The sequence below is a fragment of the Oncorhynchus mykiss genome, chromosome 15, assembly GCF_013265735.2.
Source record: "Oncorhynchus mykiss isolate Arlee chromosome 15, USDA_OmykA_1.1, whole genome shotgun sequence".
Lineage (NCBI taxonomy): Eukaryota > Metazoa > Chordata > Actinopteri > Salmoniformes > Salmonidae > Oncorhynchus > Oncorhynchus mykiss.
In genome coordinates, this window is record NC_048579.1 from 78777216 (window position 1) to 78849304 (window position 72089).

The 72089-nt window shown below is 47.2% G+C and overlaps 1 protein-coding gene across 4 annotated transcripts; it reads left to right on the plus strand.

Annotated features, from left to right (window-relative positions):
• The first annotated feature begins 2985 nt into the window (after window positions 1-2985).
• LOC118938871 (serine/threonine-protein kinase B-raf-like) lies at window positions 2986-49520 on the plus strand. Of its 4 annotated transcripts, XM_036945466.1 has the most exons (19): window positions 3003-3268; window positions 11241-11342; window positions 13606-13893; window positions 26195-26298; window positions 27080-27182; window positions 27642-27790; window positions 30153-30272; window positions 30635-30794; window positions 33196-33235; window positions 33843-33971; window positions 37553-37689; window positions 38549-38751; window positions 39087-39263; window positions 41049-41095; window positions 42553-42671; window positions 44888-45019; window positions 46216-46350; window positions 47395-47545; window positions 48209-49520. In XM_036945466.1, exons 1-19 carry the CDS (start codon window positions 3113-3115, stop codon window positions 48229-48231), a joined length of 2475 nt encoding a protein of 824 aa, XP_036801361.1. In that variant the 5' UTR covers window positions 3003-3112; the 3' UTR covers window positions 48232-49520. The 4 variants fall into 4 exon arrangements, with proteins under 4 accessions (XP_036801363.1, XP_036801361.1, XP_036801362.1 ...); XM_036945467.1 differs by lacking the exon at window positions 33843-33971 and having other exon boundaries at window positions 3113-3268; XM_036945469.1 differs by lacking the exons at window positions 3003-3268; window positions 11241-11342 and adding an exon at window positions 11500-11550.
• The last annotated feature ends 22569 nt before the right edge of the window (window positions 49521-72089 follow it).

Sequence of the window (72089 nt, forward strand, 5' to 3'; positions counted from 1 at the left end):
TATACCACCACCACCACAACTATCATTAATTATCAACAATACTATACCACCACTACCACAACCATCATTAATTATCAACAATACTATACCACCACTACCACAACCATCATTAATTATCAACAATACTATACCACCACTACCACAACCATCATTAATTATCAACAATACTATACCACCACTACCACAACCATCATTAATGATCAACAATACTATACCACCACTACCACAACTATCATTAATTATCAACAATACTATACCACCACTACCACAACTATCATTAATTATCAACAATACTATACCACCACCACCACCACCACAACCATCATTAATTATCAACAATACTATACCACCACTACCACAACCATCATTAATTATCAACAATACTATACCACCACTACCACAACCATCATTAATTATCAACAATACTATACCACCACCACCACCACAACCATCATTAATTATCAACAATACTATACCACCACCACCACCACCACAACCATCATTAATTATCAACAATACTATACCACCACTACCACAACCATCATTAATTATCAACAATACTATACCACCACCACCACAACCATCATTAATTATCAACAATACTATACCACAACTGCCACAACCATCATTAATTATCAACAATACTATACCACCACCACCACAACCATCATTAATTATCAACAATACTATACCACCACTACCACAACCATCATTAATTATCAACAATACTATACCACCACCACCACCACCACAACCATAATTAATTATCAACAATACTATACCACCACTACCACAACCATCATTAATTATCAACAATACTATACCACCACCACTACCACAACCATCATTAATTATCAACAATACTATACCACCACCACCACCACAACCATCATTAATTATCAACAATACTATACCACCACTACCACAACCATCATTCATTATCAACAATACTATACCACCACTACCACAACCATCATTAATTATCAACAATACTATACCACCACCACTACCACAACCATCATTAATTATCAACAATACTATACCACCACCACTACCACAACCATCATTAATTATCAACAATACTATACCACCACTACCACCACAACCATCATTAATTATCAACAATACTATACCACCACTACCACAACCATCATTAATTATCATTAATTATCATTAATTAATTATCATTAATTATCAACAATACTATACCACCACCACCACAACCATCATTAATTATCAACAATACTATACCACCACTACCACCACAACCATCATTAATTATCAACAATACTATACCACTACCACCACAACCATCATTAATTATCAACAATACTATACCACCACTACCACCACAACCATCATTAATTATCAACAATACTATACCACCACCACCACCACAACCATCATTAATTATCAACAATACTATACCACCACTACCACAACCATCATTAATTATCAACAATACTATACCACCACCACCACCACTACCACAACCATCATTAATTATCAACAATACTATACCACCACCACCACCACTACCACAACCATCATTAATTATCAACAATACTATACCACCACTACCACAACCATCATTAATTATCAACAATACTATACCACCACTACCACAACCATCATTAATTATCAACAATACTATACCACCACCACCACCACCATCATTAATTAAACGGATATCATTACCATCACCCCAACTACTCGTACCACTATTAGGCATAATAATCACAACCCTAATAATAATTAAGTTAATTATTCAACGTCTCCCAGGCTTTGGGAGGCAAATACAGTGCCTTGCGAAAGTATTCGGTCCCCTTGAACTTTGCGACCTTTTGCCACATTTCAGGCTTCAAACATAAAGATATAAAACTGTATTTTTTTTTGTGAAGAATCAACAACAAGTGGGACACAATCATGAAGTGGAACGACATTTATTGGATATTTCAAACTTTTTTAACAAATCAAAAACTGAAAAATTGGGCGTGCAAAATTATTATGCAAGAGGAGTCGTTGCTCCTTCATTCACCTATGAGTATTTGTTGTTTTTCCTTTTAATAAGATCAAATGTGGAATAAAGGTAGTAATTTCTACGAATAATGAATCTCTTGGCGAGGATTATATTTCTCACAGTAAAGGAGAAAGTGCATCTCTGTCTCTACCTCCCCTGTCGTGCAGTGACCACATACACGCTCCTCTTTGGGTCGCCATGTCTTTTAATGTCTGCCCAGATTCTATGTCAATCGGAGGTCACTCAGCCTGTACTTGTTAAGGATCTGTCTCTGCTTCGTATCTCTGACAGAGTAGAGAAAATCAATTTCAATTTCAATTTAAGGAGCTTTATTGGCATGGGAAACGTGTGTTTACATTGCCAAAGCAAGTGAAGTAGATAATAAACAAAAGTGAAATAAACAATACAAATGAACAGTAAACATTACAGTCACAGAAGTTCCAAAATAATAAATACATTTCAGATGTCATATTATGTATATATACGGTGTTGTAACGATGTATAAATAGTTAAAGGGACAATAAATATACATAAATATGGGTTGTATTTACAATGGTGTTTGTTCTTCACTGGTTTCCCCTTTTCCTGTGGCTACGTTGGTCTCCATTATAAATACTCGTCGCCTAGCGGACGAAACAATTTTAGCCCTCTCTGTTCGCCTTTTTACCTCTCTGGTCTAGCTGAGATTTTAACTACTGGAGTTAAAATCTCAGCTCGGGTTTGGTTAGCCTGTCTGTGTATGATGGTAGACCTACAAAGGTTGGTGCTATACATTTGTTTTGTGGTTAATGTGTTTTGTATTTGGTTGCGTTTCATTTTGCAGGTGCACTTGATGCAGTTGTAAGCTACTAATCAGTAAACAAAATCAAATGCGGTCACTGAAACAAATTAAATACTCGTTATTGACATGATAAAACAATAGAAATAGTCACTGACACAGAACGGAGGAAAGTGGTACCCTGATTTCCTCGTGTACCCCAAAACCATCACATCCCGGTGCTTTACTAGCCAGCTAGCTACATTTCTTGAATCTGTCTCCCCCTCCTGTCTCCTCTCCTCGATTATTTTCCACTCAGCTGATCGCAGTTTAAAATGGCGGCGTTGAGTAACGCCGAGTCCCCACCGCCCGTCTTCAACGGTGACACGATGGACCGAGACCCGGAGCGGGAGCGGGGACTGGAGGAGCTGGGAGCCTGCCTGGACCCCGCCTGTTCGGTGGGGATCCCGGAATGTCCGCAGGACGAGGAGGTATGGACCGGGGAGACGGGGGTGAAGCTGGGCATGGCGAGACGGGGGTACCGAGTGGAGGTTGCTGGATGGGGATCTTTAGGAAACACCGGCTGTAATATGGATCGTGGGGATGCATTGCAGGGGGCGAGATGATGCACTAAAATGAAAATGATTTCCATCACTAACGTGTCCTTCGTCCTCTTTGTATTTGCCGTTATTCCTTAAGGTACATTTTGCGTTAGACTACATCGATCACGTTAGATTTGTGTAATAGTACGCTGACGGCAGTGTTTATTTCAGGCCTGCCTATATTTCATTTGGTTTTCGAGTTTTTTTTCTCTCTCCAGCAGGTCTCTCTCTCTCTCTCTCTCTCTCTCTCTCTGCGGCGGCTGCATCCCAGCTCTCTGTTCGCTACCTGGCACCGTTTGACTTCAACGATCTACCGCGTACGGCTTGATAATACATCGTTTTATATCGATATAGCTAACGGACAAACTTGTATTGATATTTATGAACAATTCATCAGGGATTTTCGTCAATTCGATGCAGAGAACCCCATCGTGGGCTGTCGACGGGAGCTGATATGTCTGTGCAAAGATCGGCTTTGTTTTGGTTGATAAAATGTACATTATTTTACATTATAGATCCAATGTTATGGAGGTTCATGCAGAATTATTAGCGCACGAATATTAATAGCTATACACTAAGCTAGGCCTCTTCCATCATCATGGCTCAAATGATATGCTCCTAGCTAACGTTACATTTATGTAAAGTTAAAACATTTTTCAACAGCTATTTAAAAACATATTTTTGCTTTCAATGCAAGAAGGCCTGTATCGAAGACGTGCAATTCAAATAAAGAACATGATGCAACAGTCAAAAGGTATTTTGTGAGTGACATATCAAACGTATCCAATTGACCATAATATAAATTAATGCCAAAATCACAATTGCATCATTAGTCAAATAGAAAAAGTTGTAAATTGTGCAACTAGCCAAACCAAAATCCTCAATCAATTCCCTGTCAGCTTAACTTTGGGACCTTGAGTAACCTGCTGTTGATACTAGTGGTTTCTCTGGTTACAGTAGAACTCATAAACCAATTCACCTGGGATCCAGGTAATTACATCAATAAGTAGGCCAAATTAGTCAGATTTTTTTTAAAGGTATACTCAGGTAGCTAAACTTTCTCCTTCCCAAAAGTGCTTGACTGTTATTGTATGCCTTCTCAATAAATACAATATCTTTATTGTCTGTTGAAATTTTGTCCACGCGGGATATCTGCAAATCTTCAGGATATCTTCCAAGCTTAGTGAATAATATTGGCCCCCATTCAGCAGTCAACAGAATCCAAATAGAATCAAACAGAATTCAAATAGAATGCAAATAGAATCAAACAGAATTCAAATAGAATCCAAATAGAATCAAACAGAATTCAAATAGAATGCACATAGAATCAAACAGAATTCAAATAGAACAGTTAGACAGGCTCCAGAACTTTGGCTACTAGTAAGTATTTTTGAAACCTCCAGCTTTGGGCAGGATGTGTCAATGTGTAGATCATACAAGCATAATCTATGCGCAAGAATTAGTCTTACCTCAATTAGCCACGGAATCCCGAGTTTGAAAGCAACAGTATTTCTGGAAGCTGTGCTGCTCCACCCCTCCTCCCACATGGGCTAGCCCCCTAGCAATTTGATTTCTAGCCAATGAGCTTCAGCCCCTCGCCCTTTTGAGTGACAACGAATCAAGATGCAGAGTGGAGAGAGTAATGACATATATCTGTTCCGATGTGACGTAGTCCGCCATTTTATCGAGAACCACTATTGGCTAGTGAGCGTTTACCTTCAGAACTACTGGCTAAAAAGTACAGGAGAATCTCTTTTAATGGTCAGAGAATCAGAGAATGTCATTGAATTTGAATTCTATAATTTTTGATCACAAGTCATATTGCCCCAAAACAGTAAAACATGGTCCAGACTGAGGCCAATTAGAGTCTAGAGGTGTCACAGCCACCTGCCCCAGATATACACATGATGTGCGCATTTGGAGTTATTTTCATGGAACAGTTCTCGCCGGCCTCACGTTTCTATCCACAGTTTTTATGCAAGTAGTCATACCGTATTAAAAGTGGGACTTTCTCCCATTCCTCTCTGCAGATCCTCTCTGTCAGGTTGGATGGGGAGCGTCGCTGCACAGCTGTTTTCAGGTCTCTCCAGAGATGTTTGATCGGGTTCAAGTCTGGGCTCCGGCTGGGCCACTCAAGGACATTCAGAGACTTGTCCCGAAGCCACTCCTGCGTTGTCTTATCTGTGTGCTTAGGGTCGTTGTCCTTTTGGAAGGTGAACCTTCGCCCTAGTCTGAGCGTCCTGAGCACTCTGGAGCAGGTTTTCATCAAGGATCTCTCTGTACTTTGCTCCGTTCATCTTTCCCTCAATCTTGACTAGTCTCCCAGTCCCTGCTGCTGAAAAACATCCCCACAGCATGATGCTGCCACCACCATGCTTCACCGTAGGGATGGTGCCAGGTTTCCTCCAGATGTTACGCTTGGCCTTCAGACCAAACAGTTCAATCTTGCTTTCATCAGACCAGAGAATCTTGTTTCTCATGGTCTGAGAATCTTTAGGTGCCTTTTGGCAAACTCCAAACGGGCTGTCATGTGCCTTTTACTGAGGAGTGGCTTCCGTCTGGCCACTCTACCATAAAGGCCTGATTGGTGGAGTGCGGCAGAGATAGTTGTCCTTCTGAAAGTTTCTCCTATCTCCACAGAGGAACTCTGGAGCGCTGTCAGAGTGACCATCGGGTTCTTGGTCACCTCCCAGACCAAGGCCCTTCTACCCTGATTGCTCAGTTTGGCGGGGTTGCCAGCTCTATGAAGAGTCTTGGTGGTTCCAAACTTCTTCCATTTTAAGAATGATGGGAGGGCACTTGGGGACCTTCTGTGCTGCTGACATTTTTTGCTACCCTTCCCCAGACCTGTGCCTCAACACAATCCTGTCTCGGAGGTTTACGGACAATTCCATCGACCTCATGGCTTGGTTTTTGCTCTGACATGCCCTGGCAACTGTGGGTCCTTTTTTTATAGACAGTTATGTGCCTTTCCACATCATGTCCAATCAATTGAATTTACCACAGCTGGACTCCAAGTTGTAGAAACATCTCAATGATGATCAATGGAAACAGGATGCACCTGAGCTCATTTTCGAGCCTCATAGCAAAATCCCTGAATACTTAAGTTAATAAGCTATTTCTGTTTTTTGTTTTTAATACATTTCTAAAAACTTGTTTTGCCTTTGTCATTATGGGGTATTGTGATGTCATTATGGGGTATTGTGATGTCATTATGGGGTGTTGTGATGTCATTATGGGGCATTGTGATGTCATTATGGGGTATTGTGATGTCATTATGGGGTGTTGTGACGTCATTATGGGGTGTTGTGACGTCATTATGGGGTATTGTGATGTAATTATGGGGTATTGTGATGTCATTATGGGGTATTGTGATGTCATTATGGGGTGTTGTGTGTCGATTGCGGAGTATTTAAAAAAAAAAATTAAATCCATTTTAGAATAAGGCTGTAACGTAACAAAATGTAGAGAAAGTCAAGGGGTCTGAATACTTTCCGAAGTCACTTTACATATATATTTATAAATTAATTTTTGACCATAAAGAATGTGTACGGTACTCAAACCACTCAAGATTGATCAGAGTATCAAACTCTTACGATCATTTCAATGAGACCATTTCAATGAGACCCCTAAAATGCTAGAAACGATTTGGTTGGGCTTTTCAAGACAGCCCTAAGGTTTGTGTGACTGGTTATTTTAGGATCCATGGCCCACGGTAGAGACACTGGTTTATCAAGCATTTTCTCACATAGAACATGTTCTTTCTAACTGAAGCCCCTGAAGAGGAATTGGTTTGTTATGGTGGGATACTGTCTATACATAGACGAGTGATGCATGGTTATGGTGGGATACTGTCTATACATAGACGAGTGATGCAGGGTTATGGTGGGATACTGTCTATACATAGACGAGTGATGCATGGTTATGGTGGGATACTGTCTATACATAGACGAGTGATGCAGGGTTATGGTGGGATACTGTCTATACATAGACGAGTGATGCAGGGTTATGGTGGGATACTGTCTATACATAGACGAGTGATGGTGGTTATGGTGGGATACTGTCTATACATAGACGAGTGATGCAGGGTTATGGTAGGATACTGTCTATACATAGACGAGTGTTGCATGGTTATGGTGGGATACTGTCTATACATAGACGAGTGATGCAGGGTTATGGTGGTATACTGTCTATACATAGACGAGTGATGCAGGGTTATGGTGGGATACTGTCTATACATAGACGAGTGATGCAGGGTTATGGTGGGATACTGTCTATACATAGACGAGTGATGCAGGGTTATGGTGGGATACTGTCTATACATAGACGAGTGATGCGTGGTTATGGTGGGATACTGTCTATACATAGACGAGTGATGCATGGTTATGGTGGGATACTGTCTATACATAGACGAGTGATGCGTGGTTATGGTGGGATACTGTCTATACATAGACGAGTGATGCATGGTTATGGTGGGATACTGTCTATACATAGACGAGTGATGCATGGTTATGGTGGGATACTGTCTATACATAGACGAGTGATGCAGGGTTATGGTGGGATACTGTCTATACATAGACGAGTGTTGCAGGGTTATGGTGGGATACTGTCTATACATAGACGAGTGCATGGTTATGGTGGGATACTGTCTATACATAGACGAGTGATGCATGGTTATGGTGGGATACTGTCTATACATAGACGAGTGATGCAGGGTTATGGTGGGATACTGTCTATACATAGACGAGTGATGCAGGGTTATGGTGGGATACTGTCTATACATAGACGAGTGATGCAGGGTTATGGTGGGATACTGTCTATACATAGACGAGTGATGCAGGGTTATGGTGGGATACTGTCTATACATAGACGAGTGATGCAGGGTTATGGTGGGATACTGTCTTTACATAGACGAGTGATGCAGGGTTATGGTGGGATACTGTCTATACATAGACGAGTGATGCAGGGTTATGGTGGGATACTGTCTATACATAGACGAGTGATGCAGGGTTATGGTGGGATACTGTCTATACATAGACGAGTGATGCAGGGTTATGGTGGGATACTGTCTATACATAGACGAGTGATGCAGGGTTATGGTGGGATACTGTCTATACATAGACGAGTGATGCAGGGTTATGGTGGGATACTGTCTATACATAGACGAGTGATGCAGGGTTATGGTGGGATACTGTCTATACATAGACGAGTGATGCAGGGTTATGGTGGGATACTGTCTATACATAGACGAGCGATGCAGGGTTATGGTGGGATACTGTCTATACATAGACGAGTGATGCAGGGTTATGGTGGGATACTGTCTATACATAGACGAGTGTTGCGTGGTTATGGTGGGATACTGTCTATACATAGACGAGTGATGCATGGTTATGGTGGGATACTGTCTATACATAGACGAGTGATGCATGGTTATGGTGGGATACTGTCTATACATAGACGAGTGATGCAGGGTTATGGTGGGATACTGTCTATACATAGACGAGTGATGCAGGGTTATGGTGGGATACTGTCTATACATAGACGAGTGATGCAGGGTTATGGTGGGATACTGTCTATACATAGACGAGTGATGCATGGTTATGGTGGGATACTGTCTATACATAGACGAGTGTTGCAGGGTTATGGTGGGATACTGTCTATACATAGACGAGCGATGCATGTATATGCATTTTGTCTGGTTGTTGTGTGGAAGACATGGCTCCCAGGGTGGAGAGGAGACTGACCCCCCGCTCTCCCAGGGTGGAGAGGAGACTGACCCACCCCCGCTCTCCCAGGGTGGAGAGGAGACTGACCCCCCCCCCCCGCTCTCCCAGGGTGGAGAGGAGACTGACCCCCCCGCTCTCCCAGGGGAGAGGAGACTGACCCACCCCCGCTCTCCCAGGGTGGAGAGGAGACTGTAGTGGGAACTGACCCCCCCTCTCCCAGGGTGGAGAGGAGACTGACCCCCCCCCCCCCCCCCGCTCTCCCAGGGTGGAGAGGAGACTGACCCACCCCCTCTCCCAGGGTGGAGAGGAGACTGACCCCCTGCTCTCCCAGGGCGGAGAGGAGACTGACCCCCCCCCCCCCCCTCTCCCAGGGTGGAGAGGAGACTGACCCCCCCCCCCCCCCCCTCTCCCAGGGTGGAGGAGGAGACTGACCCCCTGCTCTCCCAGGGTGGAGAGGAGACTGACCCCCCCCCTCTCCCAGGGTGGAGAGGAGACTGACCCCCTGCTCTCCCAGGGTGGAGAGGAGACTGACCCCCCCCTCTCCCAGGGTGGAGAGGAGACTGACCCCCCCCCCCCGCACTCCAGGGTGGAGAGTAGACTGTGCTCTGGTCTATAGTAGTGGACTATATAGGGAATAGGGTTCTGGTCTATTGTAATGCACTATGTAGGGAATAGGGCTCTGGTCTATAGTAGTGTACTATATAGGGAATAGGACTCTGGTCTAAAGTAGTGCACTATATAGGGAATAGGGCTCTGGTCTAAAGTAGTGCACTATATAGGCAATAGGGCTCTGGTCTAAAGTAGTGTACTATATAGGGAATAGGGCTCTGGTTTAAAGTAGTGCACTATATAGAGAATAGGGCTCTGGTCTATAGTAGTGTACTATATAGGGAATAGGGCTCTGGTCTATAGTAGTGTACTATATAGGGAATAGGGCTCTGGTCTAAAGTAGTGCACTATATAGGGAATAGGGCTCTGGTCTATAGTAGTGGACTATATAGGAAATAGGGCTCTGGTCTAAAGTAGTGCACTATATAGGGAATAGGGCTCTGGTCTAAAGTAGTGCACTATATAGGAAATAGGGCTCTGGTCTAAAGTAGTGCACTATATAGGAAATAGGGCTCTGGTCTATAGTAGTGTACTATATAGGGAATAGGGCTCTGGTCTAAAGTAGTGCACTATATAGGGAATAGGGCTCTGGTCTAAAGTAGTGCACTATATAGGAAATAGGGCTCTGGTCTAAAGTAGTGCACTATATAGGAAATAGGGCTCTGGTCTAAAGTAGTGCACTATATAGGGAATAGGGCCCTGGTCTAAAGTAGTGCACTATATAGGGAATAGGGCTCTGGTTTAAAGTAGTGTACTATATAGGGAATAGGGCTCTGGTCTAAAGTAGTGCACTATATAGGGAATAGGGCCCTGGTCTAAAGTAGTGCACTATATAGGGAATAGGGTTCTGGTCTAAAGTAGTGCACTATATAGGGATCTGGTCTAAAGTAGTGCACTATATAGGGTTCTGGTCTAAAGTAGTGCACTATATAGGGTTCTGGTCTAAAGTAGTGCACTATATAGGGTTCTGGTCTAAAGTAGTGCACTATATAGGAAATAGGGCTCTGGTCTATAGTAGTGCACTATATAGCGAATAGGGCCCTGGTCTAAAGTAGTGCACTATATAGGGAATAGGGCTCTGGTCTAAAGTAGTGCACTATATAGGGAATAGGGCTCTGGTCTATAGTAGTGCACTATATAGGGAATAGGGCTCTGGTCTATAGTAGTGCACTATATAGGGAATAGGGCTCTGGTCTATAGTAGTGCACTATATAGGGAATAGGGCTCTGGTCTATAGTAGTGCACTATATAGGGAATAGGGTTCTGGTCTAAAGTAGTGTACTATATAGGGAATAGGGCTCTGGTCTAAAGTAGTGTACTATATAGGGAATAGGGCTCTGGTCTAAAGTAGTGTACTATATAGGGAATAGGGCTCTGATCTAAAGTAGTGCACTATATAGGGAATAGGGAACACTTCGAGGACCAATGTCTATAGTCACCATCTCTGTCAATGTAATTAGGCTATATAACGGTATGATGTGACGTTCATAATTAAAGTGTGTGTGTGTGTGTGTGTGTCCTCTTAGATCTGGAATATCAAACAGATGATCAAGCTGACCCAAGAGCACTTAGAGGCACTACTGGACAAGTTTGGAGGAGAATGTAACCCCCCGTCCATATACCTTGAGGTGAGTTACCCTGTGAGGAGGAGGATGTACCCCTCTGTCCATATACCTGGAGGTGAGTTACCCTGTGAGGAGGAGGATGTACCCCTCTGTCCATATACCTGAAGGTGAGTTACCCTGTGAGGAGGAGGATGTACCCCTCCGTCCATATACCTGGAGGTGAGTTACCCTGTGAGGAGGAGGATGTAACCCCCCGTCCATATACCTGGAGGTGAGTTACCCTGTGAGGAGGAGGGTAACTCCTTTTATGTTTGAGGTTCTTGAAAGTAGCCACCCTGTGCCTTGAAGACAGCCTTGCACACTCTTGGCATTCTCTCAACCAGCTTCATGAGGTAGTCACTTGGAATGAATTTCAATTATCTTGTGTGCCTTGTTAAGTTAGTTTGTGGAATTTTTTCCCTTAATGCGTTTGAGCCAATCAGTTGTGTTGTGACAAGTTAGGGGTGGTATACAAAAGATAGCCCTATTTGGTAAAACACCAAGTCCATATTATGGCAAGGACAGCTGAAATAAGCAAAGAGAAACGACAGTCCATCATTACTGTAAGACATGAAGGTCAGTCAATACGGAACATTTCAAGAACTTTGAAAGTTTCTTCAAGTGCAGTCTCAAAAACCATCAAGCGCTATGATGAAACTGGCTCTCATGAGGACCGCCACAGGAATGGAAGACCCAGAGTTACCTCTGCTGCAGAGGATATGTTCATTGGAGTTAACTGGCTCTCATGAGGACCGCCACAGGAATGGAAGACCCAGAGTTACCTCTGCTGCAGAGGATACGTTCATTAGAGTTAACTGGCTCTCATGAGGACCGCCACAGGAAAGGAAGACCCCGAGTTACCTCTGCTGCAGAGGATATGTTCATTAGAGTTAACTGGCTCTCATGAGGACCGCCACAGGAAAGGAAGTCCCAGAGTTACCTCTGCTGCAGAGGATACGTTTATTAGAGTTAACTGGCTCTCATGAGGACCGCCACAGGAAAGGAAGACCCCGAGTTACCTCTGCTGCAGAGGATACGTTCATTAGAGTTAACTGGCTCTCATGAGGACCACCACAGGAAAGGAAGACCCAGAGTTACCTCTGCTGCAGAGGATACGTTCATTAGAGTGAACTGCATCTCAAATTGCAGCCCAAATAAATGCTTCACAGAGTTCAAGTAACAGACGCATCTCAACATCAACTGTTCAGAGGAGACTGTGTGAATCAGGACTTCATGGTTGAATTGCTACAAAGAAACCACTACTAAAGGACACCAATAAGAAGAGACAGTATTGTTGGGCCAGAAACCACTACTAAAGGACACCAATAAGAAGAAGAGACTTGCTTGGGCCAAGAAACACAATGGACATTAGATTGGTGGAAATCTGTCCTTTGGTCTGATGAGTCCAAATTTGAGATTTTTGGTTCCAACCGCCGGGTCTTTATGAGACCAGAGTAGGTGAACGGATGATCTCTGCATGTGTGGTTCCCACCGTGAAGCATGGAAGAGGAGGTGTGATTGTGTGGGGGTGCTTTGCTGGCGCCACTGTCTGATTTATTTCGATTTCAAGGTGTCTTAACTAGCATGGCTACCACAGCATTCTGCAGCGATATACCATCCCATCTGGTTTGGGCTTAGTCCCACTATCATTTGTTTTTCAACAGGACAATGACCCAACAGACCTCCAGGCTGTTGTAAGGGCTATTTGACCAAGAAGGAGAGTGATAGAGTGCCGCATCAGATGACCTGGCCTCCACAATCACCTGACCTCAACCCAATTGAGATAGTTTGGGATGAGTTGGACCGCAGAGTGAAGGAATACAAGTGCTCAGCATATGTGGGAACTCCTTCAAGACTGTTGGAAAAGCATTCCAGGTGAAGCTGAGAGAATGCCAAGAGTGTGCAAAGCTGTCATCATGGCAAAAGGTGGCTACTTTGAAGAATCTAAAATATATTTTGATTTTGTTTAACACTTTTTGGGTTACTACATGATTCCATATGTGTTATTTCATAGTTTTGATGTCTTCACTATTATTCTACCATCTAGAAAATAGTAAAACGTGGAATGAGTAGGTGGTGTCCAAACCTTTGACTGGTTATGGATGGATGGATGTTTAAAAAATGTGTGTATTGTCTCTGTAGGCCTATGAGGAGTACACCAGTAAGCTGTGTGTGTGTTGTCTCTGTAGGCCTATGAGGAGTACACCAGTAAGCTGTGTGTGTGTGTTGTCGCTGTAGGCCTATGAGGAGTACCCCAGTAAGCTGTGTGTGTGTGTTGTCTCTGTAGGCCTATGAGGAGTACACCAGTAAGCTGGACGCTCTGCAGCAGAGGGAGCAGCAGCTCCTGGAGGCCATGGGGAACGGGACTGACTTCTACTCCTCCTCCCCTACGCCTCCTTCCCTCCTGGATGGGGGTTTGAGCTGTTCTGGGGGATCCGGGGGCACCCAGTTCCTTCTCCCCTCCGCCCCCAACACCCTGGCTGTCCTCCAGACCCCTACAGACGGACGGGCCAATCCCCGCTCCCCTCAGAAACCCATCGTCAGGGTGTTCCTGCCCAATAAACAGCGGACCGTGGTGAGTAAGGGGTGGTTATAATACATATACCTCCTGGTGTAGAAGGTGGGAGGGGTTAGGGTGGCTGTGGGCGGGGTTAGGGTGGGAGGGGTTAGGGTGGCTGTGGGAGGGGTTGGTGTAGGCTGTGGGAGGGGTTAGGGTGTGAGGGGTTGGTGTAGGCTATGGGAGGGGTTAGGGTGGCTGTGGGAGGGGAGAGTTAGGGAGAGATATTAGACAATAGTTGGGGAGAGATGGCCTGTTTTAATTATATTAGACAGTAGTTAGGGAGAGATGGCCTGTATTGATGACACTAGACGGTAGTTAGGGAGAGATGGCCTGTATTGATGACACTAGACGGTAGTTAGGGAGAGATGGCCTGTATTGATGATATTAGACAGTAGTTAGGGAGAGATGGCCTGTATTGATGACACTAGACGGTAGTTAGGGAGAGATGGCCTGTATTGGTGATATTAGACAGTAGTTGGGGAGAGATGGCCTGTATTGATGATATTAGACAGTAGTTGGGGAGAGATGGCCTGTATTGATGATATTAGACAGTAGTTAGGGAGATGGCCTGTATTGATGACACTAGACAGTAGTTGGGGAGAGATGGCCTGTATTGATGATATTAGACAGTAGTTAGGGAGATGGCCTGTATTGATGACACTAGACAGTAGTTAGGGAGAGATGGCCTGTATTGATGACACTAGACAGTAGTTAGGGAGAGATGTCCTGTATTGATGACACTAGACAGTAGTTGGGGAGAGATGGCCTGTATTGATGACACTAGACAGTAGTTAGGGAGAGATGTCCTGTATTGATGACACTAGACAGTAGTTAGGGAGAGATGTCCTGTATTGATGACAGTAGTTAGGGGGAGATGGCCTGTATTGATGACATTGGACAGTAGTTAGGGAGAGATGGCCTGTATTGATGACAGTAATTAGGGAGAGATGGCCTGTATTGATGACAGTAATTAGGGAGAGATGGCCTGTATTGGTGATATTAGACAGTAATTAGGGAGAGATGGCCTGTATTGGTGATATTAGACAGTAGTTAGGGAGAGATGGCCTGTATTGGTGATATTAGACTGTAATTAGGGAGAGATGTCCTGTATTGATGATATTAGACAGTAGTTGGGGAGAGATGGCCTGTATTGATGACATTGGACAGTAGTTAGGGAGAGATGGCCTGGGCCTCTGCCTTGCAGGTGGCAGCGTACTCTCATTAGACAGTAGTTGGGGAGAGATGTCCTGGGCCTCTGCTGTGCAGGTGGCAGCGTACTCTCATTAGACAGTAGTTAGGGAGAGATGTCCTGGGCCTCTGCTGTGCAGGTGGCAGCGTACTCTCATTAGACAGTAGTTAGGGAGAGATGTCCTGGGCCTCTGCTGTGCAGGTGGCAGCGTACTCTCATTAGACAGTAGTTAGGGAGAGATGTCCTGGGCCTCTGCTGTGCAGGTGGCAGCGTACTCTCATTAGACAGTAGTTAGGGAGAGATGTCCTGGGCCTCTGCTGTGCAGGTGGCAGCGTACTCTCATTAGACAGTAGTTAGGGAGAGATGTCCTGGGCCTCTGCTGTGCAGGTGGCAGCATACTCTCATTAGACAGTAGTTAGGGAGAGATGTCCTGGGCCTCTGCTGTGCAGGTGGCAGCGTACTCTCATTAGACAGTAGTTGGGGAGAGATGTCCTGGGCCTCTGCTGTGCAGGTGGCAGCGTACTCTCATTAGACAGTAGTTAGGGAGAGATGTCCTGGGCCTCTGCTGTGCAGGTGGCAGCGTACTCTCATTAGACAGTAGTTAGGGAGAGATGTCCTGGGCCTCTGCTGTGCAGGTGGCAGCGTACTCTCATTAGACAGTAGTTAGGGAGAGATGGCCTGTATTGATGACAGTAGTTAGGGAGAGATGTCCTGGGCCTCTGCTGTGCAGGTGGCAGCGTACTCTCATTAGACAGTAGTTGGGGAGAGATGTCCTGGGCCTCTGCTGTGCAGGTGGCAGCGTACTGTCATTAGACAGTAATTAGGGAGAGATGGCCTGGGCCTCTGCCTTGCAGTTGGCAGCGTACTCTCATTAGACAGTAGTTAGGGAGAGATGTCCTGGGCCTCTGCTGTGCAGGTGGCAGCGTACTCTCATTAGACAGTAGTTAGGGAGAGATGTCCTGTATTGATGACAGTAGTTGGGGAGAGATGTCCTGGGCCTCTGCTGTGCAGGTGGCAGCGTACTCTCATTAGACAGTAGTTGGGGAGAGATGTCCTGGGCCTCTGCTGTGCAGGTGGCAGCATACTCTCATTAGACAGTAGTTAGGGAGAGATGTCCTGGGCCTCTGCTGTGCAGGTGGCAGCGTACTCTCATTAGACAGTAGTTAGGGAGAGATGTCCTGGGCCTCTGCTGTGCAGGTGGCAGCGTACTCTCATTAGACAGTAGTTGGGGAGAGATGTCCTGGGCCTCTGCTGTGCAGGTGGCAGCGTACTCTCATTAGACAGTAGTTGGGGAGAGATGTCCTGGGCCTCTGCTGTGCAGGTGGCAGCGTACTCTCATTAGACAGTAGTTAGGGAGAGATGTCCTGGGCCTCTGCTGTGCAGGTGGCAGCGTACTCTCATTAGACAGTAGTTAGGGAGAGATGTCCTGGGCCTCTGCTGTGCAGGTGGCAGCGTACTCTCATTAGACAGTAGTTAGGGAGAGATGGCCTGGGCCTCTGCTGTGCAGGTGGCAGCGTACTCTCATTAGACAGTAGTTAGGGAGAGATGTCCTGTATTGATGACAGTAGTTGGGGAGAGATGTCCTGGGCCTCTGCTGTGCAGGTGGCAGCGTACTCTCATTAGACAGTAGTTGGGGAGAGATGTCCTGGGCCTCTGCTGTGCAGGTGGCAGCGTACTCTCATTAGACAGTAGTTAGGGAGAGATGTCCTGGGCCTCTGCTGTGCAGGTGGCAGCGTACTCTCATTAGACAGTAGTTAGGGAGAGATGTTCTGGGCCTCTGCTGTGCAGGTGGCAGCGTACTCTCATTAGACAGTAGTTAGGGAGAGATGGCCTGTATTGGTGAAATTAGACAGTAGTTAGGGAGAGATGGCCTGTATTGATGACATTAGACAGTAGTTAGGGAGAGATGGCCTGTATTGATGACATTAGACAGTAGTTAGGGAGAGATGTCCTGGGCCTCTGCTGTGCAGGTGGCAGCGTACTCTCATTAGACAGTAGTTAGGGAGAGATGGCCTGTATTGATGACATTGGACAGTAGTTAGGGAGAGATGTCCTGGGCCTCTGCTGTGCAGGTGGCAGCGTACTCTCATTAGACAGTAGTTAGGGAGAGATGTCCTGGGCCTCTGCTGTGCAGGTGGCAGCATACTCTCATTAGACAGTAGTTAGGGAGAGATGTCCTGGGCCTCTGCTGTGCAGGTGGCAGCGTACTCTCATTAGACAGTAGTTGGGGAGAGATGTCCTGGGCCTCTGCTGTGCAGGTGGCAGCGTACTCTCATTAGACAGTAGTTAGGGAGAGATGTCCTGGGCCTCTGCTGTGCAGGTGGCAGCGTACTCTCATTAGACAGTAGTTAGGGAGAGATGTCCTGGGCCTCTGCTGTGCAGGTGGCAGCGTACTCTCATTAGACAGTAGTTAGGGAGAGATGGCCTGTATTGATGACAGTAGTTAGGGAGAGATGTCCTGGGCCTCTGCTGTGCAGGTGGCAGCGTACTCTCATTAGACAGTAGTTGGGGAGAGATGTCCTGGGCCTCTGCTGTGCAGGTGGCAGCGTACTGTCATTAGACAGTAATTAGGGAGAGATGGCCTGGGCCTCTGCCTTGCAGTTGGCAGCGCACTCTCATTAGACAGTAGTTAGGGAGAGATGTCCTGGGCCTCTGCTGTGCAGGTGGCAGCGTACTCTCATTAGACAGTAGTTAGGGAGAGATGTCCTGTATTGATGACAGTAGTTGGGGAGAGATGTCCTGGGCCTCTGCTGTGCAGGTGGCAGCGTACTCTCATTAGACAGTAGTTGGGGAGAGATGTCCTGGGCCTCTGCTGTGCAGGTGGCAGCATACTCTCATTAGACAGTAGTTAGGGAGAGATGTCCTGGGCCTCTGCTGTGCAGGTGGCAGCGTACTCTCATTAGACAGTAGTTAGGGAGAGATGTCCTGGGCCTCTGCTGTGCAGGTGGCAGCGTACTCTCATTAGACAGTAGTTGGGGAGAGATGTCCTGGGCCTCTGCTGTGCAGGTGGCAGCGTACTCTCATTAGACAGTAGTTGGGGAGAGATGTCCTGGGCCTCTGCTGTGCAGGTGGCAGCGTACTCTCATTAGACAGTAGTTAGGGAGAGATGTCCTGGGCCTCTGCTGTGCAGGTGGCAGCGTACTCTCATTAGACAGTAGTTAGGGAGAGATGTCCTGGGCCTCTGCTGTGCAGGTGGCAGCGTACTCTCATTAGACAGTAGTTAGGGAGAGATGGCCTGGGCCTCTGCTGTGCAGGTGGCAGCGTACTCTCATTAGACAGTAGTTAGGGAGAGATGTCCTGTATTGATGACAGTAGTTGGGGAGAGATGTCCTGGGCCTCTGCTGTGCAGGTGGCAGCGTACTCTCATTAGACAGTAGTTGGGGAGAGATGTCCTGGGCCTCTGCTGTGCAGGTGGCAGCGTACTCTCATTAGACAGTAGTTAGGGAGAGATGTCCTGGGCCTCTGCTGTGCAGGTGGCAGCGTACTCTCATTAGACAGTAGTTAGGGAGAGATGTTCTGGGCCTCTGCTGTGCAGGTGGCAGCGTACTCTCATTAGACAGTAGTTAGGGAGAGATGGCCTGTATTGGTGAAATTAGACAGTAGTTAGGGAGAGATGGCCTGTATTGATGACATTAGACAGTAGTTAGGGAGAGATGGCCTGTATTGATGACATTAGACAGTAGTTAGGGAGAGATGTCCTGGGCCTCTGCTGTGCAGGTGGCAGCGTACTCTCATTAGACAGTAGTTAGGGAGAGATGGCCTGTATTGATGACATTGGACAGTAGTTAGGGAGAGATGTCCTGGGCCTCTGCTGTGCAGGTGGCAGCGTACTCTCATTAGACAGTAGTTAGGGAGAGATGTCCTGTATTGATGACAGTAGTTGGGGAGAGATGTCCTGGGCCTCTGCTGTGCAGGTGGCAGCGTACTCTCATTAGACAGTAGTTGGGGAGAGATGTCCTGGGCCTCTGCTGTGCAGGTGGCAGCGTACTCTCATTAGACAGTAGTTGGGGAGAGATGTCCTGGGCCTCTGCTGTGCAGGTGGCAGCGTACTCTCATTAGACAGTAGTTAGGGAGAGATGTCCTGGGCCTCTGCTGTGCAGGTGGCAGCGTACTCTCATTAGACAGTAGTTGGGGAGAGATGTCCTGGGCCTCTGCTGTGCAGGTGGCAGCGTACTCTCATTAGACAGTAGTTGGGGAGAGATGTCCTGGGCCTCTGCTGTGCAGGTGGCAGCGTACTCTCATTAGACAGTAATTAGGGAGAGATGTCCTGGGCCTCTGCTGTGCAGGTGGCAGCGTACTCTCATTAGACAGTAGTTAGGGAGAGATGTTCTGGGCCTCTGCTGTGCAGGTGGCAGCGTACTCTCATTAGACAGTAGTTAGGGAGAGATGGCCTGTATTGGTGAAATTAGACAGTAGTTAGGGAGAGATGGCCTGTCTTGATGACATTAGACAGTAGTTAGGGAGAGATGGCCTGTATTGATGACATTAGACAGTAGTTAGGGAGAGATGTCCTGGGCCTCTGCTGTGCAGGTGGCAGCGTACTCTCATTAGACAGTAGTTAGGGAGAGATGTCCTGGGCCTCTGCTGTGCAGGTGGCAGCGTACTCTCATTAGACAGTAGTTAGGGAGAGATGGCCTGTATTGATGACATTGGACAGTAGTTAGGGAGAGATGTCCTGGGCCTCTGCTGTGCAGGTGGCAGCGTACTCTCATTAGACAGTAGTTAGGGAGAGATGTCCTGGGCCTCTGCTGTGCAGGTGGCAGCGTACTCTCATTAGACAGTAGTTAGGGAGAGATGTCCTGGGCCTCTGCTGTGCAGGTGGCAGCGTACTCTCATTAGACAGTAGTTAGGGAGAGATGTCCTGGGCCTCTGCTGTGCAGGTGGCAACGTACTCTCATTAGACAGTAGTTAGGGAGAGATGTCCTGTATTGATGACATTAGACAGTAGTTAGGGAGAGATGTCCTGGGCCTCTGCTGTGCAGGTGGCAGCGTACTCTCATTAGACAGTAGTTAGGGAGAGATGTCCTGGGCCTCTGCTGTGCAGGTGGCAGCGTACTCTCATTAGACAGTAGTTGGGGAGAGATGTCCTGGGCCTCTGCTGTGCAGGTGGCAGCGTACTCTCATTAGACAGTAGTTAGGGAGAGATGTCCTGGGCCTCTGCTGTGCAGGTGGCAGCGTACTCTCATTAGACAGTAGTTGGGGAGAGATGTCCTGGGCCTCTGCTGTGCAGGTGGCAGCGTACTCTCATTAGACAGTAGTTAGGGAGAGATGTCCTGGGCCTCTGCTGTGCAGGTGGCAGCGTACTCTCATTAGACAGTAGTTAGGGAGAGATGTCCTGGGCCTCTGCTGTGCAGGTGGCAGCGTACTCTCATTAGACAGTAGTTGGGGAGAGATGTCCTGGGCCTCTGCTGTGCAGGTGGCAGCGTACTCTCATTAGACAGTAGTTGGGGAGAGATGTCCTGGGCCTCTGCTGTGCAGGTGGCAGCGTACTCTCATTAGACAGTAGTTAGGGAGAGATGTCCTGGGCCTCTGCTGTGCAGGTGGCAGCGTACTCTCATTAGACAGTAGTTGGGGAGAGATGTCCTGGGCCTCTGCTGTGCAGGTGGCAGCGTACTCTCATTAGACAGTAGTTAGGGAGAGATGTCCTGGGCCTCTGCTGTGCAGGTGGCAGCGTACTCTCATTAGACAGTAGTTAGGGAGAGATGTCCTGGGCCTCTGCTGTGCAGGTGGCAGCGTACTCTCATTAGACAGTAGTTAGGGAGAGATGTCCTGGGCCTCTGCTGTGCAGGTGGCAGCGTACTCTCATTAGACAGTAGTTAGGGAGAGATGTCCTGGGCCTCTGCTGTGCAGGTGGCAGCGTACTCTCATTAGACAGTAGTTAGGGAGAGATGTCCTGGGCCTCTGCTGTGCAGGTGGCAGCGTACTCTCATTAGACAGTAGTTAGGGAGAGATGTCCTGGGCCTCTGCTGTGCAGGTGGCAGCGTACTCTCATTAGACAGTAGTTAGGGAGAGATGTCCTGGGCCTCTGCTGTGCAGGTGGCAGCGTACTCTCATTAGACAGTAGTTAGGGAGAGATGTCCTGGGCCTCTGCTGTGCAGGTGGCAGCGTACTCTCATTAGACAGTAGTTAGGGAGAGATGTCCTGGGCCTCTGCTGTGCAGGTGGCAGCGTACTCTCATTAGACAGTAGTTAGGGAGAGATGTCCTGGGCCTCTGCTGTGCAGGTGGCAGCGTACTCTCATTAGACAGTAGTTAGGGAGAGATGTCCTGGGCCTCTGCTGTGCAGGTGGCAGCGTACTCTCATTAGACAGTAGTTGGGGAGAGATGTCCTGGGCCTCTGCTGTGCAGGTGGCAGCATACTCTCATTAGACAGTAGTTAGGGAGAGATGTCCTGGGCCTCTGCTGTGCAGGTGGCAGCGTACTCTCATTAGACAGTAGTTGGGGAGAGATGTCCTGGGCCTCTGCTGTGCAGGTGGCAGCGTACTCTCATTAGACAGTAGTTAGGGAGAGATGTCCTGGGCCTCTGCTGTGCAGGTGGCAGCGTACTCTCATTAGACAGTAGTTAGGGAGAGATGTCCTGGGCCTCTGCTGTGCAGGTGGCAGCGTACTCTCATTAGACAGTAGTTGGGGAGAGATGTCCTGGGCCTCTGCTGTGCAGGTGGCAGCGTACTCTCATTAGACAGTAGTTAGGGAGAGATGTCCTGGGCCTCTGCTGTGCAGGTGGCAGCGTACTCTCATTAGACAGTAGTTGGGGAGAGATGTCCTGGGCCTCTGCTGTGCAGGTGGCAGCGTACTCTCATTAGACAGTAGTTGGGGAGAGATGTCCTGGGCCTCTGCTGTGCAGGTGGCAGCATACTCTCATTAGACAGTAGTTGGGGAGAGATGTCCTGGGCCTCTGCTGTGCAGGTGGCAGCGTACTCTCATTAGACAGTAGTTAGGGAGAGATGTCCTGGGCCTCTGCTGTGCAGGTGGCAGCGTACTCTCATTAGACAGTAGTTGGGGAGAGATGTCCTGGGCCTCTGCTGTGCAGGTGGCAGCGTACTCTCATTAGACAGTAGTTAGGGAGAGATGTCCTGGGCCTCTGCTGTGCAGGTGGCAGCGTACTCTCATTAGACAGTAGTTAGGGAGAGATGTCCTGGGCCTCTGCTGTGCAGGTGGCAGCGTACTCTCATTAGACAGTAGTTAGGGAGAGATGTCCTGGGCCTCTGCTGTGCAGGTGGCAGCGTACTCTCATTAGACAGTAGTTAGGGAGAGATGTCCTGGGCCTCTGCTGTGCAGGTGGCAGCGTACTCTCATTAGACAGTAGTTAGGGAGAGATGTCCTGGGCCTCTGCTGTGCAGGTGGCAGCGTACTCTCATTAGACAGTAGTTAGGGAGAGATGTCCTGGGCCTCTGCTGTGCAGGTGGCAGCGTACTCTCATTAGACAGTAGTTAGGGAGAGATGTCCTGGGCCTCTGCTGTGCAGGTGGCAGCGTACTCTCATTAGACAGTAGTTAGGGAGAGATGTCCTGGGCCTCTGCTGTGCAGGTGGCAGCGTACTCTCATTAGACAGTAGTTAGGGAGAGATGTCCTGGGCCTCTGCTGTGCAGGTGGCAGCGTACTCTCATTAGACAGTAGTTAGGGAGAGATGTCCTGGGCCTCTGCTGTGCAGGTGGCAGCGTACTCTCATTAGACAGTAGTTAGGGAGAGATGTCCTGGGCCTCTGCTGTGCAGGTGGCAGCGTACTCTCATTAGACAGTAGTTGGGGAGAGATGTCCTGGGCCTCTGCTGTGCAGGTGGCAGCATACTCTCATTAGACAGTAGTTAGGGAGAGATGTCCTGGGCCTCTGCTGTGCAGGTGGCAGCGTACTCTCATTAGACAGTAGTTGGGGAGAGATGTCCTGGGCCTCTGCTGTGCAGGTGGCAGCGTACTCTCATTAGACAGTAGTTAGGGAGAGATGTCCTGGGCCTCTGCTGTGCAGGTGGCAGCGTACTCTCATTAGACAGTAGTTAGGGAGAGATGTCCTGGGCCTCTGCTGTGCAGGTGGCAGCGTACTCTCATTAGACAGTAGTTGGGGAGAGATGTCCTGGGCCTCTGCTGTGCAGGTGGCAGCGTACTCTCATTAGACAGTAGTTAGGGAGAGATGTCCTGGGCCTCTGCTGTGCAGGTGGCAGCGTACTCTCATTAGACAGTAGTTAGGGAGAGATGTCCTGGGCCTCTGCTGTGCAGGTGGCAGCGTACTCTCATTAGACAGTAGTTGGGGAGAGATGTCCTGGGCCTCTGCTGTGCAGGTGGCAGCGTACTCTCATTAGACAGTAGTTGGGGAGAGATGTCCTGGGCCTCTGCTGTGCAGGTGGCAGCGTACTCTCATTAGACAGTAGTTAGGGAGAGATGTCCTGGGCCTCTGCTGTGCAGGTGGCAGCGTACTCTCATTAGACAGTAGTTGGGGAGAGATGTCCTGGGCCTCTGCTGTGCAGGTGGCAGCGTACTCTCATTAGACAGTAGTTAGGGAGAGATGTCCTGGGCCTCTGCTGTGCAGGTGGCAGCGTACTCTCATTAGACAGTAGTTAGGGAGAGATGTCCTGGGCCTCTGCTGTGCAGGTGGCAGCGTACTCTCATTAGACAGTAGTTAGGGAGAGATGTCCTGGGCCTCTGCTGTGCAGGTGGCAGCGTACTCTCATTAGACAGTAGTTAGGGAGAGATGTCCTGGGCCTCTGCTGTGCAGGTGGCAGCGTACTCTCATTAGACAGTAGTTAGGGAGAGATGTCCTGGGCCTCTGCTGTGCAGGTGGCAGCGTACTCTCATTAGACAGTAGTTAGGGAGAGATGTCCTGGGCCTCTGCTGTGCAGGTGGCAGCGTACTCTCATTAGACAGTAGTTAGGGAGAGATGTCCTGGGCCTCTGCTGTGCAGGTGGCAGCGTACTCTCATTAGACAGTAGTTAGGGAGAGATGTCCTGGGCCTCTGCTGTGCAGGTGGCAGCGTACTCTCATTAGACAGTAGTTAGGGAGAGATGTCCTGGGCCTCTGCTGTGCAGGTGGCAGCGTACTCTCATTAGACAGTAGTTAGGGAGAGATGTCCTGGGCCTCTGCTGTGCAGGTGGCAGCGTACTCTCATTAGACAGTAGTTAGGGAGAGATGTCCTGGGCCTCTGCTGTGCAGGTGGCAGCGTACTCTCGATCTCTGTAATTGTTTCGCTCTTTATTGCGTTGATGCATTTCTTCATCGTATGTTACGTCAGTTTTAAAAACCACAGCCTTTTGCCATAATTACAACACCAACCTCCTCGGCGTTGTTTTCTACATGTAGTTTCCTGTTTTCTTTACTGGAAGGTCAAGTCTTCATTAGAAGTGTCATGCTACATAAAGGGGAGGATGTGGCCTAAAGTACAGATGACTTAAGCTACAGGATTTAGGGTTGTGATGCTAGGCTATTAGCTCGTTGACGATAATAAGCGCACAGTTCTGTTGACGTCCGTGTGATTGGAGCCCAGTCTGTGTCTTGGTAGATGTACTCTTGGTTCTCTACTGTAATGCTGTGACCTACTCCTCCCATTCTATCCTTCAACATGACATTGAACCAATGAGGAGGAGTGTTGTCACCGGATCAGAATGCTGTTTTTGAACAGTAAATCTTTATTGATATTTTTTTTTAAAATGTTTTATTAAAAACTGGGTAAATCAAGATGTATACTAGGTCTTTATTCTCAGTACAGGTGAATGCATATTATTCAATAGGAGTGTGACATGCATTGAGTTATTCAGCTTGTTTTTAGCTGATTTCATACACAGATAACCAACAAACCCTTCCCGTTTAGGACTAAGTGGTATCTTCTTGCATTGTAAAGTGTCCGAGCCTGTCGGGACGGTTTCAACATCTCTACACCGTTTTAAAAATATACTTTCCAACTTCAGAAATGAGCCGGATCACATCGCACGGAGCGAAGACGTCAGTTCAACGTCTAGTTTTCATTTACTTTTGGTTGAGTTGTCAACTGATGTGAATTCAATGTGACATTTTAAAAATTACAAAAAATGTATGTTATTTTAATTTAAAAGTTAGGTGGTCCACAGTAAAAACGAGTCCTATATCGACATTACCTGAAAGGCCACTCAGCAAGGAAGTAGCCACTGCTCCAAAACCGCCATAAAAAAGCCAGACTGCACATGGGGACAATGATTGTACTTTTTGGAGAAATGTCCTCTGGTCTGATGAAACAAAAATAGAACTGTTTGGCCATAATGACCATTGTTATGTTTGGAGGAAAAAGGGGGAGGATTGCAAGCCGAAGAACACCATCCCAACCGTGATGCACGGGGGTGGCAGCATCATATTGTGGGGGTGCTTTGCTGCAGTAGGGACTGGTGCACTTCACAAAATAGATGGCATCATGAGGAAAGAAAATTATGTGGATATATTGAAGCAACATCTCAAGACATCAGTCAGGAAGTTAAAGCTTCGTCACAAATGGGTCTTCCAAATGGACAATGACCCCAAGCATACTTCCAAAGTTGTGGTAAAATGGCTTAAGGACAACAAAGTCAAGGTATTGGAGTGGCCATCACAAAGCCCTGACCTCAATCCTATAGAACATTTGTGGGCAGAACTGAAAAAGCGTGTGTGAGCAAGAAGGCCAACAATCCTGACTCAGTTACACCAGCTCTGTCAGGAGGAATGGGCCAAAATTCACCCAACTTATTGTGGGAAGCTTGTGGAAGGCTGCCTGAAACGTTTGACCCAAGTTAAACAATTTAAAGGCAATGCTACCAAATACTAATTGAGTGTATGTACACTTCGGAATTTGATGAAAGAAATAAAAGCTGAAATCATTCTCTCTACTATTATTCTGACATTTCACATTCTTAAAATAAAGTGGTGATCCTAACTGACCTAAAACAGTTTAAAAAAAAAAAAATTTTTACTAGGATTAATGTCGTTCCACTTCATGATTGTGTCCCACTTGTTGTTGATTCTTCACAAAAAATACAGTTTTATATCTTTATGTTTGAAGCCTGAAATGTGGCAAAAGGTCGCAAAGTTCAAGGGGGCCGAATACTTTCGCAAGGCACTGTATGTAGTTCTAGTTGTGTGTGGTCTATACCTGCTGTTCAGTCTCTGAAACTAACTGTATGGTTCCTCTCGGTCTGTCCCAGGTCCCAGCCCGCTGTGGCATGACGGTCAGAGACTCTCTGAAGAAGGCTTTAATGATGAGGGGACTAATCCCTGAATGCTGTGCTGTCTACAGGATACAGGATGGGTAAGATATATACACATATATACACACACACACACACACACACACACACACACACACACACACACACACACACACACACACACACACACACGTGTCTTTTACATTTCACATTCTGTCAATTGAAGCTCCTGTACAACTTTGTAATCATTTCAGAACAGTGGAGATCAGTAAGGGGTCAATGTACAGTCCCACCGTAAGGGGTCAATGTACAGTCCCACTGTTAAGGGGTCAATGTACAGTCCCACTGTTAAGGGGTCAATGTACAGTCCCACTGTAAGGGGTCAATGTACAGTCCCACTGTAAGGGGTCAATGTGCAGTCCCACTGTAAGGGGTCAATGTGCAGTCCCACTGTAAGGGGTCAATGTGCAGTCCCACTGTAAGGGGTCAATGTGCAGTTCCACTGAATGGGGTCAATGTGCAGTCCCACTGTAAGGGGTCATTGTGCAGTCCCACTGTAAGGGGTCAATGTACAGTCCCACGGTAAGGGGTCAATGTACAGTCCCACGGTAAGGGGTCAATGTACAGTCCCACGGTAAGGGGTCAATGTACAGTCCCACGGTAAGGGGTCAATGTACAGTCCCACTGTAAGGGGTCAATGTACAGTCCCACTGTAAGGGGTCAATGTACAGTCCCACACTTGCACAATTCAGTTTATTTTATTGTACTTTGTTGTACAAGGTAAATCATTGAGAACACATTCTCTTTCACAACAACAACCCACACATGTGTACTAAACTCGACCACAACCCAGTGAACTCCTCTTCCTGTCACCTGTCTCAGAGAGAAGAAGCCTCTTGGCTGGGACACAGACATCTCCTGGCTGACAGGGGAGGAGCTACACGTGGAAGTGCTGGAGAACGTTCCTCTGACCACACACAACTTTGTGAGTATGACTTGAAACTATGGAATTGGTACTAGAATTTCATATGACTGGGCAGGGGTGCAGCCTGGGAGGGCATGGGCCCACCTACTTGGCAGCCAGGCCCACACACTTGGGAGTCAGGCCCAGCCAATCAGAATGAGTTTTTCCCCACAAAAGAGCTTTATTACAGACAAAAATACCCCTCGGGCTTATTGTAGAGAAAGCAACATTACATTTTCTGTCAACAGTTCTGGTGGACAATCCTGCAGTTAGAATGTCAATTGCACACTCCAAAACTTGAGACATCTGTGTCATTGTGCTGTGTGACAAAACTGCAAAACAAATTAAGTGGCCTTTTACACAGATGAGTGGTCTTTCCATCTCCATGGACAGAAGGTACCCGTCACTAGTTACTGACGTTCCCGATCTATTTTCTAACCGTCTCTGTCTCTCTCTCTCTGTTTCTGTCTGTTCGCCCAGGTGAGGAAGACGTTTTTTACGTTGGCCTTCTGCGATTTTTGCCGGAAGCTTCTGTTCCAGGGGTTCCGATGTCAGACGTGTGGCTATAAGTTCCACCAGCGTTGCAGCACGGAGGTGCCGCTCATGTGTGTCAACTACGACCAGCTAGAGTGAGTCCCCGAGACGGACGTTAGCTTGACCTGTCCCCGAGACAGACATTAGCTTGACCTGATCTGCCCCTTCAGCTTATTGCTAGTGTCCCAGTTCTATCCTGTATGTTGGGTCTCTGCTAGTGTCCCAGTTCTATCCTGTATGTTGGGTCTCTAGTGTCCCAGTTCTATCCTGTATGTTGGGTCTCTGCTAGTGTCCCAGTTCTATCCTGTATGTTGGGTCCCCGAGACGGACATTAGCTTGACCTGTCCCCGAGACGGACATTAGCTTGACCTGTCCCCGAGATGGACATTAGCTTGACCTGTCCCCGAGACGGACGTTAGCTTGACCTGTCCCCGATACGGACGTTAGCTTGACCTGTCCCCGATACGGACGTTAGCTTGACCTGTCCCCGATACGGACGTTAGCTTGACCTGTCCCCGAGACTGAAGTTAGCTTGACCTGTCCCCGAGACGTTAGTTAGCTTGACCTGTCCCCGATACGGACGTTAGCTTGACCTGTCCCCGAGACGGACGTTAGCTTGACCTGTCCCCGAGACGGACGTTAGCTTGACCTGTCCCCGAGACGGACGTTAGCTTGACCTGTCCCCGAGACGGACATTAGCTTGACCTGTCTCCGAGACAGACATTAGCTTGACCTGTCTCCGAGACAGACATTAGCTTGACCTGTCCCCGAGACGGACATTAGCTTGACCTGTCCCCGAGACGGACATTAGCTTGACCTGTCCCCGAGACGGACATTAGCTTGACCTGTCCCCGAGACGGACATTAGCTTGACCTGTCCCCGAGATGGACATTAGCTTGACCTGTCCCCGAGACGGACATTAGCTTGACCTGTCCCCGAGACGGACGTTAGCTTGACCTGTCCCCGAGACGGACGTTAGCTTGACCTGTCCCCGAGACGGACGTTAGCTTGACCTGTCCCCGAGACAGACATTAGCTTGACCTGATCTGCCCCTTCAGCTTATTGCTAGTGTCCCAGTTCTATCCTGTATGTTGGGTCTCTGCTAGTGTCCCAGTTCTATCCTGTATGTTGGGTCTCTAGTGTCCCAGTTCTATCCTGTATGTTGGGTCTCTGCTAGTGTCCCAGTTCTATCCTGTATGTTGGGTCTCTAGTGTCCCAGTTCTATCCTGTATGTTGGGTCTCTGCTAGTGTCCCAGTTCTATCCTGTATGTTGGGTCTCTAGTGTCCCAGTTCTATCCTGTATGTTGGGTCTCTGCTAGTGTCCCAGTTCTATCCTGTATGTTGGGTCTCTAGTGTCCCAGTTCTATCCTGTATGTTGGGTCTCTGCTAGTGTCCCAGTTATATCCTGTATGTTGGGTCTCTAGTGTCCCAGTTATATCCTGTATGTTGGGTCTCTAGTGTCCCAGTTCTATCCTGTATGTTGGGTCTCTGCTAGTGTCCCAGTTCTATCCTGTATGTTGGGTCTCTGCTAGTGTCCCAGTTCTATCCTGTATGTTGGGTCTCTGCTAGTGTCACAGTTCTATCCTGTATGTTGGGTCTCTGCTAGTGTCCCAGTTCTATCCTGTATGTTGGGTCTCTAGTGTCCCAGTTCTATCCTGTATGTTGGGTCTCTAGTGTCCCAGTTCTATCCTGTATGTTGTGTCTCTAGTGTCCCAGTTCTATCCTGTATGTTGGGTCTCTGCTAGTGTCCCAGTTCTATCCTGTATGTTGGGTCTCTAGTGTCCCAGTTCTATCCTGTATGTTGGGTCTCTAGTGTCCCAGTTCTATCCTGTATATTGGGTCTCTGCTAGTGTCCCAGTTCTATCCTGTATGTTGGGTCTCTAGTGTCCCAGTTCTATCCTGTATGTTGGGTCTCTAGTGTCCCAGTTCTATCCTGTATGTTAGGTCTCTAGTGTCCCAGTTCCATCCTGTATGTTGGGTCTTTGCTAGTGTCCCAGTTCTATCCTGTATGTTGGGTCTCTGCTAGTGTCCCAGTTCTATCCTGTATGTTGGGTCTCTGCTAGTGTCCCAGTTCTATCCTGTATGTTGGGTCTCTAGCGTCCCAGTTCCATCCTGTATGTTGGGTCTCTGCTAGTGTCCCAGTTCTATCCTGTATGTTGGGTCTCTAGTGTCCCAGTTCTATCCTGTATGTTGGGTCTCTGCTAGTGTCCCAGTTCTATCCTGTATGTTGGGTCTCTGCTAGTGTCCCAGTTCTATCCTGTATGTTGGGTCTCTGCTAGTGTCCCAGTTCTATCCTGTATGTTGGGTCTCTAGTGTCCCAGTTCTATCCTGTATGTTGGGTCTCTAGTGTCCCAGTTCTATCCTGTATGTTGGGTCTCTGCTAGTGTCCCAGTTCTATCCTGTATGTTGGGTCTCTAGTGTCCCAGTTCTATCCTGTATGTTGGGTCTCTGTTGCAGTTTGCTGCTGGTGTCGAAGTTCTTTGAGCACCACCCCATCACCCAGGAGGAGGTGTCGTCAGAGGGCACCACCCCGGTGTCCGAGGCCTACCCGTCACTGCCCCCGTCCGACTCCACCGGGTGAGTCTCACAGCTGTCCTGATCCCATTCTCACCTCGGCACAGTTGACGGAAAGGAGACGAGGAGAGAGGAGATGACCCACATGTCCCCAGTGAGATGACCCACATGTCCCCAGTGAGATGTCCCACATGTCCCCAGTGAGATGTCCCACATGTCCCCAGTGAGATGTCCCACATGTCCCCAGTGAGATGTCCCACATGTCCCCAGTGAGATGACCCACATGTCCCCAGTGAGATGACCCACATGTCCCCAGTGAGATGACCCTCATGTCCCCAGTGAGATGACCCTCATGTCCCCAGTGAGATGACCCTCATGTCCCCAGTGAGATGACCCTCCCCTCTTAACCGCTCTCTGACCCCCAGGTCCCTGTGCCACGCCAGTGTGTCCCCGTCCAAGTCCATCCCTATCCCCCAGAATTTCAGGCCCGGAGAAGAGGACCACAGGAACCAGTTTGGACAGAGAGACCGCTCGTCCTCCGCTCCCAACGTCCACATCAACACCATCGAACCCGTCAACATAGACGTGAGTCCAATATCCCCTTTTGTCTGTGTGTCTGATGGCTCAGGCACTCCCCCTGCTGGAGACAAGTAGTACTGCTACTGTAGAATGTGTATGTGGCAGTACTAGTGAAGGGGGTGCTCATCTTGGTCGAGTCGTGTTCTGTAATTCTTGGCCAAATACAACATAGTAATCATACCTCTTATTTTAACTAGGCAAGTCGGGTTAAGAACAAATTCTTATATACGTTGACGGCCTACCACCGTCCAAACCCGGACGACGCTGGTCCTATGGAACTCCCTATCACGGACTGTTGTGATACAGCCTGGAATCGAACCAGGGTGTCTGTAGTGACGCCTCTAGCTCTGAGATGTAGTGCCTTAGACCGCTGCAACACTCGGGAGCCCCTTAAAGAGGAAATTACAGCGGTTTTTTTTAGCAACGTGAGATCTTAGTCTTTTCATATTCACCCCAGGAAGAACAGTGCCTCTTTTATGGTCATTTCACGTTTTCATAAAATTATAGAATGTTTTGGGCATTTGTGAAAATTCTGTAGCAATATAGTGGGAAAGTGGCTGTGCGTTTGGACGACTCATAGACACTGCAGTAAATAAAACATCTGTCTTGTCCAGGACCAGTCTACGCAGACTGGTGTCCCATAGCCAATCAGAACTACAGTAGGCTTATATACAAACAAGCCGTTTGCACAGAGGCCTGTCATCATTCACTATGAACTGGACTGTGTGTTTACAGGAAGTAGCTTGCAGCACGACTAGATCAATAGAACACATTCACCAAAATACACCTGAAATGAATTTCTGTAAATATGTAAATATCAGGGAGTCCTCTTACATTTGGGAACTTTACAGTCCTGTTGATCAAACAACCATGAAAAGGCATTATCTCTCCCTCAGTTGTACACATCAACAAGATCAACAGCTAATGCTAGCCAGAGAAAGATGAGCTAACATCTAACGAAGTAACATTTTTAAATAAACCCTCTAAAACTTTTTTACCTAATTTGGCTGTCAAAATTACACTGATAAACGATGGGGAATTGTAGCCTCCTCGTCTTTCTGCAGTTTGCCTGCCAACAATGCAAGGCTTGTCCCCAACCAAGCACACAAGCCAACTGGCTAAAGTTGGCTAGCCTAGCTAGCTACTTCCAGACACAAATTAGTAACTTTACTCTGACAATTTGACTCCACCAACCAAGCACACAAGCGAACTGGCTAAAGTTGGCTAGCTAGCTAGCTACTTCCAGACACAGCAGAGCTGTTTACATGTTACCGAGAGCGTTCTTGACTAACTATGACTTTCTCTTCCTACGTTTACTGACCCCGGGTTAAACTCAGCAGGTGTTTCACGTTGGTAAATTCATCAGTTATTCTCTGAATTTACGAATGCGAGAGATATGCTAACTGGATAACGCGTTCTAGTTCTTGCTAGCTTTACCCAATGACACCTGCATCTCTAGCCGTGTATATAGCCACCAAAAAACAAGATGACGGAAGAGTCAGTCACTCACCCACTCTTCCAATGACATGGTATCCTCCTAGCAGCTAGCTCGCTAGCTAACGTTAGGCTCCGTGTTTTTAGCTCGCTAGCTAACGTTAGGCTCCGTGTTTTTAGCTCGCTAGCTAACGTTAGGCTCCGTGTTTGTTAGCTCGCTACATAACTAGATACGCTAGCCTATCAGCCATGTTATTGCTGACTTGTGATCATTTGGCCTTGCTAGTTTTGATTTATATTGTCATTCTCAACCTTAATTACATTCATCTGATTTTTGTTTTTGTCCATAATATTGTGCCATTGAAACTGAGACAGTGCATTCCTTATGGTATCAGGCCCGCTGTGATTTACAACCCGATAGCAATATGTTTTGGGACTACCAAGAAATGTATTAGTATATTATATTAATCATACATTGAACTACATCCACCTGTTCTGCCATCAATGCCTTTTAGTGTACATCATAACATTTAGAGTCAAATAATATTATTATTATTATTATTATTATTATTATTATTACCTATTTTTAAAACCTTTTTAATAAAGTTGGTTTTGTATACATAAACTGGGAATTTTATATTTTTTGATATAATATATAATTTTATGAAAACAGTGTTGACTGTTTTCATATCTGCAAAAGTGTTATACAAGCTACCAAGATATAACCCAATCTGTAGCGTTTATCTGGAATCTGAGATGACTAGCAGTCTTCACAGTATTGTGATTCTCTATTATTTCCTCTCTCGCTCTCGCGCTCTCTCTCGCGCTCTCTCTGTCCCTCTCTGTCCCTCTGTCTCTCTCTGTCTCTGTCTGTCTCTCTCTCTCTCTTTCTCTGTCTGTCTCTCTCTCTGTCTCTCTGTCTGTGTCTCTCTGTCTCTGTGTCTCTCTCTCTCTGTCTCTTTCTTTCTTTCAGGACTTGATTCGAGACCAAGGTTTACAGAGATCAGAAGGAGGTAAGGAAGCTATCATCATCACTAATTCAATCAACAAGTCCCCCCACCACCACCACCACCACCCCCATATCCTGCATCTGTGTTCTCTTTCTCTCTTGTTTTACAAGGTCCTCGAAACTCATTTTGTCCAGTCAGAATTCTAATTCTACTAGTCTTGTTGATGCATATTTAGAATATTTGTCCTTAGACTGTAAAACTCTGTCCCTTTTTTAAGGAGACTTCCCCTTTAAGAGAGCCATCTACCCTTTTTATTCCCCTAACATTCTCTGATTTCTACTGCCCATCCATGCTCCCTCTGAAAGAGTGTAGACTACTTACTATAGGGCCAGTCTCAAATGGTACCCTAGTCCCTATCTAGTGCACTACTTTTCGCCAGTGAAAATGTGTGGAAAAACTCCCTAACTTTCTACTGGTCCACGGAGACAGATTCATGCATTCTCCTCATTGGCACTCATTGGGCTCTGGCCAGAAGTAGAGCACAGTACAGTGACTAGGCGTCCATTTTTGATCGGGCCTACAGTAGGTACCATAGAGAAGTGGGCCCAGTAGCTGGTCTTCAGGGCCAGTGATCCTGCTGTGTCTGTCTCTCTTTCCCGCCCTCCTGCAGCCCCCCCCTTGCAGACCCACCCACCCGCCCGCTGCTTGAGGAAGCACCGAACACGGATCTCAAGCCCCCTCCTATACTCCTACCCCAATGACATAGTCTTTGATTTTGAGTCCGAGCCTGTGTTCCGAGGTAGCTAGGCCTCTGTGGCGTGCCTCTGTGTGTGGTATTGTGGTGTGTGTGTGTATTGTGGTGATGTGTGTGTGTGTGTCCTCACCTCCCACCTGTGTTTTGGCCCTCCACTGTCTGTCTGTGTTTCGCTCTTCACTCTCTTTCCTTATGTTTTCTCTCACTACCATAATCCCTCACACTGTCACTACCGACCCCCCCCCCCCCCCCTCTGCTTCCAAAACGCTCATATGGGAGGATTTTTGTGTTTCAGGGCCTGTGTCCACAAAGCATCTCTGAGTAGGGCTGAGGCTATAGGATCTGCTCGTATATTCTGATTCATTATGATCTAGAAGGGAACGCCGATCCTACCCTGAGATCCTTTGGATCCAGGCTCTGATCAGGGAATAGGAAAATACACTATAGATGTATAGGACATTATATAAATGTCCTCAGAACTGACATATCATGTAACAGTGTACTGTGTTGACTGACTGTAGTTGACTGACTGTAGTTGACAGTGTAATGTGTTGACTGACTGTAGTTGACGGTGTAATGCGTTGACTGACTGTAGTTGACGGTGTAATGTGTGAACTGACTGTAGTTGACGGTAAAATGCGTTGACTGACTGTAGTTGACGGTGTAATGTGTTGACTGACTGTAGTTGACGGTGTACTGTGTTGACTGACTGTAGTTGACGGTGTAATGCGTTGACTGACTGTAGTTGACGGTGTAATGTGTTGACTGACTGTAGTTGACGGTGTAATGCGTTGACTGACTGTAGTTGACGGTGTAATGCGTTGACTGACTGTAGTTGACGGTGTAATGTGTTGACTGACTGTAGTTGACGGTGTAATGCGTTGACTGACTGTAGTTGACAATGTACTGTGTTGACTGACTGTAGTTGACAATGTACTGTGTTGACTGACTGTAGTTGACCGTGTACTGTGTTGACCGTGTACTGTGTTGACTGACTGTAGTTGACAATGTACTGTTGACTGACTGTAGTTGACGGTGTACTGTGTTGACTGACTGTAATTGACAGTGTAATGTGTTGACTGACTGTAGTTGACAGTGTTGACTGACTGTAGTTGACAGTGTAATGTATTCACTACCTTCCAGTGTGAGTAGGTTGTTGTCTTTTTAATGTATTGTTGGAAGCAACATTGAGATGTCATGGTTATAAAGTAGAGGGTGCCGTTAAAGTACTACATTACCCAGAGTTCCCTACTGCACCAGGCACCTCCCCCATCTCAGCAACACCCTCTCCTTCACACACCGGTGGCACTGATGGTTTCCTCTGAACTGACGGCTTCTACGGTTGTGGCTAGATGGAGGATTTGACAGGTTAGGGAGAAGTTGACGGTTTAGGGAGAAGTTGAAGGTTTAGGGAGGAGTTGACAGGTTAGGGAGAAGTTGACAGGTTAGGGAGAAGTTGACAGGTTATTGAGAAGTTGACAGGTTATTGAGAAGTTGACAGGTTAGTGAGAAGTTGACAGGTTAGTGAGAAGTTGACAGGTTAGTGAGAAGTTGACAGGTTAGTGAGAAGTTGACAGGTTAGTGAGAAGTTGACAGGTTAGTGAGAAGTTGACAGGTTAGTGAGAAGTTGACAGGATAGGGAGGATTTGACAGGATAGGGAGGATTTGACAGGTTAGGGAGAAGTTGACAGGTTAGAGAGAAGTTGACAGGTTAGGGAGAAGTTGATAGGTTAGGGGGAATTTGAGTTGACAGGATAGGGAGAATTAGAGGTGGCGGGTTAGGGAGAATTTGACAGGTTAGGAGAATCAGGTTCAGGTTAGGGCGAAGACTGCTGTGCTCTAGCCACAAGTGTAGAAGCCATCAGTTCTGTTAAACCATCAGTACCACCTCCCACTGTGACATCACCCCTCACCTCCCACTGTGACATCACCCCTCACCTCCCACTGTGACATCACCCCTCACCTCCCACTGTGACATCACCCCTCACCTCCAACACCACCAGGACACAACACTCCGACTCCCCTCAACCCTCCTGTTCTCTGAAACCCACTCTATGGCCCAATCCCAAATGGACCCCTAGACCCTACGCCAAGGATCCCTAATTACATTCAGCCGTGGGTCAAATTGTTTTCTTCATCCTTGAGCGGATGGTAAGGGGTTGCTGGAGCATAGTTATTAATCATTTGTATCGCTGCAAATTGACCGCAAGTATCCCAAATAGATAGATAGATAGATAGATAGATATATATATATATATATATATATATATATATATATATATATATATATATATATATATATATAATATTATATTAGAGGGAAAATCATTTCAAACCTTGATTACATGTCAGTCTCTATTTATGCGTTGGAATAGTTGGACCCCTAGACCCTATGATCGGACCCCTAGACCTTATGATCGGACCCCTAGACCCTATGATCGACCCCTAGACCCTATGATCGACCCCTAGACCCTATGATCGACCCCTAGACCCTATGATCGACCCCTAGACCCTATGATCGGACCCCTAGACCCTATGATCGGACCCCTAGACCCTATGATCGACCCCTAGACCCTATGATCGACCCCTAGACCCTATGATCGGACCCCTAGACCCTATGATCGAACCCCTAGACCCTATGATCGAACCCCTAGACCCTATGATCAGACCCCTAGACCCTATGATCGGACCCCTAGACCCTATGATCGACCCCTAGACCCTATGATCGACCCCTAGACCCTATGAACGACCCCTAGACCCTATGATCGACCCCTAGACCCTATGATCGACCCCTAGACCCTATGATCGACCCCTAGACCCTATGATCGACCCCTAGACCCTATGGTCGACCCCTAGACCCTATGATCGACCCCTAGACCCTATGATCGACCCCTAGACCCTATGATCGACCCCTAGACCCTATGATCGACCCCTAGACCCTATGATCGACCCCTAGACCCTATGATCGACCCCTAGACCCTATGATCGACCCCTAGACCCTATGATCGACCCCTAGACCCTATGATCGTCCCCTAGACCCTATGATCGTCCCCTAGACCCTATGATCGACCCCTAGACCCTATGATCGGACCCCTAGACCCTATGATCGACCCCATGCACTTGTGGAGATCAGAGATGTGTTTTGACAGGTGTAAGCAATAGGGTAATTGTTCCAACTTGCTCTCTGATTGGCTAGGTGGAAGTTTCACTGTTTTGTTTTATACCCGTCAAATCATTTCATTGGGTCTAGGGGTCGATCCTAGGGCATAGGGTCTAGGTGTCTATCCTAGGGCATAGGGTCTAGGGGTCGATCCCAGGGCATAGGGTCTAGGGGTCGATCCCAGGGCATAGGGTCTAGGGGTCGATCCTAGGGCATAAGGTCTAGGGGTCGATCCTAGGGCATAGGGTCTAGGTGTCAGTTTGGGACTGGACATATCCCTTCTCTCTGTCACTCAAGCCCTGTCTTCCTCCTCTTCCTCCTCTTCCTCCTCCTACCGCCTTCTGTTTGCCCTCCGTTTCTTCTCATCCTCATCTTTCCTTTTCTTTTGTTTTCCTCCTCCACCCCCCCCCCCCCCCCCCCTCCCTCCCTCCCTAACCCCCTCCCTCCCTCTCCTACTTCCAATTAGGGTCGACTGCAGGGCTGTCGGCCACGCCCCCGGCCTCGCTGCCTGGCTCATTGACCAATGTGAAGGCTCCTCAGAAGTCTCCGTGTCCACAGAGAGAGAGGAAGTCATCGTCCTCGTCTGACGACCGCAATAAGATGGTGAGACACAACCGCTACAAAACACAGACCTTCCTAGAGCTGATTGGTGTATAAGGAACACAGACCTTCCTAGAGCTGATTGGTGTATAAGGAACACAGACCTTCCTAGAGCTGATTGGTGTATAAGGAACACAGACCTTCCTAGAGCTGATTGCTGTATAAGGAACACAGACCTTAGGCCTGATTGGTGTATAAGGAACACAGACCTTAGGCCTGATTGGTGTATAAGGAACACAGACCTTAGGGCTGATTGGTGTATAAGGAACACAGACCTCAGAGCTGATTGGTGTATAAGGAACACAGACCTCAGAGCTGATTGGTGTATAAGGAACACATACCTTAGAGCTGATTGGTGTATAAGGAACACAGACCTCAGAGCTGATTGGTGTATAAGGAACACAGACCTCAGAGCTGATTGGTGTATAAGGAACACAGACCTCAGAGCTGATTGGTGTATAAGGAACACAGACCTCAGAGCTGATTGGTGTATAAGGAACACAGACCTCAGAGCTGATTGGTGTATAAGGAACACAGACCTCAGAGCTGATTGGTGTATAAGGAACACAGACCTCAGAGCTGATTGGTGTATAAGGAACACAGACCTCAGAGCTGATTGGTGTATCACAAAGCAGGATCAATAAGTTTACAATATGACTGAGATGCCAACCAATGACTATAGGAGTTGTCAAGATGGCTAGAAAATGACCAGGTAATCAGTCGGAGAAAGACCTAGTAAAAACACACAGTGTGGTGACACGCACAGAGCCTGTCACGGTGCGCTGCCACTTTAAGCCTGGCTCTGTTGTAAAAGCAGGAAGTAAAACCATCTGTGTGTGCCTCCCCCCTCCCCCCCATGTAGAAAACCCTGGGCAGACGGGACTCGAGTGACGACTGGGAGATCCCAGAAGGTCAGATCACCCTGGGTCAGAGGATAGGCTCCGGATCCTTTGGGACCGTCTTCAAGGGCAAGTGGCACGGAGACGTGGCGGTGAAGATGTTGAACGTGACAGCTCCCACCCCACAGCAGCTACAGGCCTTTAAGAACGAAGTGGGAGTCCTCCGGTAAGACACGTTTTAACGGTTAAGTCATGTAATGAAACGCTCGGCATGTACACAGCGGTGGAATACTAGTTCTACCTGCAGATGTTGAGGTGATTAACTGCTACCTTCCAGGTCTTAGGTGTGTTGGGATATACAGTATAACGGGCAAGTATAGTGTAAACAGGGCTTCTGTTCCGTCATGAAATAACAGGGCTTCTGTTCCGTCATGAAATAACAGGGCTTCTGTTCCGTCATGAAATAACAGGGCTTCTGTTCCGTCATGAAATAGCATGCTGGGTGGATAACTAAAAGCTCCTTCTCAGTGGTTTTGATATCCTCTCCCTGCTTCCTAACAGGAAGACTCGTCACGTCAACATCCTGCTGTTCATGGGTTACACCACCAAGCCTCAGCTGGCCATCGTGACCCAGTGGTGTGAGGGCTCCTCCCTCTACCACCATCTACACATCATAGAGACCAAGTTTGAGATGATCAAGCTCATAGACATCGCCCGGCAGACCGCGCAGGGCATGGAGTGAGTTAGTCTACAACACACGGGATGTACCCCGACTAGCACCCTGTTCCCAGAACTAGTCCCAGACATAGGGAATAGGCTGCTATTTGGGATGCATCCCCTGGTTCACACCCTCGTCCCCTACGCTGACTCTCCTGGTTCACGCCCTCGTCCCCTACGCTGACTCTCCTGGTTCACGCCCTCGTCCCCTACGCTGACTCTCCTGGTTGACACCCTCGTCCCCTACGCTGACTCTCCTGGTTGACACGCTCGTCCCCTACGCTGACTCTCCAGGTTCACACGCTCGTCCCCTACGCTGACTCTCCTGGTTCACGCCCTCGTCCCCTACGCTGACTCTCCTGGTTGACACCCTCGTCCCCTACGCTGACTCTCCTGGTTGACACGCTCGTCCCCTACGCTGACTCTCCTGGTTGACACGCTCGTCCCCTACGCTGACTCTCCTGGTTGACACGCTCGTCCCCTACGCTGACTCTCCTGGTTGACACCCTCGTCCCCTACGCTGACTCTCCAGGTTCACACGCTCGTCCCCTACGCTGACTCTCCTGGTTGACACCCTCGTCCCCTACGCTGACTCTCCTGGTTGACACGCTCGTCCCCTACGCTGACTCTCCAGGTTCACACGCTCGTCCCCTACGCTGACTCTCCTGGTTGACACGCTCGTCCCCTACGCTGACTCTCCTGGTTCACGCCCTCGTCCCCTACGCTGACTCTCCTGGTTGACACGCTCGTCCCCTACGCTGACTCTCCTGGTTGACACGCTCGTCCCCTACGCTGACTCTCCTGGTTGACACGCTCGTCCCCTACGCTGACTCTCCTGGTTCACACCCTCGTCTGCTACGCTGACTCTCCTACTTTCCATTGTCTGTCTCATAAGGCATTGATGTGCTCAGTCTCTGGCCAACACAGTAGATATAGCTGCATTTAAATGAGTCAGCCTCTGAACTACTGTAGGTACCTGCAGAACTCACAACTCTGCTACAGTGGAGGTTAGGAGAGTCTTAACGTGGACAGACTGGTACAGTGGAGGTTAGGAGAGTCTTAACACGGACAGACTGGTACAGTGGAGGTTAGGAGAGTCTTAACGTGGACAGACTGGTACAGTGGAGGTTAGGAGAGTCTTAACACGGACAGACTGGTACAGTGGAGGTTAGGAGAGTCTTGACTGGTACAGGGGAGGTTAGGAGAGTCTTAACGTGGACAGACTGGTACAGTGGAGGTTAGGAGAGTCTTAACTGGTACAGGGGAGGTTAGGAGAGTCTTAACTGGTACAGTGGAGGTTAGGAGAGTCTTAACACGGACAGACTGGTACAGTGGATGTTAGGAGAGTCTTGACTGGTACAGTGGAGGTTAGGAGAGTCTTGACTGGTACAGTGGAGGTTAGGAGAGTCTTGACTGGTACAGTGGAGGTTAGGAGAGTCTTAACTGGTACAGTGGAGGTTAGGAGAGTCTTAACGTGGACAGACTGGTACACTGTACCAGTGTTTATTGATTACTAACTAACATGGGACTGTAAATATGTCTAGTGTACCAGTGTTTATTGATTACTAACTGACATGGGACTGTAAATATGTCTAGTGTACCAGTGTTTATTGATTACTAAAAAACATGGGACTGTATGTCTAGTGTACCAGGGTTTATTGATTACTAACTAACATGGGACTGTAAATATGTCTAGTGTACCAGTGTTTATTGATTACTAACTGACATGGGACTGTAAATATGTCTAGTGTACCAGTGTTTATTGATTACTAACTAACCTGGGATTGTTGTGGTTTTCCTCCCTAGTTATCTGCACGCCAAATCCATCATCCACAGAGACCTGAAGAGCAACAGTATCCTCTCTGACCTCTGACCTTTCACCTTTTTTTCCAACAAGCACCTTTCAGTCTTGTCTGACCTTTGACCCATTCTATAAGGAAGGCAGTCATAATCACCCCTCTCCGCTGTGTCACCTAATCCACATGTCATCGATAGGACATAGTCTTTGTGTTCAGATCTGTTTTTACATGGTAGTCATTTAGCAGGACGCTGTTATTCAGAGGGACCTACAGATAGTGCCTCCATCTTCAGGTGAACTAGGTGAGACCGAGACCAGTGTCGGTGCAAGAAAGGCAAGGGTGTTAGTTGATGAATTGGCAAGGACAGCTATCAGCAGATACATCCATGGTTCTCTGTTTTTTAAAGCTGTTTGGTCCTACAGGAGTCTCCCCAGACAGAGCTCCCCCTCTCCCTAGACGGAGCTCCCCCTCTCCCCAGACAGAGCTCCCCCTCTCCCTAGACGGAGCTCCCCCTCTCCCCAGACAGAGCTCCCCCTCTCCCTAGACAGAGCTCCCCCTCTCCCTAGACAGAGCTCCCCCTCTCCCCAGACAGAGCTCCCCCTCTCCCTAGAAAGAGCTCCCACTCTCCCCAGACAGAGCTCCCCCTCTCCCTAGACAGAGCTCCCCCTCTCCCTAGACAGAGCTCCCCCTCTCCCTAGACAGAGCTCCCCCTCTCCCTAGACGGAGCTCCCCCTCTCCCTAGACGGAGCTCCCCCTCTCCCTAGACAGAGCTCCCCCTCTCCCTAGACAGAGCTCCCCCTCTCCCTAGACGGAGCTCCCCCTCTCCCTAGACGGAGCTCCCCCTCTCCCTAGACGGAGCTCCCCCTCTCCCTAGACGGAGCTCCCCCTCTCCCCAGACAGAGCTCCCCCTCTCCCTAGACGGAGCTCCCCCTCTCCCTAGACGGAGCTCCCCCTCTCCCTAGACGGAGCTCCCCCTCTCCCTAGACGGAGCTCCCCCTCTCCCTAGACGGAGCTCCCCCTCTCCCTAGACGGAGCTCCCCCTCTCCCTAGACGGAGCTCCCCCTCTCCCTAGACGGAGCTCCCCCTCTCCCTAGACGGAGCTCCCCCTCTCCCCAGACGGAGTTCCCCCTCTCCCCAGACGGAGTTCCCCCTCTCCTCCCCAGACGGAGTTCCCCCTCTCCTCCCCAGACGGAGTTCCCCCTCTCCTCCCCAGACGGAGTTCCCCCTCTCCTCCCCAGACGGAGTTCCCCCTCTCCTCCCCAGACGGAGTTCCCCCTCTCCTCCCCAGACGGAGTTCCCCCTCTCCTCCCCAGACGGAGTTCCCCCTCTCCTCGCCCCCTTCTCCTCCCCAGACGGAGTTCCCCCTCTCCTCCCCCCCTTCTCCTCCCCAGACGGAGCTCCCCTTCTCCTCCCCAGACGGAGCTCCCCTTCTCCTCCCCAGACGGAGCTCCCCTTCTCCTCCCCAGACAGCAGTCCCTTAGCTTTCTGTTCCTTAACCCCTCTCCTCCCAGACATCTTCCTACACGAGGACCTGACCGTGAAGATAGGAGACTTCGGCCTGGCCACAGTGAAGTCACGCTGGAGCGGCTCCCACCAGTTTGAACAGCTCTCTGGCTCCATCCTGTGGATGGTGAGTGATACTGCAGGGATTAAGAGGAGAACCTGAATAGACTGAACAACCAGCAAGAGAATTCAAACTACATTATTATAATTCAATCTAGGGAAAGGGGGATACCTAGTCAGTTGTCCAATTGAAATGTGTCTTCCGCATTTCACCCACAAACCCCTCTGAATCAGAGAGGTGCGGGGGGGCTGCCTTAGTCAACATCCACGTCTTCAGCGCCTGGGGAACAGATACATCCATGGTTCTCTGTTTTTTAAAACTGCCTTGCTCAGGGCCCGGGGAACAGTGGGTTAACTGCCTTGCTCAGGGCCTGGGAACAGTGGGTTAACTGCCTTGCTCAGGGCCCGGGGAACAGTGGGTTAACTGCCTTGCTCAGGGCCTGGGGAACAGTGGGTTAACTGCCTTGCTCAGGGCCTGGGGAACAGTGGGTTAACTGCCTTGCTCAGGGCCCGGGGAACAGTGGGTTAACTGCCTTGTTCAGGGCCCGGGGAACAGTGGGTTAACTGCCTTGCTCAGGGCCTGGGAACAGTGGGTTAACTGCCTTGCTCAGGGCCTGGGAACAGTGGGTTAACTGCCTTGTTCAAGGCCCGGGGAACAGTGGGTTAACTGCCTTGCTCAGGGCCTGGGGAACAGTGGGTTAACTGCCTTGCTCAGGGCCTGGGGAACAGTGGGTTAACTGCCTTGCTCAGGGCCTGGGGAACAGTGGGTTAACTGCCTTGCTCAGGGCCTGGGGAACAGTGGGTTAACTGCCTTGCTCAGGGCCTGGGGAACAGTGGGTTAACTGCCTTGCTCAGGGCCTGGGGAACAGTGGGTTAACTGCCTTGCTCAGGGCCTGGGGAACAGTGGGTTAACTGCCTTGCTCAGGGCCTGGGGAACAGTGGGTTAACTGCCTTGCTCAGGGCCCGGGGAACAGTGGGTTAACTGCCTTGCTCAGGGCCCGGGGAACAGTGGGTTAACTGCCTTGCTCAGGGCCCGGGGAACAGTGGGTTAACTGCCTTGTTCAGGGCCCGGGGAACAGTGGGTTAACTGCCTTATTCAGGGCCCGGGGAACAGTGGGTTAACTGCCTTGCTCAGGGCCCTAACTGCCTTGCTCAGGGCCTGGGGAACAGTGGGTTAACTGCCTTGCTCAGGGCCCGGGGAACAGTGGGTTAACTGCCTTGCTCAGGGCCCGGGGAACAGTGGGTTAACTGCCTTGCTCAGGGCCCGGGGAACAGTGGGTTAACTGCCTTGCTCAGGGCCCGGGGAACAGTGGGTTAACTGCCTTGCTCAGGGGCAGAACGTCAGGTTTCTTTACCTTGTCAGCTCAGGGGATTCGATCCAGCAACCTTCCGGTTACTGGCCCAACCCTCTAACCACATTAATCTACGTTGTCAGAATGTAATCTACGTTGTCCGAATGTAATCTACGTTGTCAGAATGTAATCTACGTTGTCAGAATGTAATCTACGTTGTCAGAATGTAATCTACGTTGTCAGAGTGTAATCTACGTTGTCAGAGTGTAATCTACGTTGTCAGAGTGTAATCTACGTTATCAGAGTGTAATCTACGTTATCAGAGTGTAATCTACGTTATCAGAGTGTAATCTACGTTAGAATTCAATCGACATTATTCAACCGACATTATTCAACATTATCAGAATGTAATCTACGTTATCAGAATGTAATCTACGTTAGAATTCAATCGACATTATTCAACCGACATTATTCAACATTATCAGAATGTAATCTATGTTATCAGAGCTGCTCTGAAAGGATCAGATATCTGTTGGTTTGGTCAGAATGTGTAACCTACGTTATCAGAGCTGCTCTGAAAGGATCAGATATCTGTTGGTAAATGCATCAGTTTAAATGTGACATGAGCTCGGGACGCAATTAGTCTTCAATTCCTTACCCTCCTCTCTTCTGGCCTCCATCTCAAAGCTCATTGGTGGAGAGGGTCTGGGGGGGGGGCGGTACTTCAAATCTTCTCCTCCAGTGCGGTTTGAGAAGGAGGCGAGGATGGAAGGCGCAAGGAGAATACTTTTGAGACCCAGTGTACAAGGTGAAAGGTCAATTCCAATCAATTCAGGAAGTAAACCCAAAAATTCTAATTCCAAATGTTCCTCCATTTTGAAGAGAATTGTAATTGTCAGTGTACTTCTTGACTTGACTGTAATTGATCCCGATCCTGCCCAATGTGGCTGTATATCTTGGTAAACTGTGTGACTCTGCTGTCTGCCTGTAGGCCCCAGAGGTCATCCGCCTGCAGGATAAGAACCCCTACAGCTTCCAGTCTGACGTCTACGCCTTCGGGATAGTTCTCTATGAGTTGATGTCTGGGGCCTTGCCCTACTCCAACATCAATAACAGAGACCAGGTAGATATCTCTCCTGTTTTAGATACATTTATAATGTTCTCTATGAGTTGATGTCTGGGGCCTTGCCCTACTCCAACATCAATAACAGAGACCAGGTAGATATCTCTCCTGTTTTAGATACATTTATAATGTTCTCTATGAGTTGATGTCTGGGGCCTTGCCCTACTCCAACATCAATAACAGAGACCAGGTAGATATCTCTCCTGTTTTAGATACATTTATAATGTTCTCTATGAGTTGATGTCTGGGGCCTTGCCCTACTCCAACATCAATAACAGAGACCAGGTAGATATCTCTCCTGTTTTAGATACATTTATAATGTTCTCTATGAGTTGATGTCTGGGGCCTTGCCCTACTCCAACATCAATAACAGAGACCAGGTAGATATCTCTCCTGTTTTAGATACATTTATAATGTTCTCTATGAGTTGATGTCTGGGGCCTTGCCCTACTCCAACATCAATAACAGAGACCAGGTAGATATCTCTCCTGTTTTAGATACATTTATAATGTTCTCTATGAGTTGATGTCTGGGGCCTTGCCCTACTCCAACATCAATAACAGAGACCAGGTAGATATCTCTCCTGTTTAATATACATCTAGAATATTCATTTATAATGTTCTCTATGAGTTGATGTCTGGGGTCCTGTCCTACCTGAGCAAGGTCTCTTACCCCTGACCTCTGACCCTGTACCTCTCTCCTCTAGATAATCTGCATGGTGGGTCGTGGATACCTGTCTCCTGACCCCTGACCTCTAACCCTCCACCTCTCTCCTCTAGATAATCTGCATGGTGGGTTGGGGATACCTGTCTCCTGACCTCTGACCTCTAACCCTCCACCTCTCTCCTCTAGATAATCTGCATGGTGGGTCGGGGATACCTGTCTCCTGACCTCTGACCCTCCACCTCTCTCCTCTAGATAATCTGCATGGTGGGTCGGGGATACCTGTCTCCTGACCTCTGACCTCTAACCCTCCACCTCTCTCCTCTAGATAATCTTCATGGTGGGTCGGGGATACCTGTCTCCTGACCTCTAACCCTGCACCTCTCCCCTCTAGATAATCTGCATGGTGGGTCGGGGATACCTGTCTCCTGACCTCTGACCTCTAACCCTCCACCTCTCTCCTCTAGATAATCTTCATGGTGGGTCGGGGATACCTGTCTCCTGACCTCTAACCCTCCACCTCTCCCCTCTAGATAATCTTCATGGTGGGTCGGGGATACCTGTCTCCTGACCTCAGTAAGGTGCGCTCCAACTGTCCTAAAGCCATGAGGAGGCTGATGGCTGACTGTATGAAGAAGAAGAGAGAGGAACGACCCCTATTCCCTCAGGTAACTATGGAGACGGGACCCCTATTCCCTCAGGTAACGACAGAGACGGGACCCCTATTCCCTCAGGTAACGACGGAGACGGGACCCTTATTCCCTCAGGTAACTATGGAGACGGGACCCCTATTCCCTCAGGTAACTATGGAGACGGGACCCCTATTCCCTCAGGTAACTATGGAGACGGGACCCCTATTCCCTCAGGTAACGACGGAGGACGGGACCCCTATTCCCTCAGGTAACTATGGAGACGGGACCCCTATTCCCTCAGGTAACTATGGAGACGGGACCCCTATTCCCTCAGGTAACTATGGAGACGGGACCCCTATTCCCTCAGGTAACTATGGAGGACGGGACCCCTATTCCCTCAGGTAACTATGGAGGACGGGACCCCTATTCCCTCAGATAACTATGGAGACGGGACCCCTATTCCCTCAGGTAACTATAGAGGACGGGACCCCTATTCCCTCAGGTAACTATAGAGACGGGACCCCTATTCCCTCAGGTAACGACGGAGGACGGGACCCCTATTCCCTCAGGTAACGACGGAGGGCGGGACCCCTATTCCCTCAGGTAACTATGGGGACGGGACCCCTATTCCCTCAGGTAACAACGGAGACCACTTCACTCTACATGCCAGGGGTTGAGCTGAATGTTTTAAAATGACCAAGACTATCCACCCCACCAAGATATTCACCTCACCAGAAACCTCTTCCTGCTCATGAGGTTAAGGCTGGTAACCTGTGTGGGGACCGAGCCAGCCCTCCTTGGCGTTGTTTAACTTGTATGTATGAAGGAGAATGTGTTATTTCCACCACCAGGTGTCCTCTGAGTACTAGAAATACATTCACACTAACGTCTCACTGTGTTTTTAAAAGCTGCTGGAAAGCCCAGCTGAGGTTCTGCTGACAGCCTCAATCTAAGATTCTCTGATTTGGCTGTCAGCTTTGTCCCTATTTGAGACGAGTGATTCGAGAGAGGTGATTGGCTAGGGATGACCTATTAACCTCCTGTTTTTATTTTATTTTTACCTCTGACCTCCTCTGTCAGATCCTGGCGTCCATTGAGCTGCTGGCGCGTTCTTTACCCAAGATCCACCGCTCCGCGTCGGAACCCTCACTGAACCGAGCCGGGTTCCAGACGGAGGACTTCAGCCTGTACGCCTGCTCCTCCCCCAAAACCCCGATACAGGGGGGATACGGTGAGGGGCCACACACGCGCTGGGGGTCCTGTAGTTTCTCCATGTACAGAGTGTTACTGCCATTTTAAATGCTGTCTCTCTCCTCTACCTCTTCCACGCTGTACTGCTGTCTCTCTCCTCTCTCTCTCTTCCACTCTGTACTGCTGTCTCTCTCCTCTCTCTCTCTTCCACTCTGTACTGCTGTCTCTCTCCTCTCTCTTCCACGCTGTACTGCTGTCTCTCTCCTCTCTCTCTCTTCCACTCTGTACTGCTGTCTCTCTCCTCTCTCTCTCTTCCACTCTGTACTGCTGTCTCTCTCCTCTCTCTCTCTTCCACTCTGTACTGCTGTCTCTCTCCTCTCTCTCTCTTCCACTCTGTACTGCTGTCTCTCTCCTCTCTCTCTTCCACTCTGTACTGCTGTCTCTCTCCTCTCTCTCTTCCACACTGTACTGCTGTCTCTCTCCTCTCTCCCTCTTCCACTCTGTACTGCTGTCTCTCTCCTCTCTCTCTCTTCCACTCTGTACTGCTGTCTCTCTCCTCTCTCTCTCTTCCACTCTGTACTGCTGTCTCTCTCCTCTCTCTTCCACTCTGTACTGCTGTCTCTCTCCTCTCTCTTTCTCTCTGTACTGTTGTCTCTCTCTCCTCTCTTCCAACCTGATCTTCTCTCTCTTCTCTTCATTCCAGGGGAGTTTTCAGCATTTAAATAAGATGCTGATCCAGATTCCACCAGTTCAGCCAGTCCATCCCTCGTCACTCTTCAACAAGTCTTGTGTTCCTGCGGTGGATTACTTCATCCATGTAACCAAAAACCAACATCCTGGTCTCAAAAGAACGTGCTGTTTTCTACTTTCCACACCTGGAGAGACAGACAGCCAGCCTCTTCCTCTCTCCGCTCCACGTCTCAGGAGCTCTACAGATGAGATCTCCGCCGGGGAATCACCACATCGGGGGGGGAAAAACTACAACATCTGATTTTAGAAACAAGGAAAAAAGAAAAGTTGAATGACACACAACCAGACACACTGAAGAAACCAAACCAGAGGAAGAAGAGAGAACTGTAAAAGGAGAGAACAGCACTTCTTCATTGTAGGATGAAGGAGGAATATAACTGTTGAGAGCACAAGGACAGGATTGGGGTTAGGGGTCGAGAGGTTAGAGGTCGAGGGTTTGGGCAGCACACGCCTTCTCACTCCCCTCCATGACGAAGAGGGCGGAGCTACAGGCACAGGAAACCACACTTCTTTCCTGGCTGCTCATTGGTTACCCGAGATGAACGGGGCCAGGTCTGAGCCAATCGCTGATAAGCTGGATTTCCCGGGGGGGGGGGGGGGGGGGGGGGGGTGGAGTCGACCCTGTGGGAAGAGGACTTGAAAGAATTAATTTATTTGAAGAAAATGAAAAAAGCTGAGGTATTTGTTCTTCTTGTTTTTGTTGACGAGATTGTTGTCGTTTTTACTGTCACTACAAGGCATTCCTACCCGGTGATAGGTCACACGCAAGCTTCACTGAAAGGACAGCGACTCTGAGACTGTCCCCTCAGCGCTCTCTCTCACAGATCTGTCCCTTTTCCAATGAAGGATGCTTTCACACATTTTTTTTTCCAGACTCCGGGATCCTGTGTCTGATTTTATGTCTATCTGCCCTACCTCCGGGATCTTGTCTTTGTCATTTCGCTCACAGCAGAACTCCATGTTAACCCCTTGTTTGGATCATTTTGATTTGTTTATGTGGAGTCGACCGGAAAAACACCATCATCCGCTTTTTTTCAGGGACACACAGTGTGGTTCAACCTAACTTCCGTTTCCCCCTGAAAACCAGAAGTGGGGAACTCCGCTCGCTACGTTAGCGTCACAAAGAGCCTTTTTGAAATCAGCCGAGTGACCGTTGTTTTGGAAGGGACAACAACAGGTCTGTTAGAAAAAGAAACCGTGTGAATCTAAGATGGCCGCCAGTGCCTCTTCAGACTTGGTGTTTTGAGGGGGGGGGGGGGGGGGGGGGGGGGAGAGAGCCCGATCACAATCCTCTAGGACCGAGTTTACAGGGGTGTGGAGGACGGAGAGTCTCTCTGACCGTTTTATTTTGGAGGAGGAGAGGGGGGGGGGGGGACTTTTTTTCTAGTGAGTTTGTACGAGGAAGGATGGAAGCTTACAAGAACGCCATACAATGGTTCTCCCTCTAGCTGAAGGTCAGAGTGAAGTCTAAAGGACGGAAGAAGCAGGGCTGCGTCCCGATATTCCCGGCCAGAAGGGAATGATTGAATAGGGGTTCTGCTCTAGTCTATATGTTGGATAGCAGCTGCTGTCGTCCGAGGTTTTACATTTGCGTTGTGCTGTTACAAGTTTGACTGCTCTCCTTCAACGAGACACGGCTCCTCCTCTCAGCTTGGTTACATTCCCAGAACACTATCCAATCAAACCCCACCCCCACCCCCCCACTCATCCAATCAAACCCCCCCACCCACCCAGCATCTCTGATTCTGTTGGTGAATAGCTATCTGGGCAGTGCATGTGATAACCTACCAATGAGACTTCTTCTTCTTGTCGTGGACTTTCATATTGCTTTTATCACAGACAGAGGAAGCAGAAGCTCAATTCACCTGTTGCACCTGTGAACAAGATGGCTGCTGTCACCTACCTGCCTGCTGAAAGACTAGTGTGATTTTAATGGGTTTTTTTTGGGGGGGGGGGGTAAAGTCGGTGTTCTTGGGTCACTTTTGAATTTCCTTCCCCATTGGTTAAGGTTCTGATTGGGGGGGGGGGGGGGGGGGGGGTGTAAAGTCGGTGGTCTTGGGTCACCATTGGTTAAGGTTCTGATTGGGGGGGGGAAGCTGATCCTAGACCTGTACCAAGGGGGAAATGTATTCCCCAAGCTGTGTTTTTGAGTGGGGATTGAAATGGAACCTGTGCCAGGTATAAAATCAATCTACCTATCTGTCCTTTCTACCTATCTGTCCTTTCTGCCTATCTGTCCTTTCTGCCTATCTATCCTTTCTACCTATCTGTCCTTTCTGCCTATCTATCCTTTCTACCTATCTGTCCTTTCTGCCGATCTGTCCTTTCTGCCTATCTGTCCTTTCTGCCTATCTGTCCTTTCTGCCTATCTGTCCTTTCTGCCTATCTGTCCTTTCTGCCTATCTGTCCTTTCTGCCTATCTGTCCTTTCTGCCTATCTGTCCTTTCTGCCTATCTGTCCTTTCTGTAGTCATGCAGGTCATTCCAGGGTGTTGAAGGAGCTGTTTTGTTCTTATCTTTTGTCGATGTCGTTTTGCCTTTTTCATTTTGTAGACAGGCAGGCCTGTAAAACTATTGAGTCATTTGTTAATGACATTTTCTGAATTGTGGTTATTGAGACCGGGAGAGCCATCTAGTGTTGTTTTAACTTCTTCTGTCTCTTTGGGAGGAGGTGTATCGAAGAAGCAAAAACAGCAACTTCCCTTTTTTTTAAATTTATTTTAATGTTTTATTAAGAAATAAATCCTGTCACAACATGAATTTTTAAGTTGTTGACTAACACCCCTAAACTCAATTTTCAAAACGCATCATGTTCCGTCTGTAAAAGGGAACACGGTTGATGTTCTGTTGGGGAAGCCAAAAAAAGCTGTGTAAGATGGGGTATCGGCTACGTCCCCAGACGGTTCCCCATTCCCTTTACGGTGCGGTGCACTCGGTTGGCTCAGGTAGTGTTCCCTTGGAGAAGGAATATAGGGGCTCCATTTGGGACGAAGACACCGGTCGTCACGTGAAGAATTAAACACCCGACGAGGACCTCCTATGAACCCGCTGAACGGATATGGCTGGTTTCTCCGCTGTAGAAGAACAGTCAATGGAGAATCTACCATTTGACATGATCGGTTTTAGGACTGTGCTTAAACTGTGTCTGGGGAAACTGGCCCATAGATTAGGCCCAGGAGGAGCAAATCATAATACTGGAGGTTTAACCAGAATAGAGATGTGGACTTCTGCCATGAGATGTATAATGTTATGGATTTTTCTGAAGGACATCGTTTCCATTACACTGGGTCTTCAGTTCACTGTGACCCAACCCAAGATATGACCCCCGAGGGACTAACAGCAGGATATGACCCCCGAGGGACTAACCACAGGATATGACCCCCGAGGGACTAACAGCAGGATATGACCCCCGAGGGACTAACAGCGGATATGACCCCCGAGGGACTAACAGCAGGATTCTGTCAAATAAAGGGGTTTTCCGAGTGGCGCAGCAGTCCAAAGCTAGAGGCATCACTACAGACTCTGGTTCGATTCCGGGCTGTATCACAACCGGCCGTGATTGGGAGTCCCATAGGGGCGGCGCACAGTTGGCCCAGCGTCGTCCGGGTTTGGCCCGGCGCTAGGGCATCATTGTAAATATGAATTTGTCCTTAACTGACTTGCCTAGTTAAATAAAGGATCAGATCAATAGGACCCCGGGGGGAGCTAACGGCAGGAAGGAGTTGTTACGAGTGCTCTTATTATTTTACAGATCGACAGGAATCCCAAATGGCACCTTATTCCCTTTATAGTGCCCCCCTTTTGACCAGGGCCCATAGGGCTCTATGTGGGGAATAGGGATCCATTTGATAGGGTTCCATTTGAAAGGGTTCCATTTGAAAGGGTTCCATTTGAAAGGGTTCCATTTGATAGGGTTCCATTTGAAAGGGTTCCATTTGAAAGGGTTCCATTTGAAAGGGTTCCATTTGAAAGGGTTCCATTTGAAAGGGTTCCATTTGATAGGGTTCCATTTGAAAGGGTTCCATTTGAAAGGGTTCCATTTGATAGGGTTCCATTTAGGATGCATACAGCCATGTTCTTTATGTTATGATATATATGCTGTTGCAGCAGACTGTGGATGTCTTCACAAGCATTGGTCTATCAAAAGCTCTGAGACTCTACTGACAACCTGTTGAGTTGTCCTCCTCTCTCCATCAAAGCTATGAGACTCTACTGACAACCTGTTGAGTTGTCCTCCTCTCTCCCATCAAAGCTATGAGACTCTACTGACAACCTGTTGAGTTGTCCTCCTCTCTCCATCAAAGCTCTGAGACTCTACTGACAACCTGTTGAGTTGTCCTCCTCTCTCCATCAAAGCTATGAGACTCTACTGACAACCTGTTGAGTTGTCGTCCTCTCTCCATCAAAGCTATGAGACTCTACTGACAACCTGTTGAGTTGTCCTCCTCTCTCCCATCAAAGCTATGAGACTCTACTGACAACCTGTTGAGTTGTCCTCCTCCTCTCCATCAAAGCTATGAGACTCTACTGACAACCTGTTGAGTTGTCCTCCTCTCCATCAAAGCTATGAGACTCTACTGACAACCTGTTGAGTTGTCCTCCTCCTCTCCATCAAAGCTATGAGACTCTACTGACAACCTGTTGAGTTGTCCTCCTCTCCATCAAAGCTATGAGACTCTACTGACAACCTGTTGAGTTGTCCTCCTCTCTCCATCAAAGCTATGAGACTCTACTGACAACCTGTTGAGTTGTCCTCCTCTCCATCAAAGCTATGAGACTCTACTGACAACCTGTTGAGTTGTCCTCCTCTCCATCAAAGCTATGAGACTCTACTGACAACCTGTTGAGTTGTCCTCCTCTCCATCAAAGCTATGAGACTCTACTGACAACCTGTTGAGTTGTCCTCCTCTCTCCATCAAAGCTATGAGACTCTACTGACAACCTGTTGAGTTGTCCTCCTCTCTCCATCAAAGCGTTGTTGCCTGTTATGGTTTACTTCTATTTGTATTACTTTACTGTAAGCCGTTTCGAACCCCGTATCTGTCCTTGCCTGAAGCCGACGTATTCCACAAGCCACCTCCCAAACGACACCTTCATCCTCCTGGGAGATGATCGTCGTCCTCTGTATATAGCTGTATAAAGGGAGATATTGGCCGTTTTTGAAATAGGAGGCATGGTGACACTCAACATGGAATGAGATACATATATATATATATATAAAATGAAGAAATTAAAGGATAGAGAAAGACGTTTTGATAGAATGACATTCTGAGAAAAAAAAGTTGTGTAAAAAATAAAAAAGTTAATTTAAGAACTGTATTATATAAGGAGATGAAAAGGCTTAATGTATTTGTTGTGAATATTTAAAAACAGATCTATTAAAGAAGTGCATGAAAACGGTTCTGTTTGTGTGTGTCTTTTATTGAGAATATAATGGCTATTCAGCATCATATTGGATCATTCTCAAATGGGGGATGGGGGGGCTTCTACTAAGGTAACATGTGGAATTGTTTCAAGAGTGTCATACCAGGGATCAAAACGAGGTTTATTTGTCACGGGCGCTGAATACAACAGGTGTATCGACCTTACAGTGAAATGCCGAATACAACAGGTGTAGTAGACCTTACAGTGAAATGCTGAATACAACAGGTGTAGTAGACCTTACAGTGAAATGCTGAATACAACAGGTGTAGTAGACCTTACAGTGAAATGCTGAATACAACAGGTGTAGTAGACCTTACAGTGAAATGCTGAATACAACAGGTGTAGTAGACCTTACAGTGAAATGCTGAATACAACAGGTGTAGTAGACCTCACAGTGAAATGCTGAATACAACAGGTGTAGTAGACCTCACAGTGAAATGCTGAATACAACAGGTGTAGTAGACCTGACAGTGAAATGCTGAATACAACAGGTGTAGTAGACCTTACAGTGAAATGCTGAATACAACAGGTGTAGTAGACCTTACAGTGAAATGCTGAATACAACAGGTGTAGTAGACCTTACAGTGAAATGCTGAATACAACAGGTGTAGTAGACCTTACAGTGAAATGCTGAATACAACAGGTGTAGTAGACCTTACAGTGAAATGCTGAATACAACAGGTGTAGTAGACCTTACAGTGAAATGCTGAATACAACAGGTGTAGTAGACCTTACAGTGAAATGCTGAATACAACAGGTGTAGGTAGACCTCACAGTGAAATGCTGAATACAACAGGTGTAGTAGACCTCACAGTGAAATGCTGAATACAACAGGTGTAGTAGACCTTACAGTGAAATGCTGAATACAACAGGTGTAGTAGACCTCACAGTGAAATGCTGAATACAACAGGTGTAGTAGACCTTACAGTGAAATGCTGAATACAACAGGTGTAGTAGACCTCACAGTGAAATGCTGAATACAACAGGTGTAGTAGACCTCACAGTGAAATGCTGAATACAACAGATGTAGTAGACCTCACAGTGAAATGCTGAATACGACAGGTGTAGTAGACCTCACAGTGAAATGCTGAATACGACAGGTGTAGTAGACCTTACAGTGAAATGCTGACTTACAGGCTCTAACCAACTGTGCAAAAAAAGGTATCAGGTGAACAATAGAAATAAAGAAATGAAAAGTAACAGTAGAGAGGCTATATACAGTAGAGAGGCTATATACAGTAGAGAGGCTATATACAGTAGAGGTTATATACAGTAGAGAGGCGATATACAGTAGAGAGGCTATATACAGTAGAGAGGCTATATACAGTAGAGAGGTTATATACAGTAGAGGCTATATACAGTAGAGGTTATATACAGTAGAGAGGCTATATACAGTAGAGAGGCTATATACAGTAGAGGTTATATACAGTAGAGAGGCTATATACAGTAGAGAGGCTATATACAGTAGAGAGGCTATATACAGTAGTGAGGCTATATACAGTAGAGGTTATATACAGTAGAGAGGCTATATACAGTAGAGAGGCTATATACAGTAGAGAGGCTATATACAGTAGAGTGGCTATATAAAGTAGAGAGGCAACATACAGTAGAGAGGCTATATACAGTAGAGGCTATATACAGTAGAGAGGCTATAGACAGTAGAGAGTCTACATACAGTAGAGAGGCTATATACAGTAGAGAGGCTATATACAGTAGAGAGGCTATATACAGTAGAGAGGCTATATACAGTAGAGGCTATATACACTATAGAGGCTATATACAGTAGAGAGGCTATATACAGTAGAGAGGTTATATACAGTAGAGAGGCTATATACAGTAGAGAGGCGATATACAGTAGAGAGGCTATATACAGTAGAGAGGTTATATACAGTAGAGAGGCTATATACAGTAGAGAGGCTATATACAGTAGAGAGGTTATATACAGTAGAGAGGCGATATACAGTAGAGAGGCTATATACAGTAGAGAGGCTCTATACAGTAGAGAGGCTCTATACAGTAGAGAGGCTATATACAGTAGAGAGGTTATATACAGTAGAGAGGCTATATACAGTAGAGAGGCTACATACAGTAGAGAGGCTATATACAGTAGAGAGGTTATATACAGTAGAGAGGCTATATACAGTAGAGAGGCTATATACAGTAGAGAGGTTATATACAGTAGAGAGGCTATATACAGTATAGGCTATATACAGTAGAGAGGCTCTATACAGTAGAGAGGCTATATACAGTAGAGAGGCTCTATACAGTAGAGAGGCTATATACAGTAGAGAGGCTCTATACAGTAGAGAGGCTATATACAGTAGAGAGGCTATATACAGTAGAGAGGCTATAGAGAGGCTATATACAGTAGAGAGGCTATATACAGTAGAGAGGCTATATACAGTAGAGAGGCTATATACAGTAGAGAGGCTATATACAGTAGAGAGGCTATATACAGTAGAGGCTATATACAGTAGAGAGACTATATACAGTAGATGGGCTATATACAGTAGAGGCTATATACAGTAGAGAGGCTATATACAGTAGAGGCTATATACAGTAGAGAGGCTATATACATTAGAGAGGCTATATACAGTAGAGAGGCTCTATACAGTAGAGAGGCTATATACAGTAGAGAGGCTCTATACAGTAGAGAGACTATATACAGTAGAGAGGCTATATACAGTAGAGAGGCTATAGAGAGGCTATAGAGAGGCTATATACAGTAGAGAGGCTCCATACAGTAGAGAGGCTATATACAGTAGAGAGGCTCTATACAGTAGAGAGACTATATACAGTAGAGAGGCTCTATACAGTAGAGAGGCTATATACAGTAGAGAGGCTCTATACAGTAGAGAGACTATATACAGTAGAGAGGCTATATACAGTAGAGAGGCTATAGAGAGGCTATAGAGAGGCTATATACAGTAGAGAGGCTCCATACAGTAGAGAGGCTATATACAGTAGAGAGGCTCTATACAGTAGAGGCTATATACAGTAGAGAGGCTCTATACAGTAGAGAGGCTATATACAGTAGAGAGGTTATATACATTAGAGAGGCTCTATACAGTAGAGAGGCTATATACAGTAGAGAGGCTATATACAGTAGAGAGGCTATAAAAGTAGCGAGGCAACATACAGACACCGGTTAGTCAGGCTGATTGAGGTAGTACGTACATGTAGATATGGTTAAAGTGACTATGCATATATGATGAACAGAGAGTAGCAGTAGTGTAAAAGAGGGGTTGGTGGGTGGTGAGTGGCAGGACACAATGCAGATAGCCTGGTTAGCCAATGTGCGGGAGCACTGGTTGGTCGGGCCAATTGAGGTAGTATGTACATTAATGTATAGTTAAAGTGACTATGCAAATATGATAAACAGAGAGTAACAGCAGCGTAAAAAGAGGGGTTGGGTGGGGGCACACAATGCAAATAGTCCGGGTAACCATTTGGTTACCTGTTCAGGAGTCTTATGGCTTGGGGCTAAAAACTGTTGAGAAACCTTTTTGTCCTAGTCTTGGCACTCCGGTACCACTTGCCATGCGGTAGTAGAGAGAACAGTCTATGGCTGGGGTCTTTGACAATTTTTAGGGCCTTCCTCTGACACCGCCTGGTGTAGAGGTCCTGGATGGCAGGAAGCTTGGCCCCAGTGAAGTACTGGGCCGTACGCACTACCCTCTGTAGTGCCTTGCTGTCGGGGGCTGAGCAATTGCTGTACCAGGCAGTGATGCAACCGGTCAGGATGGTCTCGATGTTGCAGCTGTAGAACCTTTTGAGGATCACAGGACCCATGCCAAATCTTTTTAGTTTCCTGACAGGGAATAGGCTTTGTCGTGCCCTCTTCACGACTGTCTTGGTGTGTTTGGACCATTATAGTTTGTTGGTGATGTGGACGCCAAGGAACATGAAACTCTCAACCTGCTCCACTACAGCCCCGTCGATGAGAATGGGGGCTTGCTCAGTCCTCCTTTTCCTGTAGTCCACAATCATCTCCTTAGTCTTGATCACGCAAGGTCTCTGACCTCCTCCCTATATGCTGTCTCGTCGTCGTCGGTGATCAGGCCTACCACTGTTGTACCGTCTGCAAACTTAATGATGGTGTTGGAGTCGTGCCTGGCCATGCAGCCGTGGGTGAACAGGGAGGACAGGAGGGGACTGAGCACGCACCCCTGGGGGGCTCCAGTGTTGAGGATCAGCGTGGCAGATGTGTTGCTACATACCCTCACCACCTGGGGGGCGGCCCGTCAGGATCCAGTTGCAGAGGGAGGTGTTTAGTCCCAGGATCCTTAGCTTAGTGATGAGCTTTGAGGGCACTATGGTGTTGAACGCTGAGCTGTAGTCAACGAATAGCATTCTCACATAAGTGTTCCTTTGTCCAGGTGGGAAAGGGCAGTGTGGAGTGCAGTAGAGATTGCATCATCTGTGGATCTGTTTGGGCGGTATTCAAATTGGCTTCCGGGTTAGAGTCCCGCACCTTGAAGCATCACAAGCGTTCTATTATAAAGGCTGTCATGGTAACAAGCATTCTATTATAAAAGCTGTCATGGTAACAAGCATTCTATTATAAAAGCTGTCATGGTAACAAGCATTCTATTATAAAAGCTGTCATGGTAACAATCATTCTATTGTAAAGGCTGTCATGGTAACAAGCGTTCTATTATAAAGGCTCTCGTGGTAACGAGCGTTCTATTATAAAGTATGTCGTGGTAACAAGCGTTCTATTATAAAGGCTGTCATGGTAACAAGCGTTCTATTATAAAGGCTGTCGTGGTCACAAGCGTTTTATTATAAAGGCTGTCGTGGTCACAAGCGTTCTATTATAAAGGCTGTCGTGGTCACAAGCGTTCTATTATAAAGGCTGTTGTGGCCACAAGCGTTCTATTATAAAGGCTGTCGTGGTCACAAGCGTTCTATTATAAAGGCTGTTGTGGCCACAAGCGTTCTATTGTAAAGGCTGTCATGGTAACAAGCGTTCTATTATAAAGGCTGTCGTGGTAACAAGCGTTCTGTTATAAAGGCTGTCATGGTAACAAGCATTCTATTATAAAAGCTGTCATGGTAACAAGCGTTCTATTGTAAAGGCTGTCGTGGTAACAAGAGTTATATTATAAAGGCTGTCATGGTAACAAGCGTTCTATTATAAAGGCTGTCATGGTAACAAGCGTTCTATTATAAAAGCTGTCGTGGTAACAAGCGTTCTATTATAAAGGCTGTCGTGGAAACAAGCGTTCTATTATAAAAGCTGTCGTGGTAACAAGCGTTCTGTTATAAAGGCTGTCATGGTAACAAGCGTTCTATTATAAAAGCTGTCGTGGAAACAAGCGTTCTATTATAAAAGCTGTCGTGGTAACAAGCGTTCTATTATAAAGGCTGTCGTGGTAACAAGCGTTCTATTATAAAAGCTGTCGTGGTCACAAGCGTTCTGTTATAAAGGCTGTCATGGTAACAAGCGTTCTATTATAAAAGCTGTCGTGGAAACAAGCGTTCTATTATAAAAGCTGTCGTGGTAACAAGCGTTCTATTATAAAAGCTGTAGTGGTAACAAGCGTTCTGTTATAAAGGCTGTCATGGTAACTGTAATATTAGTGTATTGTTTTGTCTCAAGACTTGAGTGTCATTTACTGTAAAGTCTAGACAACAAATATCATTGGATTGCTTTCTTTAAAAATTTTTTAGCTGGGAATTAGGTTCACATTAACCACTTTTTAGTTTTACAGACAGACTGATCATATAGATCATATTCTTCGTTGTTTAATTAGTTATTTCCTGCATTTCCCCCCTAACAGGGATTTATTTAGCATGTTTAGGTGTCTCCTTTTTTGGGCCCTCACCAGTCTGCATCCCTGCTCCTAAAACAGGTTCTGTTGTTCTCTGAAGCAGATCAGGGAGACAGATGGCCCAGGCCGAATCCACTCATTTGAAAGGGTGTCCTCGTACTGCTGTATATATAGTGTATGAAGGGGTGTCCACATACTGCTGTATATATAGTGGATGAAGGGGTGTCCTCATAGTGCTGTATATATAGTGGATGAAGGGGTGTCCTGTATATATAGTGGATGAAGGGGTGTCCTGTATATATAGTGGATGAAGGGGTGTCCTGTATATATAGTGGATGAAGGGGTGTCCACATACTGTTGTATATAAAGTGGATGAAGGGGTGTCCACATACTGCTGTATATATAGTGTATGAAGGGGTGTCCTGTATATATAGTGGATGAAGGGGTGTCCTCATACTGCTGTATATATAGTGGATGAAGGGGTGTCCTGTATATATAGTGGATGAAGGGGTGTCCTCATACTGCTGTATATATAGTGGATGAAGGGGTGTCCTGTATATATAGTGGATGAAGGGGTGTCCTCATACTGCTGTATATATAGTGGATGAAGGGGTGTCCTCATACTGCTGTATATATAGTGGATGAAGGGGTGTCCACATACTGCTGTATATATAGTGGATGAAGGGGTGTCCTCATACTGCTGTATATATAGTGTATGAAGGGGTGTCCTCATACTGCTGTATATATAGTGGATGAAGGGGTGTCCTGTATATATAGTGTATGAAGGGGTGTCCACATACTGCTGTATATATAGTGGATGAAGGGGTGTCCTCATACTGCTGTATATATAGTGGATGAAGGGGTGTCCTGTATATATAGTGGATGAAGGGGTGTCCTCATACTGCTGTATATATAGTGTATGAAGGGGTGTCCTCATACTGCTGTATATATAGTGGATGAAGGGGTGTCCTCATACTGCTGTATATATAGTGGATGAAGGGGTGTCCTGTATATATAGTGGATGAAGGGGTGTCCTCATACTGCTGTATATATAGTGGATGAAGGGGTGTCCTGTATATATAGTGGATGAAGGGGTGTCCTCATACTGCTGTATATATATAGTGTATGAAGGGGTGTCCACATACTGCTGTATATATAGTGGATGAAGGGGTGTCCTCATACTGCTGTATATATAGTGGATGAAGGGGTGTCCACATACTGCTGTATATATAGTGTATGAAGGGGTGTCCTCATACTGCTGTATATTTAGTGTATGAAGGGGTGTCCTGTATATATAGTGGATGAAGGGGTGTCCTCATACTGCTGTATATATAGTGTATGAAGGGGTGTCCACATACTGCTGTATATATAGTGGATGAAGGGGTGTCCTGTATATATAGTGGATGAAGGGGTGTCCTCATACTGCTGTATATATAGTGGATGAAGGGGTGTCCTCATACTGCTGTATATATAGTGTATGAAGGGGTGTCCTCATACTGCTGTATATATAGTGGATGAAGGGGTGTCCTGTATATATAGTGGATGAAGGGGTGTCCTCATACTGCTGTATATATAGTGTATGAAGGGGTGTCCACATACTGCTGTATATATAGTGGATGAAGGGGTGTCCTCATACTGCTGTATATATAGTGGATGAAGGGGTGTCCTCATACTGCTGTATATATAGTGGATGAAGGGGTGTCCTCATACTGCTGTATATATAGTGGATGAAGGGGTGTCCTCATACTGCTGTATATATAGTGGATGAAGGGGTGTCCTCATACTGCTGTATATATAGTGTATGAAGGGGTGTCCACATACTGCTGTATATATAGTGGATGAAGGGGTGTCCTCATACTGCTGTATATACAGTGCCTTGCGAAAGTATTCAGCCCCCTTGAACTTTGCGACCTTTTGCCACATTTCAGGCTTCAAACATAAAGATATAAAACTGTATTTTTTTGTGAAGAATCAACAACAAGTGGGACACAATCATGAAGTGGAACGACATTTATTAGATATTTCAAACTTTTTTAACAAATCAAAAACTGAAAAATTGGGCGTGCAAAATTATTCAGCCCCTTTACTTTCAGTGCAGCAAACTCTCTCCAGAAGTTCAGTGAGGATCTCTGAATGATCCAATGTTGACCTAAATGACTAATGATGATAAATACAATCCACCTGTGTGTAATCAAGTCTCCGTATAAATGCACCTGCACTGTGATAGTCTCAGAGGTCCGTTAAAAGCGCAGAGAGCATCACGAAGAACAAGGAACACACCAGGCAGGTCCGAGATACTGTTGTGAAGAAGTTTAAAGCCGGATTTGGATATGCTGCATAGTCTTGGTCTGATTGATGACATACAACAACGTTGTTACGATGTCTTCATCCACCTATTGATTTATCAAGTTGTTTTGCTTTGAGGCGCAGTGTTGTCTTCACAACAGACACACACACGCAGACACACACACACATACACACAAACAGACACACACACACACATACACACAACAGACACACACACACACACACACACACACACACACACATATAGACACACACACACACGCAGACACACACACACACATACACACAAACAGACACACACACACACACACACATATAGACACACATACACACGCAGACAGACACAAACAGACACACACACACATGACACACACATACAGATACACACACACACACACACAGATACACACATACACACGCAGACAGACACAGACACACACACACACATGACACACACATATAGATACACACACACACAGACACACACGCGCACAGAGAGAGACAAATACACCAAATGAAAGCGACTCTGAAACCGCAGTGGATTCACGGGAGCCAAAGATTAAATGAAGTAAACAATGTGTGGATTGAAAACTGCGCTGCAGGGCGGCTAACGCAACACTGTCAATATCCTCCGTTGTTATTTTAATGAGGAAATTAAGGAGAGAGGATTGGAGCTCCTCTCTGTCTGACACAAACGTTTCCCTCGGTTGGCAGATTAAAGAACGTTTAGCTTCCAAATGGCATTCCCTGTAGGTCTAAAGTAGTGGACTATATAGGGAATAGGGCTCTGGTCTAAAGTAGTGCACTATATAGGGAACAGGGCTCTGGTCTATAGTAGTGCACTATATAGGGAATAGGGCTCTGGTCTAAAGTAGTGCACTACATAGGGAATAGGGCTCTGGTCTAAAGTGCACTATATAGGGAATAGGGTTCTGGTCTAAAGTAGTGCACTACATAGGGAATAGGGCTCTGGTCTAAAGTAGTGCACTACATAGGGAATAGGGCTCTGGTCTAAAGTAGTGCACTACATAGGGAATAGGGCTCTGGTCTAAAGTAGTGCACTACATAGGGAATAGGGCTCTGGTCTAAAGTAGTGCACTATATAGGGAATAGGGCTCTGGTCTAAAGTAGTGCACTATGTAGGGAATAGGGCTCTGGTCTAAAGTAGTGCACGATATAGGGAATAGGGCTCTGGTCTAAAGTAGTGCACTATATAGGGAATAGGGCTCTGGTCTAAAGTAGTGCACTATGTAGGGAATAGGGCTCTGGTCTAAAGTAGTGCACTATATAGGGAATAGGGCTCTGGTCTAAAGTAGTGCACTATATAGGGAATAGGGCCCTGGTCTATAGTAGTGCACTATATAGGGAATAGGGCTCTGGTCTAAAGTAGTGCACTATATAGGGAATAGGGCTCTGGTCTAAAGTAGTGCACTACATAGGGAATAGGGCTCTGGTCTAAAGTAGTGACTATATAGGGAATAGGGCTCTGGTCTAAAGTAGTGCACTATATAGGGAATAGGGCTCTGGTCTAAAGTAGTGCACTATATAGGGAATAGGGCTCTGGTCTAAAGTAGTGCACTATATAGGGAATAGGGCTCTGGTCTAAAGTAGTGCACTATGTAGGGAATAGGGCTCTGGTTTAAAGTAGTGACCTATATAGAGAATAGGGCTCTGGTCTATAGTAGTGCACTATATAAGGAATAGGGCCCAGGTCTAAAGTAGTGCACTATATAGGGAATAGGGCTCTGGTCTAAAGTAGTGCACTATTTAGGGAATAGGCTTCTGGTCTAAAGTAGTGGACTATATAGGGAATAGGGCTCTGGTCTAAAGTAGTGCACTATATAGGGAATAGGGCTCTGGTCTAAAGTAGTGCACTACATAGGGAATAGGGCTCTGGTCTAAAGTAGTGACTATATAGGGAATAGGGCTCTGGTCTAAAGTAGTGCACTATATAGGGAATAGGGCTCTGGTCTAAAGTAGTGCACTATATAGGGAATAGGGCTCTGGTCTAAAGTAGTGCACTATGTAGGGAATAGGGCTCTGGTTTAAAGTAGTGACCTATATAGAGAATAGGGCTCTGGTCTATAGTAGTGCACTATATAAGGAATAGGGCTCTGGTCTAAAGTAGTGCACTATATAGGGAATAGGGCTCTGGTCTAAAGTAGTGCACTATGTAGGGAATAGGGCTCTGGTCTAAAGTAGTGCACTATGTAGGGAATAGGGCTCTGGTCTAAAGTAGTGCACTATACAGGGAATAGAGCTGGGTTTAGACTTATAATTGGAGTCACGGCGTGGAAAGACTGACTGCCTCTCTAATGGCACTCTGCCTGTCCTCTATCGGCAGAGTTTCCTAAACTTGGCCTGTGAATAAGTCAGTGTGTATATTTCTGTGGTTTCTGTCTGTTATCTGAGACTGAGGGAAGTCTGACCGAGGCTGTCCTAATATGGATACTGTTGCCACGTGGGTTTTTGTTTTTTGACTTTAATCAACACCCCAGGTGTACCACTGCATCATATATAAGGCTACCAGCTAGTCTTTTTTTATTCATTTTTTATTTTTATTTTAACTTTATTTTAACAAGGCAATTCAGTTAAGAACAAATTCTTATTTACAATGACGGCCTACCAGAAGGCAAAAGGCCTCCTGTGGAGACGGGGATTTAAAAATACAAATACATTTAAATATAAATAAAGGACAAAACACACATCATGACAAGAGAGACAACACTACATAAAGAGAGACCTAAGACAACAACATAGCATGCCAAGAGAGACAACACTACACTACATAGAGAGAGACCGAAGACAACAACATAGCATGACAAGAGAGACAACACTACACTACATAGAGACCTAAGACAACAACATAGCATGACAAGGGAGACAACACTACACTACATAGAGAGAGACCGAAGACAACAACATAGCATGACAAGAGAGACAACACTACACTACATAGAGACCTAAGACAACAACATAGCATGACAAGGGAGACAACACTACACTACATAGAGAGAGACCGAAGACAACAACATAGCATGACAAGGGAGACAACACTACACTACATAGAGAGAGACCTAAGACAACAACATAGCATGACAAGAGAGACAACACTACACTACATAGAGACCTAAGACAACAACATAGCATGACAAGAGAGACAACACTACACTATATAAAGAGAGATCTAAGACAACAACATAGCATGACAAGAGAGACAACACTACACTATATAAAGAGAGACCTAAGACAACAACATAGCATGACAAGAGAGACAACACTACACTACATAGAGACCTAAGACAACAACATAGCATGACAAGGGAGACAACACTACACTACATAGAGAGAGACCTAAGACAACAACATAGCATGACAAGAGAGACAACACTACACTATATAAAGAGAGACCTAAGACAACAACATAGCATGACAAGAGAGACACCACTACATAAAGAGAGACCTAAGACAACAACATAGCATGACAAGAGAGACAACACTACATAAAGAGAGACCGAAGACGACAACATAGCATGACTAGAGAGACAACACTACATAAAGAGAGACCGAAGACAACAACATAGCATGACAAGGGAGACAACACTACATAAAGAGAGACCGAAGACAACAACATAGCATGACAAGAGAGACACCACTACATAAAGAGAGACCTAAGACAACAACATAGCATGACAAGAGAGACAACACTACATAGAGAGAGACACCACTACATAAAGAGAGACCTAAGACAACAACATAGCATGACAAGAGAGACACCACTACATAAAGAGAGACCTAAGACAACAACATAGCATGACAAGAGAGACAACACTACACTACATAAAGAGAGACCTAAGACAACAACATAGCATGACAAGAGATACACCACTACATAAAGAGAGACCTAAGACAACAACATAGCATGACAAGAGAGACACCACTACATAAAGAGAGATCTAAGACAACAACATAGCATGACAAGAGAGACAACACTACACTATATAAAGAGAGACCTAAGACAACAACATAGCATGACAAGAGAAACAACACAACACTACAAAAAGAGAGACCTAAGACAACAACATAGCATGACAAGAGAGACAACACTACATAAAGAGAGACCTAAGACAACAACATAGCATGCCATGAGAGACAACACTACATAAAGAGAGACCTAAGACAACAACATAGCATGACAAGAGAGACAACACTACACTACATAGAGAGAGACCTAAGACAACAACATAGCATGACATCTTATAGTTACATTGTTTTTGACTGTAGTCAAATCCCCAGGTATTTCACTGCATATACTGTATAGGCCCTACCAGCTAGTCCTTCATATTATAATTACATTGTTTTTGACTTTCTGAGTTCAAAGTTCCCCGTGCTGCTAATGCTAGCCGCGGTTAGCATTATAATAATAGACAGACTATCTCTCTCTTGAGACACTAGCATGTTGCTAACGGGCATATCACATAAATTGCTGACGATTTCTTTTTTTTTTACCGATGTGGGTTGATGAGCAAAGTGTTCCAACGTGTGACAAAGAACACATCCAAGGTCGGAGTCGGCACTGGGAATTTCTGTATTGAGCATCTCTGAGGTTGGTCCCAAATGGCAACTTGTTACCTTCTTAGTCCACTACTGTTGACCAGAACCTGTTGACCAGATAGCCCTTATAAAAGGGAACAGAGGGCTATTTGTGATGCATTCTGAGCCTCCATGTTCCTCCGTGGTTATCGGCGTCTCTCTGGTGTCTTGTTGTTGGTACCATACCGCTCCTCTCCTAATTGGGTTGTTATGAGACAAAATCTGTGCAAAAAACATGTCCTGTTTATCTTCCAGTAACTCTGCAAACTATAATGTTGTCTGTCTCTGTGGAAGTTCTCCTCTCAAACTGTAATGTTGTCTGTCTCTGTGGAAGTTCTCCTCTCAAACTGTAATGTTGTCTGTCTCTGTGGAAGTTCTCTTCTCAAACTGTAATGCTGTCTGTCTCTGTGGAAGTTCTCCTCTCAAACTGTGTAATGTTGTCTGTCTCTGTGGAAGTTCTCCTCTCAAACTGTGTAATGTTGTCTGTCTCTGTGGAAGTTCTCCTCTCAAACTGTGTAATGTTGTCTGTCTCAGTGGAAGTTCTCCTCTCAAACTGTACTGTTGTCTGTCTCTGTGGAAGTTCTCCTCTCAAACTGTGTAATGTTGTCTGTCTCAGTGGAAGTTCTCCTCTCAAACTGTACTGCTGTCTGTCTCAGTGGAAGTTCTCCTCTCAAACTGTACTGTTGTCTGTCTCTGTGGAAGTTCTCCTCTCAAACTGTACTGCTGTCTGTCTCTGTGGAAGTTCTCCTCTCAAACTGTGTAATGTTGTCTGTCTCAGTGGAAGTTCTCCTCTCAAACTGTGTAATGTTGTCTGTCTCAGTGGAAGTTCTCCTCTCAAACTGTGTAATGTTGTCTGTCTCAGTGGAAGTTCTCCTCTCAAACTGTACTGTTGTCTGTCTCTGTGGAAGTTCTCCTCTCAAACTGTACTGCTGTCTGTCTCTGTGGAAGTTCTCCTTTCAAACTGTAGTGCTGTCTGTCCCAGTGGAAGTTCTCCTCTCAAACTGTGTACTGTTGTCTGTCTCTGTGGAAGTTCTCCTCTCAAACTGTACTGCTGTCTGTCTCTGTGGAAGTTCTCCTCTCAAACTGTAATGTTGTCTGTCTCTGTGGAAGTTCTCCTCTCAAACTGTACTGCTGTCTGTCTCTGTGGAAGTTCTCCTCTCAAACTGTGTAATGTTGTCTGTCTCTGTGGAAGTTCTCCTCTCAAACTGTACTGCTGTCTGTCTCTGTGGAAGTTCTCCTCTCAAACTGTGTAATGTTGTCTGTCTCTGTGGAAGTTCTCCTCTCAAACTGTACTGCTGTCTGTCTCTGTGGAAGTTCTCCTCTCAAACTGTACTGCTGTCTGTCTCTGTGGAAGTTCTCCTCTCAAACTGTGTAATGTTGTCTGTCTCTGTGGAAGTTCTCCTTTCAAACTGTAGTGCTGTCTGTCCCAGTGGAAGTTCTCCTCTCAAACTGTACTGTTGTCTGTCTCTGTGGAAGTTCTCCTCTCAAACTGTACTGTTGTCTGTCTCTGTGGAAGTTCTCCTCTCAAACTGTACTGCTGTCTGTCTCAGTGGAAGTTCTCCTCTCAAACTGTAATGTTGTCTGTCTCAGTGGAAGTTCTCCTCTCAAACTGTACTGTTGTCTGTCTCTGTGGAAGTTCTCCTCTCAAACTGTGTAATGTTGTCTGTCTCTGTGGAAGTTCTCCTCTCAAACTGTACTGTTGTCTGTCTCTGTGGAAGTTCTCCTCTCAAACTGTACTGCTGTCTGTCTCTGTGGAAGTTCTCCTCTCAAACTGTGTAATGTTGTCTGTCTCTGTGGAAGTTCTCCTCTCAAACTGTACTGTTGTCTGTCCCAGTGGAAGTTCTCCTCTCAAACTGTACTGCTGTCTGTCTCTGTGGAAGTTCTCCTCTCAAACTGTAATGTTGTCTGTCCCGCTGGAAGTTCTCCTCTCACATTAATCAGCAGGAGGAGGGTGTGAGTTGGGACAGGACTGCAGAGAGAGCAGAAGCAGCCTTGAAAGACAATTAATCACTCAAGAGAGGCAACGCCTAGGGCAGTACCAGCAAACAGAGAGCTACGTGTACGGAATAGGGGATGAGGATTAGAGAGGGAGAGACAGAAATCGAAATTGAGAGGCGAGAGAGAGAGGGAGAGGGAATGAGAGAGTGACGGGTAGAGGAAGAGAGAGAAAAGTGGAGAGATATTTATAGATGGAGAGAGAGAGAAAAGGGGAGAGATATTTATAGATGGAGAGAGAGAGATAAAGAGATCGACGAAGAGATGACGAGAGAAAAAACTAATTAGTATCAGATGAAGTCACAAAGTCAACATGTCAGCTGAACTTTACTTCACTACGAACTGAAGTTTTTACCAAGTTTATATCAGGCTCCCATCAGACTCCGATCATCACTACCCCAGTAGTACATCAGACACCCACTCAGGCACCCACCCACTCAGACAGTCACTCAGACAGCCACCCACTCAGACAGCCACCCACTCAGACACCCACACACTCAGACACCCACGCACTCAGACACCCACACACTCAGACACCCACGCACTCAGACACCCACCCACTCAGACAGCCACTCAGACAGCCACTCAGACAGCCACCCACTCAGACACTCAGACACCCACCCACTCAGACACCCACTCAGACACCCACTCACTCAGACACCCACCCACTCAGACACCCACCCACTCAGACAGCCACTCACTCAGACACCCACCCACTCAGACACCCACCCACCCACTCAGACACCCACTCAGACAGCCACTCAGACACCCACTCAGACACCCACTTACTCAGACACCCACCCACTCAGACAGCCACTCAGACACCCACTTACTCAGACACCCACCCACTCAGACAGCCACTCAGACACCAACCCACTCAGACACCCACTCAGACAGCCACCCACCCACTCAGACACCCACCCACCCACTCAAACAGCCACCCACTCAGGCAGCCACTCAGACACCCACCCACTCAGACACCCACCCACTCAGACAGTCACCCACTCAGACAGCCACTCAGAAACCCACCCACTCAGACAGCCACTCAGACACCAACCCACTCAGACACCCACTCAGACAGCCACCCACCCACTCAGACACACACCCACCCACCCATTCAGACACCCACCCACTCAGACAGCCACCCACTCAGGCAGCCACTCAGACACCCACCCACTCAGACAGTCACCCACTCAGACACCCACCCACTCAGACACCCACACACTCAGACACCCACTCAGACACCCACCCACTCAGACAGCCACTCAGACACCCACTCACTCAGACACCCACCCACTCAGACACCCACCCACTCAGACAGCCACTCAGACACCCACTCACTCAGATACCCACCCACTCAGACAGCCACCCACTCAGACACCCACCCACTCAGATACCCACCCACTCAGACACCCACCCACTCAGACAGCCACTCAGACACCCACTCACTCAGATACCCACCCACTCAGACAGCCACCCACTCAGACACCCACCCACTCAGATACCCACCCACTCAGACACCCACCCACTCAGACACCCACCCACTCAGACAGCAGCATAGACTAGGACGGACAAGGAGAAGATCCTCTGGCATCACGAGTCTTGGGTGACACTTTAATAGTTCTTGTAATCCAGGGATAGACAACTCTCTGCTCCTTGCAGGCCTGCGTGTCAACTATTGCCTAACACTTAATTGCACACAAGTTCACACACATAGGAAGAAGATTAGCTGGGCTGTAAGTGGGTCATACTTCAGCAGAGAGAGAGGTGATAGAGAGAGAGAAAGAGACGATGATGGAGAGAGAGAGCGAGAGAGAGGTGGGATGAAAGAGAAAGTGAGGGATGAGATGATAGAGAAGGTATGGGGGTCCTGTGAGATTTATGAACCCCCAGTGTCGATACATGGAGACCTGGGACCTGGATTCCCCCTCCACCCTCTCACAGTTTATAGGTGGACCCCTCATCATATTTCACCCAACGCCATTTTAATTACAGAGGCTCGGTGTGCCTGTTCGCCCTCACAGGTTCCTCCTCTGTCTCCAGGCCGACGCCCCCACTAACAATGTGATGTATTGGTCTGTAATGGGGGGGGCGTTGAACCTGAGAGCAGCGTGCTATAGATCAATGTGCTGTGGAAGACCGATGATATCGACTGATGCTATAGATCACCTTACAGACTAACAGCACCTGGCTCAATGACTTGACTCGTCCCAGTATAGTATAATAGCGTATAGGGGGTTTTCTCCAGCTGTGTGATATGTCGTTTCAGGGGAACTACCATCTTAGAGTAAAAAGGGGCGTGTGGAACTAAGGTACTCAATTACCCCCAGAGCTCAATACTCTCCTAAGACAGATCTGATTCATTTGGAGTTGTATCTCCTATCTACAGGGTGGCATTAAAGGGTAAGGAGATTAATCGTTGTTCCCCCGCCACTGGTAATGTATTCGGAGGTGGATGTTTTTTTGGGATGAGTCTTGTCCCTGAGAGATTTCCGCTAAGATGGGTCGGCTTGCAAAGTCAAAATGGGCCTCTATTGTAAAAATTCACGAAAACAAAAAATAGCTTTTTGGTCTTAATTTAAGGTTAAGGTTAGGCATTAGGGTTAGCAGTGTGGATAAGGTTAAGGTTAGGCATTAGGGTTAGCAGTGTGGTTAAGGTTAGGTATTAGGGATAGCAGTGTGGTTAGGGTTAGGGTTAGTGTGGTTAGGGTTAGCAGTGTGGATAAGGTTAAGGTTAGGCATTAGGTTTAGCAGTGTGGTTAAGGTTAGGCATTAGGTTAGACAGGTTAAACCAGCTAGTGACCACTCTGCAGAGATGCCTCCAGAACCATATTCATGACCAAAAAACGCTAACCTGCAATGTATTCACTGATTCTGAAGGTCAGAACTATAGTGTAGTGCGTGCGTGGGTGTGCGTGGGTGTGCGTGGGTGTGTATGGGTGAGTGCGTTTGTGCGAGTGTAAGTGTGTAATCATTCATCTGTATCAGCAGCACCAGAAAACTGGATGGGGGGGGGGGGGGGGGGGGGGGAGAGGAGGGGGAAGGAGATGAGGAAGGAGGGAGAAGTGGAGGGGCAGAGGCAGGGGGAGGCGAGGAGCGGGGGAAGGAGGGAGAAAATGAGAGGGAGAACGGAGGGAGAAGATGAGAGGCAGGAGAGGAGAGCGGGAAGGAAAGAGGGGAGGAGGGGCAGAGGAGAGGGAGAAGAGGAGGGGGAGGAGAGGGAGAACGGAGGGAGAAGAGGAGAGGCAGGAGAGGAGGAAGGAGCTAGAAGAGGAATGGGTGAGGAGAGGAGGAAGGAGGGAGAAGAGGAGAGGGAGAAGAGGAGAGGCAGGAGTGGAGAGGAGGAAGGAGCTAGAAGAGGAATGGGTGAGGAGAGGAGGAACAGACACATTTAGAAGACTACTGATGGAAAGAGAGTTATCTGATAGACTCTGAGAGAGCTCGCTATTGTATCAAGCCAAACTGTTAATGTGTCAACTAGCTCAGTTACTCAGTATCAGCAGTCTCATCCAGAGACATTATTATTCAGGAAACAGTGTCTATACGTTGCAGAAAGTAAACATCAGGTCCGTCCGTCTCTGTTCTGTCAGGGAGTCTGTTAGAGACAAGCCGTCGTCTGGTGATGTGATGACCAAACTATGGGGATTAGACTCACTGACTGCAGGGAGAGGACCTTGTCTCCATTTCAATCTGTCTGACGGTGGATGGAGCTGTCTGACGGTGGATGGAGATGTCTGAC

What these genes read in the sequence shown, in the direction of transcription:
- LOC118938871 (XM_036945466.1), top strand. Translation starts at nt 3,113, where the DNA reads ATGGCGGCGTTGAGTAACGCCGAGTCCCCACCGCCCGTCTTCAACGGT. An exon ending in GTCTACAGGATACAGGATGG is followed by an intron (nt 26,299 to 27,079) that starts GTAAGATATATA and finishes CACCTGTCTCAG; the next exon opens with AGAGAAGAAGCCTCTTGGCT. An exon ending in GTCAACTACGACCAGCTAGA is followed by an intron (nt 27,791 to 30,152) that starts GTGAGTCCCCGA and finishes TCTCTGTTGCAG; the next exon opens with TTTGCTGCTGGTGTCGAAGT.